The sequence below is a fragment of the Antennarius striatus genome, chromosome 17, assembly GCF_040054535.1.
Source record: "Antennarius striatus isolate MH-2024 chromosome 17, ASM4005453v1, whole genome shotgun sequence".
NCBI lineage: Eukaryota > Metazoa > Chordata > Actinopteri > Lophiiformes > Antennariidae > Antennarius > Antennarius striatus.
Window position 1 is genome coordinate 16729868 of NC_090792.1, and position 68885 is coordinate 16798752.

Genomic DNA, 68885 nt, shown 5'->3' on the forward strand with positions numbered 1-68885 from the left:
TGTAAAAGTACTTTTTGTTTTTCTACGCACGTCTGCAAGTTGAAAATTGGAAACCAAACTGGGTGATGTCACCAAGAACCACTTTTCCCACACAGACTGTTTTACAGAGGTCACCCGACTTTTTCATCCATGCATATAGTACATGAAGACTGACTCATCATTGCCAGCTGAAGTTTCCTACAATACAAATGAGATCTTAAGCTTTACTCCAAAAGAGCATGCAGCATTCTTTTAAATAATAATTTAAAAAAAGTTGGGGACTTGTTTTAAAATTTTTAGAATGCACAGAAAACTAATTTCAAATGAGCCCAACCAGCTAGTTTGGCATAAACTATGTCTTGTGCAGACATAAATTATGTCTTTTCAGTTCATAATAGCATCTTTGGGCCTCTGGACACTTGGATTGTGACATGTGGCTTCATTTTATGCTTCTTTTAGGTTTTTTTCTCCCTTAAATTATAATTTTTAGTGCTGGAAAAAAACTGAAATGTGAAAATAATCATGTAACAATGCCTTACAGGTCTTGTAAAGAAAGTTTGTTCTTCTTTTAGTAAGGGCTATTATGAAAGATTCAAAGTCTGTCCAGCATTCCTGCATGTCGTCTTATCACATGAAAGACAAACATATTTGAGAACTATCAGTGCATCTAATAGAATCTAAATGAGGGGCTGAAACACTTAACATTATTTTTTACAAACTAATCTGTCTCATTAAGATATTATCATGCCAACCACGAGAGACTTCTATAGAGAGTCCCGTGAAGAGATCAACCCGGAGCTTAAGACCTCATCAAGACAGAGATTCCTCGTCTATTCTGGGGTCGGAGCTGTCAATCATTCCCTCATCAGTCTCTCAGACTCATATCAGATCCTTACACCAACAGCTGTTACATAACCACAGCTAATCCACGTGTAACATAGATATACACACACACACACACACATATATATATACAAACACACAGTCTGGTAGACAATAAGGGCCAGCAGCTGCCACTCACACACACTTTCTGCGGAGCCAAGAGAAACAGATAGATGGATCCAGTTCAAGCACCGGAGTGCAAATGGCCTACTTAGAGTTTAAACTGGGTAATTATAAACATAATCAGGGCTCACATTCTCACCCCTGACGAACGTAATGAAATGCTCCTGTCCTCATATACATGATACTCATGCATGAGGCCCGGAAACAGCTGCGGCTGCCAGTAAATGCATCACGTAAACGGATGAGTCTCAAATTTAATTCAGCAAGAATTATTTCGCTTATTAAAAAGACTGGGAATCCAAAAGACGACTAAAACACTCACTTTTTTACTCTGCATGAATTATCGATGAATGCTGATCAATTTGGTTGACGTGGTAACAGTGATTCTGACATTAAAAATCCAATAACCAATCAAGTGAAAACTAAATAAACTAAAGCTCTGTCATGTCTGTCGTATTACACTGGATAACAGCTGGGCCTGAACACTGGTGATAGTGGTGATACTGGGCAAATCCAAATATTTAGACTGTGTGCAGGAGATCAGGTATCTGCAGAGATCCATAATGACGGTCTAAGCAAACCAAAGAAGAGCTTATGGATCCAGCCTGGGACACACAGAACCAAAACCAAACAGAACCTTTCAGTCATCAAACATCAGAGTTTGAGAAACTGATTCCTTTTTTTAAGTTATGAGGTTTGAACATGCAATAACAACAAAATACAGTAACCCAAAGACATCAATGATATTATATCAACCTCCAGTTAATCATTTCACCAGCGGCTGATTTATAGAAACAATTTTAGGTCTATTTTTTTCAGTTTAGCTGTCAGAAAAAGTGGCAGCCACATGAAAAAAATACATTTTATATTTGTTTTTACCAATAGATATGCATTGGAAATAGAATTTTCATTTACATTTGGTTCTGATGTATGTTCATGCAACAACTGGCAGCAGAAAAAACATTAACCTTTTCTATGTCTGTAGCATTAATTGTGATTAGAGGTGTATGAGGTTACATATACCGATATGTGTAAAACCATGAGGTTATTATTAATGCCACAATATAGGCTCCAGTTTAATTAACTTCCCTTGAAGCTGCATTCCATAGTGACACAACTTATCTATCAGACAAGGCTGATGATTTTCAAATTAAAGTTCAAAACAATTATTTTTTATTTTACCTGCCTACCCAGTAATGGCTAAAAAAATGTTCTTCCTTTAGATATTGAACTGATTTAATTTAACATGTTTTAAATTAATTTAATACATATAAATAGGTGTATTTTCTACACTGCCCCATTTCATTTTTTAAATTCGGGTCGCTTAATGCTTGTCTGTAGGTGAACTTTTAAGTTTTGTTGCATTTTATGGTGCTTTTAAAACCCACTGAGCTCCCTTGGTTGCCTGACATGTGCTATATAGTTTCCTTGCGTTTCATCGTGTGGATTCAGATGAGTGTTATCCTTTATAAACAGCGCGGATTAATTCAGTGCCAACAGCAATGTGTGCTGCACAGCGTGTTGTGGAAGCTGCGTTCACGGATAATCGGTCAATTTAAAAAACCGCATCCAAATTTAAGTATGTGTTATCTCATATGGGTCTCACATAGTTATCAGTCTACTATAATTCTAATTTGTGAGTGAAAAAACAAAGAATTAAACTGATGATATATGAGCAGTACGTATATTATGAACGTAAACCTGCAACGATAAGTATTTTTCCTACATCCTTGAACGCACCCCTCCTCCCGCGGATAGCAGCCGGAACCCGCGGCCACCAGGACGACACTTGCGGCGAACAGCTGGCCGAAACCGGCGTGTTTTCCTTTGGGCTCAATAACAGAGTGTTGGTTTACCAGCTCTGGGGATGTGGGCTTTCTCTTTGTAACGCTTAACCAGAGACTTAGTGGTCTTTGTCCGATTTATATTTTAATTATCTGCTAAATGTGGGAAAGAGCCGACCTCAGCAGCTGTCAATCATTCGGCAAAGAGCAGGACAGACTCAAAATATTGAATTTAATGTATTAAAACTTGAAAATATGTTTTTGTCAGGTCATGTAGGTTTATTTAATGTCAAAACAGGTCTAAATGAGAGTAACTAAAGATTTTTGACGTTTCAGGTTATTTCTTCTCGGGCTAAAGAACACGGTGTTTGACGCCCCCTGTTGGTCAAGAAACGTCTCAATGTTTCTGTTGAATAATTGACAAAATGCACGCAGTCAACTGTACATACTTTTTGCACATCTCTCATAGACATCTGCATCAATCTGCAGTTAACACTTCATATTTTATGATTCTGCGCCTTTAATACTGCAGGATTTTTAATTATCATAGAAATCTGTACTGCTATGATGAAGTTATTGTTGACTCAAATCCCAGTGATGGAAGAAGTTTTAAGAGCCTTTACATCGGTCAAACCATCAGCATCCCAGGGTACTTAAACTAACTCAAATTGCATTAAAATCCCATTTAAATAAAAGCGGCATTCAAAATTAATCGAGTTTTGAAAAACAAATGATGAAGAACATTACGACAATAAAACAGAAATACCACACAGATAAAACTGGGACAGATGACAACAGACATAAATAAGATGATTTATGTGCTTCATAAATAAATGGCAGGTTGCAGGGCAGTGTCGTGCATTTTACATTATATAAAAGTTAGATTTTTTTATTGCTGTAACACAAGGAATTTCTCTTTAATATGTAAGATTTCAATATCGCTTAAATGAAAAGAGAATCAAAAACACAAGTTTTCCTGAGTGGCACCACCTCGTCTCAGTCTGGCTCCGCAGATGACCAACAATCCTCTCAGCAGCTAATAGAGATGAGACCAGAGGAAATCACAGACGAGTATCCAGCACAGAGGAAGTCCTCTCCTGCTGTCTGCTCGTCTGTGTTGAATATTAAGTGACGGCCGGATGATTTGTCCTTGTGTTTGTCCTACCCTGATACTTCCTCTGTAGGCGTCACATCCCCCATGAAGAGGCTAATCTGCTCCCAGCGGGGCCTCCTTCCAATGGAGAGAGAGCCAAGTGAAAAAATGCTCACAGATTTATGAGCTTTTGTCTCAGCGAGCAACAACACTTCTCACGGTGACGTTCAGATCTCTTATTTTTATTAAACTACGCAACAAAACGCAGAACAAACAACATAAATAAAACAAGAGAATTCCTTCCTTCTGTGGATCCACAACAAACTTTTATTGGGTTACTTTGGTGGAGTTTCATAACAATCTGGTCTGAACATGATTTGCTAAATGAATCCCAAAAAATATCTCCAAAACAAAAGTAGATTCAAGGAAAATTAGTGATGTTCTCTCATTTTTAGTTGTCAATTCTCAATTAATTGTGATAACTGAAAGTAAAAATGGAAATAAGTAGTTTACAAGGAAAATAACTCATCTACTAATCGGTTTTCAGGAGGAAAAAACAAAATGGAATGCGACCATAAAATAATATACATCTACTTAAAGATGATGTTCACTTGGATTTTTCATATTCAGTGGCACTGATTATTCCTGACAACCATTGAATGCATCATCAGTGTAACCTGGGAAATGTACAGACACAACCCTCACACATCAGCATGAAATAAAATATTATTCAGACGCTACACAGTGAAAATCTAAACTGCAGCTAGTTTGGATTTGTTCCAGATTGTCCTGTACCTTGTAATGAAATTTTCTGACGCACACAAACAACTCATTTTCATTAGTAACACTCATTCTGTCTGGTGAGCGCTCAGTCGCCAATAAGCCCAATAAAATGTCGATTTTAAAACGTCTTTATGAAGAGAAAGATTCCTTGCAGAGACCGAGCAGCCTCCCCGCAGCCTTTAAGACATCAAACTAATACAGCGGAACAAAAGAGAGGGGAGCAGATCTGAAGTGGGGGTGAGCAGGCTGAGTTTAACAGAGCCCGTCTGACCGTTTGATGTCCCCGGGGAAGGCAGGAATCATGTAAGCCCCCTGTAATTTACTGTTTGGGGTTGCCTTGGTAGGGTTAATTCCCATGAGGACCTTCTTGCAGTGTTTTTTTATAAAGTCAGGATTTGTAAAGCTGCTCTCGTTGACCCCCTGCAGGTCACGAGGCCAGAGGAGCAGAGGGACCCTCGTCTGGACCGAGTGCGAGAACAAATGACCGATGGTAAAGAGAATCAGAGTTTGGCTTTAAAAGAGTGGATTTGATTGGATTCTTTTAAGAACAACCAAAACACTGTCAAAAATGTGTGTTTCCGAGACTTTGTGCTTCCTCCACATTCCCACCCGGCAGGACCGTCTGCCACCATCCCTTCGACTTTGACGGCGTCCAGACGTGCCCGGGGATCCATGGCGGTTCTTAACCGTCACGGTCAACTCCCGGCTGCAGGAGAAAGGGCGGGTCGGGATTACGCGGGACTGTTTGCACTCCAAGGGCCCCCCACGTAACCTTCAACCTGCCCTCCAAACAGACAGGCTGACCAGTTGCCATTAATGCGTTCCTGAATGCAGCAGAACAATATCAACCCCCCCCACCCCGCCACCCACCGCGCCTTTACCTACATTGTGAGAGCGTTATGATACCATTCTCTTATAGAAGAGAGAAGTTCATTTGTAGCATCAGCAAACAGCAACATTTGTTCGTACGAACCTTCATCTGTTGCTCTCGGTGACATCCGTGACCCGGCGGCTGCATCCGATGATTACACGCATGTGAAAAGAAGAAGCTCTGTCATTCCGTGCCCTCGTTTCACCACCCTTGCAGTTCAACATGCATTTATTTTAGCTTATCTAGGTCACAAAAACAAAAAAAAGTAGTGTAAGAATGAAGTCTTGCATGCCTGATATATACAGAGATTGTTTTGTTTATGTTGCAACAGTTATTAGAATGTGTAACGTGTACATTATACATTATAAAAAATGTATAATGTGTGGAAATGGTCCAAAAAGAGTGGCAAATGGCCCCGTAAACTAAGACATAATCGACCATGCGGGGATGAACGCATCTGAAATGATATCAGACATAAACACTCTAATCTGCTGATGAGATGGGCTCTAATCTGACTTTCAGCAGTGGCCAGTGTCAAAGCCAAAGGCGTTTGTCCGTGTGCATTCATTGACAGGATCTGGCCGGTTATTTGTCAACACGGCCATCGCTGTGGTAATCTCCGCTCCTCGCCTATAGACTGATTGATAATTGATCCTTGTTTAAATAGGCGCTCTTTGGGCCACAGTTGCCTTTGAATGCCAAACAAGTCATTCCACCTCGTCCTCCTCGCAGCAGCCTAATCCGATAAACGAATGGGAATGAGTGCCGTCCTCTGCTGATGTCAACCTTTCACTTCGCCATTTGTCTCATATTGTTTACTGATGAGGCCCCTCGGAACGAACGCCGTAACGTTTGCCCAGGATGATTCTGTGAAGAAAAGCCTGAGATGTTCCTGACTAAAGAAAGATTGTTGGGTTATAACTACAAGCGCCACAAACTTCGTACCTAACATCTGGGATTGAAAAGTTCAAGACTTTTATGTTTTATTAAATTCATCTTTCAAAGCTATTTGCATCCAGTATGATTTGGATCAAAATCACAGGTTTTGAACTTTCCAAGGATTGAGATCTAGATCAAACACCAATGAAAAGAGGCAGTGACATTCAAGATCAGACTACACTATTAGTTTGTGGCTTTATAGTGCCTTTTGTCTATGGTTTAGACTTTCAGCAGGCCACCGTCTCAAATAATTGTTGTTATTTTTTAGCTATTGCTTTCTGTCACTCACCAAACAGTGATAATAAAAATGCATTGGCACCACATTTAGCATCTGTGCTAATGAGACACCACATGGTGTCCCACATGGCTACGCCTCAGATCCACTGCTTCTTCTGTTTAAGAAGAGAAGAACAAAAATGTTTGCTGATGCTGCTTTAAGAGTTTTTAAACGTGATGCTACTATAAATACTTATACTTATTTATCGAAATATTTTACTGTCAATCATAACTTATCATTACCATGCTGAACACATGTTTGAATTGCCCCATCGGCATTACTACAGTTTTTTTAAACTTGAATTTAAAAATGTATTAAGTGGATCTAATTTTTTGTGATTCTTGTTTCTTCTGAATTTTTTATTTTTTTTGACAAGAATGGCTTTTAAAAAAAGAAAGACTAAGAAGACTCTTATCTTCATGTTCAAAACAGTTGAGAAAATTCACAATTCCAGATTTACTCCTAGATTTAACAGATTCATGAACAACCCTTCTACTAAGTTTCTTGTGAAGCCTTTGAGCAGTTTGTGCATAACTGGGAACCAAAACAGAAAACTTTTCACAGCTAATCGAACCAGTGACGCACAGAAAAACCTGTATTTTTTCCTTCTTTTCAGTGGGCTGATATTAATGATTCCCGAGCAAAAAGTCTCCTCTACCATTTCTGTGAAGAGGAGAGGTCAGTCGGTGATCAGTCCAGGCCCTGAGCGACATAATTTTATTTGTAAGGCACGACACAGGGAATGACATTTAACTTGTTATTATTTCCCTGAGAAGATTAATGATAAATTGTCCATTATTTTTCCTTAAAAGTGAAAGATAAGACCACAGTCATTTGCCCTAAAGCCAGAGTGCCACCACTATGCAGAATGACAGCCAATTATGGGGGCCTAGTTTGGGATAATGACTTTACAATGAATATTTTGATTGAAATGTAACTCGGTTGGCCTTGGGCAAAGTGCAAAAAAATAAAATAAAATAAAAATGAAAGAATAGAAAAGTTACAGAAACAATGAGCACTATATGACTGTTCATCCCTTTCTCTGGTCTCTCTCTCTCTCTTTCCACTCCTCTTTTAGAAGCAGCCATATGAGCAAGAGCTTGGCGTATATTGATGGAAAAATTATTAAATCACAGAGGGCTTGCAGCAAACATAAATTAGCATATTCAGGGTAAATATGCAGACTATTTACGATAATAAGGCCGGATTATTCAATTCAATGAATGTTAAATAGATGAGGAAATGGTATGTGTCTTATCTGGTCAAAGCTTCTATTCATTTTAATCGCTTCCCAATTGAACTCTTCATTTTATTCTCTCTGAGTTATTGTTCCCATTTCAGCCGGCGATGGCACCTATAGGTCCGGGGAGATTTCCGCCAGTCACGTGGTTTAAGTGGCATTCACCTTATTCTCAGCGGAAATGGAGAAAGTCGACGTCACCCTGAGGCCAGCATCATGATAAGCCCCTTTTCATTATGCACAGGGGCCGATGGAGAACAAGATTAGCGTGGGGCCGGGCCTCGTGTGCATAAAGGCAGGAACATACAAGTCATCTAGATTAAATAAAAACAGCTTTTTTTTCCCCACAGCACAGCCTCATAAACAAAACGTATTTGTTTTCTCATTGCGTGCATTTAACTTGAACTTTGATAACTTGGACTTGCACGTGTGTTAGCGTGTGACACATTAGCTTCTTTCGCCGGCTGCCGCCGCTGCAGGCTTTTCCTCCTCTTTCACCGGTTTAATGAAACACCGCCAGAAACACATTTGAACTAATTATTAATACATTTGTATGTGGAACTGCGTGAAGGAGCTATTTCAGCTCCTGGAGGAGCTTCTTAGCGCCAAAAATGACACGTAATTTGGTTGTTAGTTCACCTTCACTGCACTAACAAATGATTCCATTTATACAAAGTTAGATTAGCAGACCCCAAAATTAACATTTTGCTTATCAACCCCATGCTGATAAAAAGTACGTTAGTTCAGAAAATGTTTCTGGAGATTCGCAACGAATCAGCAATGGAGTGATCTTCGAAACTACAAAGAGAGATGGAGATTTTTGTTCATGAAACCAACATAAAATGACTCCAAACCCGGAGGCTCCATGGTGAGTTAAAAATACATTTTTTTAATTTTTTTTAAAAATGGGTAGGAAGATGCAAAAACACTCGTTCTTGCAAAAATATGTTTTGAAGTAGTTTTGATGAAGACGATTTGGTGATTGCGAGATACCAATGTGAGATGAATGAGAAAGAGTTTGACAGACGTCACATGTCAAACATTCACAAGTCTTTAAATGAGCTAGGTTTCCTTTTGGTGGAGATAAATAAAAACAATCCTGCAAAGAGGTTATCTCTGCATTGATCAACACACTCAAACAGAAGCAAACCTCAATTAAATATCACAAACCCTGGAATATTAATAATCTAGATTGCTGTTGTCATGAAAACTTAAACCAGACCTTGTTATTTAACCTCTGGGAGATGCCGATGATGATGATAATATATTCGTCTTTGCAAGGTTTACTCTTATGATGTTTTGTAACCGTGTTCATTTGAAAGATTTTATTCTTTTAAGCCTAACTACTGATAGATGGGATCAGTCTGGGCTGCAGGATATACTTAATAACACAGGACCGCAAGTTTTTGCATCATCACTCCTTTTACCATAGACACCATATTCTTGCACAAAATAATTTTAGGTGCTTTTGCTGTTGTCTAGTTTATGCCAGCTAAATAAGTAAATAAATAAATACTCAACACGACAACAAAACAATAAAAATCTGATTGACATTCACTCTGTCAAACGTGGACATGTCACATGTCAAAGTCTCCATCTAGTGGCTCAGAGGCTGCAGCGCCTGACTTTAGTTCAACAGTCATCTCCTTCCTGCTGTTGATTACACAACGTTGATATTTTATTAAGAAAAAGAAATCCTGTTGTCATACAAAACGTTAGGAATAGAAATAAAATGAAGGTAGAAATGGAAACATCTTCATGTTCTGTGCTCATTTATTAAACCCTGATAATAAGACGAAGTGTGTTGCCAGCATCAGTATCTTATAACTTATATTATGTACGGTGTATAATTTCATTGTATCGTATATTTTCATTCATGTGTGCAGTTTGTTTCAAATATTAAAATGTTTAAGAAAGAGCGATGACGCATGAACGACAGAAGAGGTGTTGTTTCCCGTTCTACCACACGGCGGCGCTATTCTCCTTCTGCAGATAGAACATTTCATTCATCGCTGATATGACGCGATGAAAATCGTCGGCATCTTCTCACCACAGGGGATAACACTTTCACACTTTCCCACCCCGCCCCTAAAATAAATTCTAAAATTCTAAAAAAAACTCTCTACTGTGATTCGTTTGGCTTGTATTTTGAAAATCAAGTTCTACTTCTTCCAGTATTTGAACTGAACTAGTAATGGTGTGTCACCTTCTACTCAATCACTCTTAAAATTTTCAGCTGTACTGCAATGTAACAAAAAACTTTTGAATTTTGACCCATTTGGGTAAAATTACAGAAGAATTATCAACTATAGGAGTTTAATCTCTCACTGGGGAGCAAAACAATCAATAAACCAACATATGATCATATCATAATAACCTATAGTTGTAACTGAGTATTCCTGCAGGGTGGTGGGAGTTCAGTCGACCTATTAATGTTCATGCCATAAGCGGTCATAGCAGCAGGCAGTAGGAGACGCAGCAGGCAGCGCTCAGAGGCCACGTTCACCTGCATCTAGCAGTGCCTGATTATAAAATCACTAAAAGGGAATAATGTTCATCAGATCTTTAACATATACAGTCTGCTCCCAGTTGTGTAGGTCTGGAGGTTTTTATGTTTTTATATGTGAAGTAATAAAAAAATTTTAAAAAAAAAAGAAGAAGAAGAAATGGCTACATCTCCCGCCTCTCCCCATCTCCCTCCTGACATTAATTATTTGCTCTTGTGCAGGCGGGAGTCTGCCCTTTTGCTTGAGGGGGCCATTTACCCTTTGCATGACGCCTGAAACAAACAAACTCGCAGACGTGACGATGACTTCCAGAAGCTCATCTTGAATGCAAAGCCGTGAATATGAAGTGGGTCTAGAGGAGACACCCGTCCATTCATCCATCGCTCGAAGACGAGTTGGTGCAGCTCCGCCAGCAAAAGCCTTCTCCATCCACAGGTTGTCGTGGTAACCGTCAATCTGGCCTCGTATTGATGCCGGCGGCCGTTGCTCTCCATCTTTTGACTCATTTGATGGAAGCGGGCCTGTAAAACAAGACGGCGATAGCAACAACAAAAAGGCTAATCGCTTCTCAGCAATAACATCAATAATGAGACGCTCTGATAACAACAGGGAGGATATGAGCTCGGTTACCTGAGGAGACCTTTTGACCCCTCCACTTATGATGAAAACCTGCATTTGTTTTCTTTGTTACTGTAAAAGCTTTTCTGCATCAAGAGATTCGGGACAAAAAAAAAAGTATCACGCCAAGATTTGCTTCTTGTGTTAAAGATCCCTGTGGTTGAAAAAGTACTTTATCTTTGTGGCTCCTCTGGAGTATCCGAAGGGAACATTACCAGAGTTCATTTAGACGCTTACTGAGCTCTGGGCTTTTGTTCATGCTCTCCCCCGTCCTATCTCTGGCTGTTTTGTCCTTCTCTGCCTCTATAAAAGCCTGAAGGGAATGATCCAGTTCTCACACAATACTGATTCAGTGGAGGACGCAGAGACGGATGCAAGGATGAAAAAGGAAATAAAGTTGCAGACATCAACACTTGTGTCTCATTTGGTTTGGGTTGACAGAAAAAACACACACACACACACAAAACAACACGTAGGCGTCCGTTCGATTAAACAATGAACCTTTCATTCTCACAAGACCCCGCAGAGAGACTTGTTATGTTCCAGGATGAGAACTTCATCTTTTTAAATGATGCACAGTAGGCAATTACAGCACATTAATGCACCTTTTAAGCGATGATAGCAATCACCACTGACAGACTCAGACCCAACGCAATATTTTTTCAAGTGATTTCGACTCTGAAATGGATTAATAATAACTTTTTGATTTGTTTGAATAACTCACACCCACAGTTTATGAGACTAAGCCATTTAAAGCACACCTGCTAGTTCTGTTCTGCTAATGCTAAAATGCTAATTGATTCCAAAACAGATCTGGACAATTTATTTCTCGTTATTGTGCATTTTGTGTATTGCCATCCACTTAAACTCTGCCTTTTTCTACTATTCCTAAACCTGGACTGATGAGAATATGTCGTAGCATTTGTCAGGACGCAAATCGTAAGTGCATCTTTGCAGAAGAAAATCAAGATATGGGTGTTCTGAGTGCAGGAACGATGTAACGGTGGTACTTTTCCAGTGAGGAAACCAGTAGGAGCTGACTTCTATTCATAGTCTTGCACAGCCCATAACATATCAATTATCTCTGGTTATTACCCACCCTGGGAGCTGCAGCTGCTTGTATGATATTATATTATCTCTCTAAATACCACTAGAGCCTTCTCCGCTCTGCAGTGGCACTATTCACTGATTAGATCTGAAGCTAGAGAGCCTCTCTATCCATCCATATTTCACACTACTTCTTCACGATGCCTCTTCTTTCTAACCCCATACTGTGATGATGGCTGCGGTCGCCTAGCAACCAGCCCTCTTACAGGTGGTGACAGCATTTGAGTGGGCACCCTCACCTCGGCACACCACAACACCCCATCGCCACCTCCCACAAACTCACCCTCCCTCCTTCCTCCTCATCATCATCCGGATGCTTTTTTTTCCCCGAGTCAAGTAAACACACCTCACTCACCGCCCGCATCACAAACTGATGCATTGGGGTCGCATCAGACTCATAATTAACCTGAAATGTCATTTAAGTGCACTTGATTCGCATTTGAATGATTGAATCACTGTGTGAACGGTAAACTGGGACACAATATTGTTCATCTATGTATTTGTGACCCAGATACCGGCTTTGTTTGGTGTGTAAGGTGACAGATGTCACCTGATCCACATGTCAGCGTCAGTGTCAGTGAATCCATGACAGTTTGGATCATCATCAGACAGCTTCCTTTAGCAGGAGAATTTATATACTGAATTAAATGTGGTCGGATTTGTGTAGATAAATATAAAAATTTTAGCAGAACATTGATATTCCATTAAAAATTCCATCTTTTTCACAAAGATGTCAGGTTTACAGTAAATCTGTCATTGTTAGTAGGGTATTAATTCACCTACATGTTTGTAAATATGAGTAAATTCTAATTAATCTAAATTCTTGATTGAAGTTAGAATATTTATTAACTCACTCATCTTTTAATTCATACAATTAAATGAATGCATTGATAAAGAATAAGGATATTGTGATGACATTACTTTCACACAGGACAATATTATTTTTAAAGAACAGCACATGTGCCACTACTGTGAGAGCTAAATATAATTTAAAAAACAAACAAATTGAAAGTACATTTTAGGTCTGTGTCTTTCATGGTTTGAAAATTAATTAAAACTATTTACAAAATTGACATGGAGATAAGAAACTTGTCAGTGCTCTCTGCTGGACAAAACACATAACAGACACATATAATTGAAAATCCTCTAAAGAAAATCCTAAATATTGACTGTATTTAGTTTTATATTGTCCTGACATGGAAACAATAGTCCTCAGTAGGTCAGTGATAAAAACAGGATAGACAGGAGTGGCAAGCATAACCACTGAGGAGACAGGAGATTTCATACTACTGACACAGCTTGTAATGCATTATAAAGACCCTACAGTAGGTTATAACCTCATGAATGAGCGCCGTCACAACATGGCCTCTGATTGGTCAATAGACTCCATATGCAATCACAGTTGAAGTGGAAGTGTATCATCATGCTAACAATAATAATTAGTGTTTTCAACATGGGTTAATGTATAAAATATCTCATTCGGTGATCTCTATATAATTATAGATTCATTTAAAGACATTAAAGCTTACAGTTTGGAAATGAGTTTGACCACAACAAAAAACTACTGTATCTGTCAGTCACTGTCAACCTCAGACAAGGGTTATTGGTAATCAATGTCCACAGCAGTGACACTCGGTGAGGTTCTGACTTCATCATTATCAGATTTACAAACATATGAACGTACATCACAGCTTATTCACCATTTAATTAGCAACAGTGAGTGGGTTATGTTTCAAGTGTAATAACAGAATTATTTACACATACAAGCTGTAAGAGGTCAAAGGCAAATAGGTCAAAGTCATCTTTATTGTCAAATGTACCATATACGCACGGCATACAGCACAGGTGACATTTAAAGTCCTCTCAGACCCACAGGCACGCATTTTTGATAAAAAACGTTATGTTGCTACTCACATGTTTGTTTATATGTATGTTGACTTATAAATGAAGTCCATGCGCAGCTCCTTCTGCACAAAAGCATCAAAAAGATTGTGAGTTGAGATATGTAATCCTCCATTTTTATAGTAAGACAAGGCGAGCGGAAAACAAAGGAATGGCTGCACTTGACTCCCTGACTATAGATTGTACAGTACTGTATTTTGATTTCACTTCTTCTTCTGCTGAGGAAGAGGAATCCTCTGCCGAATCCCTGGGATCACCAGCGCCCTCTACCATGAGGCAGGAGAACTGCGTGCCTCACTTTGTGCCTTTTCCCAGCGCTTCCAGCACTGCTCAACTCAATAAAGGTGTGACACACATACAGCTGTTGACAAAAAAAAAAACACTGTGCATTATATACATTAGCTAAATTATGGGAATTTAGTTCATACAGCAAACATTTTGCTTTCATGATCCCCTGACTGCACGTCACTGGTTGTAACATAACTGCGTCGGCAGACACCCGCGTGACAGTAAAGCAGGCCAGCTGTGTTAAATGTTGTTGACGTAATATGTGTGCGACATAACCGGACTACGAAAAATATGTAAACAGAGCTCCACAATAGTGGAGGATTATAAAGGGACCGCAGTCCGATTTAAACCAGGCTGTGGTCAAAAAAGAAGAGGGAGTCGCATTAAAATGCACTTTAAACGTCTCTGAGTGTTTTAAAAGTCCAGAAAAACAAAGTTTAATCCTCAGTTTGCCAAATGTTATTTATTTTTTTCTGATTTTTGCCTCAAATGGACATCTGAGCCGGATTAATGCGTGGCTGGAGCTGACATGGTTTAAAATGATGTTTCTGAGTGTAAAATTAAGAAGGCAATCTTAGAGAAACATTTTTTTAAAATATATTTGATAGTGAAAAGACATTAAAGATACCTAGTTGTCCCTGTAGGGTAATTGTATGCCTTTTTAAAAATTTCATATGGCTGCACAAAATCCAGTGTTTTTACCCCCAATGATTCCACAATAAATCAAAATTCCGATTCATACATTCACATTTTTACGTTTGCTTTTTTCTTTTTTTTTTAAATCTACAGAGATAACAGCAATTATACAGATGACTACTTTTGATTTGTGATATATTTCTGAGACGTCACGCCAGCCGTCAGATGTAAAATGTAAATCACATCACGCTGCGCTCACATTTGGGCTGTCTGCCGCCTGGGGCCACGCTGATAAAATGACGTGAGTGCTTGACGATACTAAATGGCAGCTCTTGAAATAGCCTACCTGCTAGGCTGCTCACTCACTTGCTGATGCCATCGCGACCCCATTGAGAGTGTTTCGGAAGCGCGTCGCGCTGGACAGCTCCTCCGACTTCATTTCACCTCCTCAGGACCTTAAATTTTTTTATTATTTTTTTTGTGGGAAAGTTGAATTCGACTTAAAAGACATTTGCTGAAATTTATTTATTGAGGTCTAACTTTAAAGGCAAAACATGGATATTGATCGACCTGCAAATGTCTCCTTTTATGATTTCATTGGAGGAGTTCAACTTCTCCAGGGGAATGACACCAGAACCGCCATGCCCGTCATCCTAATCGGAATCTGCGTGTCTGGAGCAGTTGGAAATTTGCTAGTTTTGCTGATTTTCATCCGTGATTTCAGAAACGGAAAGGGCTCTGAGGTAAAAGCCCTTCTCGCCTCTCTTGCCTCCACGGATTTGGCGATCCTGCTGCTGTGCGCACCGGTGCGCGCCGTCACCTACTACAAGCAGACCTGGACCTTGGGGACTTTTGTCTGCAGCACCACGGACTGGTTCCAGCACTCATGCGTGGTTGCAAAAACTTTAATCCTTGCAGCCACCACTAGAGCCAAACACACGTTTGTCCCCAGCTCTCCAGCTGCCGTGCCCCCTTACAGCCCGTCATGGATTCACGGAGCTCTGGCGTTCATTTGGATTGTCTCCATGATGTTTCCGATCCCCCAGATGCTTTACGCTTCTCTGGTCCAGCACGGCCGCGACACCATCTGCGTCTCTCACATGCCAGTGTGCGCGTCTGACTTCATGAGTTTGTTCTACAAGATTTATCCAACTGCGACCTACGTCGTGCCGGTTACCTTCACACTCGCCTACTACACAAAAACGCTGCACTCTGCGGTGAATCACGCACCGAGCCCTCAGCATCAGAGCAAGGTTACCCTGGTTTTGCTGTGTCTAAGCGGCGCCCTGGGACTCCTTCTGCTTCCAGAGTGGGGGACCTTCACCTGGATCAGGCTCGGGTACAACACACCACCTGTGGGTTTGATCATCTTCGCGCAAGTCCTCCTTTACGCATGCAGCTCCATCTCTCCGGTGATCTTGATGACCATGTACGACGACGTGCGCCGAGGACTGATCACCATCTGCTACATCGCCACCTGCAGAGGCTCAAAGCAGCCCCACAGCAACAAGTGTCCGAAAACGGATGGAAACGGCGCGGAGATCGGAGCCAACGCCGTCGCCAACGCCGTCTCACCGGAGAAGGAGAAGACCTTCCCAGATGTGGAGCACTTTTGGACAGGGCGCAGGAATACGCACGTCGAGGAGGAGCAAGATCCAGTTCCGTGGGAGAGAGAGGAGAAAATGTTGTAATAAAAGCGTTTAATTTACTTTCAACTGGTTTATAGTAGTTTTGTTGTTTTTTTTACCCACCGTGCAGACCCCAGTTGAACGACTTTAGTGGCCTGTTTGCTGTCGTGAGCTCGATTAGATGTAAAATTATCTTGTACATGATCATGTTTTGATGTTTTTTACTATTTGTTTGGAATACTTGTGTTTGCCTGCAGTGTTTCTGCACCGTCACGTATAAATAACAACCTTTCTTCTTGCAGGTTTGTACACTCATGAAGCCAATGTAAATAACTGGGACACTCGAGCACCAGGAGGCTTGTTGTGATTGTGTATACTATGTGTATATGTGACGCATAACATGGATAATAAAAAAAAACCTGTCAAATATGCTCTGCTCTGCTTTTTTTTAAGCCCATAGAAAGACTCAACCCACTGTAATCATGGATAAAATACAATTCGAACGTCAAATCTCCATTAAATTCAAGAGGTTATGAGATAACGTGCACCGTGCAAACATTTCTCTATATTAAAGTCTAATCCATCCACGTTTCAGGTCAAGTCCATCATATTTCAGTGAAATCTGCACATTGCCAACCAAAGATATAATAACACTAAGAACTCGATCAAGTAAGTGGCCATTAAAGTGCATTATGTTTCTTTTTTTGGAGTTTGCATGAGCACAGAGTAACCAGGACTCCTCAGTCCTCAGGTTGGAAAAGCTGCTGCAGAATATTCTGATCTTTAAGTCAAAGCATTAATCTACCAACTGTAGAGAAGTTAATCCAAACCCTGCATCCAAAAACACTCATGTAGATTGACAATTCCAGAGTATTGTGTATTATTAAAAGGTGATATGCTCATAATTGAGTCACATTGAAGGTGCAGGTAGTTAATTTTTAATTGTGTTCTATACTTCTGGGGGAATTTTCCTCTGAGGCTCAATTAGGTGTCATCCTATAAATAATACATCCCTAATTTATCTGTTGGTTATATCTTGCATCATTAAAATGTACATAACTGTAGCTGTGGCATATAAATAACAGCATTTCCTTCTGGGATGTATCCATAAAAATAAAAAGTGATAGAATGAAGTAAATACTCAAAGAAAAGGACATACTTCAATCAATTTAGTTACTTTACAGCACTATGCATAGAAAGATTTAGAGAGGCTTTATCACACATTATTATAAAGTGCCAAATATAATATCAAGTGCTATAATTGTTAAAAATCCTACAAATTAACACCTAAGGTTTTTCCTTATTGGTACATTATAAATAATTACAGATTATATGCTGCCTGAAAGCTAAATATAAAGTTTTTCCCAATAAGAGTTGAAAGAAATTGTTAAAATTCACATAGGTTCATATCCTTGTCTACGACAGTATTGTATATACACATTCTATTACGTGTTTATAAAGTACTTTAAATACTGAATATAAAATGTCACCTAAAATAGTCCCTATGTGGTGATAGCTACAATATAATGTGATATAAACCGTTTATTAACATTTATATGATCATTTTTAAATGCTGAGGGTTAAATTTTACTCACTTATAATGAAGTATGGCTCCAAATTAGTTCGTAACTACATCATAATGTGTTATAAACATCATTTTATAACACATTATAACACATTATAACGCTTTTTGTCAGTGATGACGTTGTTTTGTCCAGATGTACAGCGGATGGACCAGCATCCACCACCCCTTCCTCCACAGATGACCTGCATTAAAAGCATAACCTTTGAGTGGTGGTGAAAAGAAACCTACATTTAGACATCTGTGAGTGCAGGAGCAGCGGCCGCCCGTGGCTCAGACGCCCCAGCAGATTTGACATTTTAGTGTGCCTGAGTGAAAAGAAAGGTTACAGGTTGAAGAGAGGAAAAAAAGCAACTTCTATTAAAGTGTTTCAGCTTGATTGTGCTCCTGCACATAATTTATTCATTGACAAAAGATGACGTCTCGGGAGTCTGGCCTTGGGTTGCTTTGTGTTTTTTTTAGACTTCGTCATAGCGGGATACCGCACTTAATAACAGACATTATTTCTTTTCAGACAGTGAAGGAATCCAGGTAAATCTGCAAAACGAACCCCTCCACATCTCTGTTCAGTGTTTTTACTAGACATTAATGAACACTAGTGTCCAGACAGTCATGTGCACATAATCACTTCATGGAATGAATAAAAGTCATGTTGATCTAATTTATTTAGCCTAATAGGCCAAATCAAATGAGCCTCAACTACATTTTGTGCAGAATACAGCCTCGGACCTTAAGGCCTGGTGTGAGAAATACTTTCAAAGAGCATTTTCCCTCAAAATGGAAACGCCATCATTATTTATTCACTTGAAGTTTCTTAGTATGAAATCTATTTCTGAAGCTGCAGCATTAATGTTAATCACACGCTCTGTTTGGGTGGAATCCTCACCTCTAATTTGAGGATGTAAGCGCTGACCCTCCGCTGTGATGAGGTGATAATTCAATTTTCCTTTTTTTCTTTTAGTTCAGCTTTTAACTGACCTTCAAAGTAAAAAACTAATTAGACTTGCCCTTTAAACTACATCCTATAAAATATTGAGGAAATGTGTTATTAAAAATTTGATCAAATAAGTTCACTTTCATTAGTGCAACTTAAGGAGAACATAAATATTGACTCTCGAGGTTTTCTCAAACTACACTTTCGGTATCTGGCAGAGGATCAGGTTAGAGTTGTATGTAGTTCCTTCTTTTACTCATCCAAACATACATCTGTGTTTGAATGAATATAAAGAGCCTATGAACCCCCCCCCCCCCCCCCCCGTCACATGTAAGGAACCGCCTGCAATGATTTTATGAGATACTTAATGTCCTTCGAGATCAGTATGAGGTAACATCCTGGTGTCACAATAGTGAAGCCTGTTATGTAATGTAGAGTAATGGCCACTTAAATATAACATTGGTATAAAAGAATTTAAACTGCCTTTGGGGCATTGCTGTTTCTCATGTTGCACATGGAGCTGTCTTTGCTAGTGAAATACGGTATATCAATGAAAACCATCTCATTCACCTTTCATCCAGTCAGAGAGCTTCTTATTTCAGTGATGGGTTTGGAGAAACATCAACTGTGTCCTGAATTAGTTTGGTCCAAATAAAAAACAGCCCGCTTGAATTAAAGATTATATGCCTGACGTGACTTCACTTACCGTAAGGAATCACTTGTTTCCATGCCTGGAGCTCATATTCATGCTGAAGTACATGCAGGATGAATGGGGTAGGAAATGTTATCATCCACACCATATGGTGGAATGAGATCAAAACTCTCAGGCATGCTAAGACTTAGCATCCTGCTATTATTATGCCGGTCTGTCTGAAATGCCAGCTGTTCAGAGAGCCACTCATCTTCTTGGCTAGCCTGTCTTGTTCACTCGTGCTACTGCCACGTGCATCCTCCTCCTTACTATTGCCAACTGTTCTTCACAAATCCACCAACTTCATAATTTCTAAAGTCTCATCTGTCTCTACAGAGTCATCAGCCACCACCTCCAGTTTCCGAATTCCAGGGTGGCTGCTGTTCAGTTCAGATGCCCTTTATTTGCAACTTCCCTGTTGAATCAAAGCACTAAAAACTAATTCTGACATATTATCTGCTGTAGTATTGGTACTTTCACCTAGGTAAGGATCTGAAAACTCCGTCTCCCGCTGCCAAAATGAATCAAATCCTGTGCTGAAACATTTGGCCCAACACACGAACCTTGCTCATCAGTTTTTCTTACCAGTGCACTGTATATTTAAAGCTAAAGGCCTCTGAAAAGAGTAGTGTCCCATTCTTTTATTGTGATGTACACGCTGTTTTTTCTCTTCACTCATCCGTAATGGATTGTTGCTGCTGCCTCAGGCTCTCACTGTGGCTTTTTTTGTGTCATCCTTCTTGTTCAAGAAGCATTGCCCTACAAGATATGAAAGGTTTGAAGCAGACTTCAGTCAAATAGGACTCGCTTTCAGCATTTGTTCCTAGATACATAGAAGGATTTTACCTGATTAACTGGTTTGGTGTTGTTTAGTCTGTGGTCTGGAAAGCTCCTTGACCTTTGAAACCTACTCCTTGCACTTGGAACCATGTGTTTATCTTCAGTATTTTATGTTCTTACCAAATATATGATTTAATTTCATGGTAGATCCATCTTTTTTTATCTCAAATAACCTCTAACCTTTCACAGACACATGAGATCCATCTAAATGATTCTGAACATGTATTATCTCATATACTGTTATGTATTATCTGAATCCATACAATACCAATCATGACTTTTCCATACAAACCTGTTATTTTGCATGATTTACTCTCATTTTTTCACGGGAAAAAATTTTGTTGAATGAAGTGGAAAAGTGATCTGGAATCCTTGCTCTACTGACGAACAACAAAATACATAAACCTGAATAATGAAGTAAAATATTCCAATTTTTGTTCAATAAATACATCAAGAGTGGGAATAATTATTTTCCTTTGTCTTCCTGCTACAGCTTCAATCTGTATCCAGGTCACATTTGCATTTTTAAATGTCTCCTGACTCTCCTTTTTAATTATGTTTATATTTGCCCTACATATTTACACCATATTTACCCTGAGTATGGAGTACATCATATTGATTTTGGAGTATGTTGGTTTGTGGATTATTTTGTAATGCAAGACATACCTGGTTGTGTTCTGGAGTATGCATTAATCAAACTTACTGCACACATCCAGAATACACTGTAATCCATTCATACCGTAACTGTGAACACACACTATAAGCATCATTGTGATCCACATATGCTATTTTGTTACTGCGTTCATGCTTGATTATTTTTATGTGCATGCTGACCCTTTCTGCTTCACAGGTAAGGATTTCCATGTGGATCAAGCTCCAGAACCATATAGATCCGGAAGATTTTTCACTGCATCTTTAAAGCATCTTAATTATTTGATCCAGATTGTCTTCACTGGGCCACATTGATAACATGTGAAGCAATAAAATGACTAATTTTTATAGGAAAAGTGCATGAGATGAATCTCAACTATTATGAACTCATGTTACTCCTCAGGTTTGTGTTTTTTCCTCTTTTTTAATCTGGTAACTGAAGGAAAAACTTTCTTTCAGACTCTTTTTTCCAATAGACTGATCAAAACAATGACACATTGCATCCAGACTGGGCAGGACAGAAATATGTTTGAGAAAGGCTTCTCTAACGACGCACAAAGTCTTCTTGTCAGCTTTAAGTTGGATATGATGTGAATCACTGCACGTGAGTTACAGAGATGATGCACAACAGGGTTGTAGTTTCTCAAATAAATAAATTACCCAAATTTCTCGACAACTTTAACAGACAACATCTCCTGAGGGGAGTTTCTGGAATAGGTCATGGACTTAAACTAAGAAACAAACTAAGAAACACAGTTTTAATCACCCAGTGAATAAATAATATAGAATGAACTGATTCACATGGCCTGGGGCACAAGAACAGACACTGAACCTACAGACTTATTTTCTGACTGTGTTGCACATACTTCTTCCAAAAATATGTTCATACATAAACAGATGACAAATACTAATGCAAATAACAACCATTTAGAACGTGGTGATCACAACTCAGTAAAGACGATTATTCATCTTTGTATCTGAAATATATGTGTTGAAGCATTTAACAAGTGTGGTGCGGTGAAATATTAACAGCATTCACAGGATAAAGAGCATGTAACAATAGTATAGCTATTAGCATTAACATTCCTTCAACAGAACTGCAATATAATGAAAAAACTTTCCCTGTAATGCTTTTCTCTGTCATAATCCTCTGGTAATTCAGATCACTAGGATCATGTTCATGCTATGCTATCACAGCTGTGCATTAAATAAGATTATGGCAATGCAAAGAAATCCTGATTAAATGGTATTAATACAGTATATATACATATATATATATATTTACACACACGTGTGTGTGTGTGTGTGTGTGTGTGTGTGTGTGTATACCGTATATATACACACACAATGTACATTTCTGCATAATTACATGCAGTAAAATCCTCCTGCCAGTGATTGAGTAAATAGCGCCACCCTGTGGTATACTCTATTATTTCACTTGTTTCCTAACTCATTTGGCGCTGTTGGGTTGTGTTTTTAAGTCATACATGTATTTTTATTATTATGCCGTTTGAACAGCACACCTGTTCATTGCGCAACCTACTTTTTCACCCTCTCATTCCAAATCATGGGATTAATTAAATTTATCTTATCATGTTGTCACTGGACAGTTTCTTGTAAACTGAATACAGTCAAACAAACCCTTGATGGAGATAAACATGTGTTATATGTGAGCCCTTGGTCTCACCCATGCTTTGGCATTTCTTACGATTCAGAACTGTCACGCAGGAAAAATGAAAACAATGCTGACTTGCAAAGAACATATAAATGCTGACGGCGGTATGGGATTTTGTTTCACGATACACAAACCTCACAACTTTCTGACAACCTCTGAAGATTGTGCTGAACTGGTTTTGCAACTGCCACCTCCTGCGGATTGCATGAATCCTGTTGGTCTTTTTGTCAGTCATGTTTTATTTACTGCTGCAGAAACCAATGCTGATATGATGTCATGACATTTACTTAGCAAGAGAAAACCTTTTGCACTTTGCAGATGGAGCAGGCTACATTTGATGAAAGTGTAGGATTGCACTTTAAAATTGACATCTATGTCATGCATAAATAGAACAGTTTATCCCCCCCACCACCTCTCTCTCTCTCTCTTCCCCGCATGTGAACGGATTAGGTTCAGGGATTAGAGACAGATGCAAACCAGAAGTCGAAATCCAATCCAGCCCATCAGAGCAAAGGTCACTGTTAGGGTCACGTTTAAACTCCTTCCCCCTTCTTTAACAGAAGGAACCCATTGCTATTGGTCCAGCATTTGATTGACGGTGACGTCGACCAATAAGAGCAGCGCACGAGTTCAGGACCAGCCCATCGACGGAACCGCTGCGCAGATGTGTGTGGAGGAGACAGCTCAGGTATTAGTGAGCAGGAATAGCATTTAACAGGGCGTTACGAACTACTGACACACCGAGACACGAAAGGTGAGCTTTACACTTTGCAACATGACTTTAAACAGACTTAAAGTAACTGTACGTTCAGTGTTTTGCCGATTAATATGGTTGACAGTAACTTAGCCTGTCAGGGAGCAGCGGTGACATTAGCTACCATAGAAATTTGGCGCAACCTTATTTGTAGTTCCTCGTTCGTTGTGAATTACAGATCATAAATCACTTATTTACAGATGGATATCAGTCTTAATCAATCCTTGTGAAACACTTCTCGGCATTGCTAAGTTGCTTTTGCTTCGGTAAGGCTTGTAAGAACTTTATTTAGTTAAATATAGCTACTAAACAAAAGGGGATATCGGCTATTCTTGTTGCTTGTGTGTGTGACGTATTTTTAATATCCACCGTATTGAGAGGTTTTGTCCATCAATACGCCTGAAAAGTTATTTGTTTTTTTACGTAACAGATTTCCTATAAATACCCCTACAATCTTTGTCAGCATTTACAAGCTTCCCTGCATTATTTAAACCTTGAGACTCTTGACGTAAATAGATCTGTTATGCTTGAATGTTGATCCGGAGAAAAGTCCAGGAGACCGGCAGGTGAAGGGCTGCCGTGACCGGCCGCTTTCACATTAGAGGTCATCCGTTGCGCACCATTCGCCCCCGTTTCAAGGTACTTCTGCCATGTTAATCTCCAATCCATCATCACTTTATGCTTACATGCGTGGATGAAAATAGGACAAACTTCCCACATTCCTGTTAATGCCTGAACGCTGCACCTACCTAGACAGGCGAGTGTCAGGTAAAACCCTGGTTTGGCTGACAGCAAGGGAGACTTTGCTCTTTGGTTGCTGCTTGACTGCTGTCCCCCGTTTACACTAAACTTTAAAGTGCTGCTCTGTTTGATGCAGCCAACAATGTCAAGGTAATCTGAGAAAAGGTTCCACCTGACTGAAATTGGCACCAGATTGCTTCAATTAGTTGTTTTGTACACACAAAGCCAAGGACTTATGGTGTGTTCAATGCTAGAAACTTTGACCCTGAAGGACTGAAAGAGTGTGTCTGGTGTGGGACATTTGAGCTGCACATTTGAAGTTCAGATATTCAGTCTGTATTTAATTAATCAGTGACAAGCCAAGGCCTCTTTGCTTTTTTCCAACTACAAATGGCCTCGACCTTGAAACGTAGGAGTTGGGAAGAAAAGGGTTGCAGCTGTTCAGGATAAGAGTTTTTTTTAATGAATATTTCAAATCGGAAGAAAAGGAAAATAATTTAGGGTAAATGAAGGCTTGTTGATTTTTTTGTTTCAGTGTCATTCATTAAAAATCCCCACAATGCCTGACACCAAAAATAAGACTCCTTATTGTTTTTTGGGGGATTTTATCCTATGGTGCTAGGAAATTTGGCAAGGGTGTGACTTCAGCTGTATTAAACTCTAGGAAGGTGCATTAACTATTCATATACTGCTATTCAAAAGTGCATTGTAAAAATTGCTAAAGAGCATCAAATTATTAAATTTTTTCACATTGTGCCCTGATATAAAAATGCTCGGGTAAGTGTAGCCTGTTGACTTTTAAATAAAAAAATAAAGGTGAGCTTCAATGTTGATAATCTTGTCTAGAGCACATATTGCAAATTATATATATTAACTTTATTGATATTTGTGCATAGAATCATTTCCACAGTTGTGATATTTTGAATTTCATAGAAATTCTTTTTTTTTTTTTCAATTTTGTGTGGTTTCCAAATGTTTTAAGTGAACAGTGGCTATCTTGTCCTGAGCCTATGATGCAAAATGTACAATTTAGTTTAACTAAACTTTACACATATTAAATATGACGTAAATGTAGTGACAGATTTTTTTCCCCATACTTCAGTCTTCAATGAAAAGACGATTTTGAGGTGCGGCTGTCGGTTTGTCATCTTCTTTAGAGCCTGCATCCCAAACAGGAAAGGCTACTGTAGGCCCACTGTAGGATTAGAGTGTAGGCCATGTTCTGTTGCAGTTGGACAATTTTTGTGGATGGCAGATCTTGGATAAAATCCAGCTCAGAAACCTTTGAAGGTGCCACACATGTGACACAAAATAAATGCACAATTTAATCCAAGCTTAAAGCTTCTGGCATTTTTATTTGTGGTCTCCCAGTTTTGTCTTGAATCTTTAGTCTGTCTCAATATCTGGAAAAAAAAATTGGATCCACTTGAGACTTTGATATGTTCTGGATGGAGATGTCACACTGTCACTTTTGTTGAAGCATTGTCAGCATTACACATGATGTTAGAAGGTTGGAATCCATGTGTAATAATTAACTTGGTAAAACTGATTTTAAAATGACAGTAAAATAGGTGAAAATTACTTCTGGGACAAAATAACACCCTTAAGGGTATATATTATGGCAGATCTGGACTTCATTGTGTGTTTTTGTCCACTCTTTTCACAGATGTCATTCGTCAATGACAAACTGTACAAAGGATACCTGCGGCAGAATTTGCCGACCATTGTGTCCACAGTGAAAGTAAGAGAAATAGTGCCCCATCTGCCATGTCTGACGGACCATGACAAGGTAAGCTAATCAAGATTAATGACTTGATTTGATGATATTGTAATAACACCCGTAGTCTGGTATCGAAATTTTGCTATACTGGATTTTTTGTGCAGATATGAAAAAAAAATGTCTGACGCTTATTTACCGGTACCTAAATTCAACTTAAACTGTTACAATTAGACATTTGTAATCGAGTCAGATCTAACCAGTTTGAAATGTGCCGTCATGTTTCTGTTACATTTAGATTAAGGATCAGTCACAAAGTACCAAATTATTCACATGTTTTTTTCACAATTTCTTTTAAAAAAAAACAAATTTTAGGAAAACATAGAAGCTAAACGAGAGATTTATGGGAACCATGACAGCATGGTGCTTCTCCTGGATTGTCTAAAGAGGCGACAAAACTGGCCAGAGCAGTTCATCGAAGCGCTCGAGGCGTGTGACTATCCAACCATAGCAGCTGATGTTAGAAGAGAATACAACGCTCTGAGAGGCATCACCAGTAAGTCAGCAAGCTCACGAAATTCGCCACTAGTTTTTGTGTAATCCTACAAGCAACATGTGGGTAAAATGGGTAAAAACATTGAAAAGAACTGATACACACATTATTTGATGGATCTTTAAATTTACAGGTGCAGAGATTATTTGTTACAACCTTTAGATGCAACAATTGTATAAACATTTAAAAATATGTTTTACTCAACATGGTGCTGCATTGAATAACTTCCTGTTTGGTTTCTGATTGTTAACTTCAGGGGCCACAGTTAATACATAAATCCCATATGATTTCCTGCTCAGCCAATCCACCAGGAGATTCAGTCAGCTACAGTCAGAACACATTTAAATACCAGTATTGTTTGTGTTGTCCTAGATTCCAGCTCCAGCTCCCCTCCGACTGTAACTCAGGCCCATGTCCATCCAGAACCATCAGCCAGTCATGTGTCCAGCCCAGGGAGTGTGACAAACAGTGAGGATCTGCCACCAGCTGAAGCTCCAGCTCCAACTGATCAGGCTTCACCCCCTTTGGAGACCACTGTGCAGACACAAGACCCCCAGAGCTCACCAGCTCCCGCTCCCGATCCTGTTCCTGAGCTTCCTCAGTCGGCTCAGGTCGAAACCCGTCCTCCTGCCCCAGTAACTCCATACAACGAGGTGCTGACAACCCCGCCACCTCAGATGGTGGCGGTTAATACTCACCAGGAGCCAGAGGAGAACTCAGAGTCGGTCATCCTGGATATCACTGGTGATAATGGCGGGCTCCCCGATGAGGTGACTGCAGGAAATGCGGAAACGTTAATCAGCTCTGCAGACACTCTTCAACCAACTGGTCCTGCTGAACAAAATGAAGCAGTAAGTCCATCCTGCCAAGATCTTCTCCAACCGACAGCAATCACCCCGGAGCTCAGGTCACCACAGACTCCCTCTCCAGCTGGGACAAACTCCGGAGTGACTAACGAATCCTCTTCCCTCATGGTAACCCCTGAGAAGCCTCCAGTCCAGGACACCACTCCTCCTGTGGACGTGATACTTCCTGCTGTCCTACACCCTGAGGAGACTTCTGAACCGGCTGCCACACAGGTAAATATGGTATCATTTTAGTACTTAAGTATTCTTCAGAAGAAGCTCAGAGATCCAAGAGGATTTATTTGATGAATTGTGGTAGGTGTTCACATGTTCCAGGTAGCAGAGCCTCCTCAGAGGCTACAGTGACGAATTGGTCTTTTTTTTAAAAAGGAAGTCAGTTTGGGGTGTCAGGGCTTTTGGTGACTTTCATTACATTATAAAATCTAATGTGTTAGTAGATAATGATTTTAGACTCTGGCTGACCTGCTCTTTTAAACACCACCAGCTGCCTTTTTGTAACGTAAACTTGATATTTATATTTCTTTCTGCAGGTTGTTGAAAGCGGCCCACAGACAGACGCTGCACCAACAGCCACTCCCTTCCCAGGTGCTGCTGGGATCAACGCCCCTGTCTTTGATGACAGCTCTGTTTATCTGAGCAAGCCTGGAGAGCTCATCACCATCCAGTCCCAGGAGAATGGCTGCCCTTCCAATCCTGCACCCGACTCACCGGTGGAGCCCTACTCGGGTGACACTGGTCGCCTGGAACTGAGTGCTGCTGCTGTGACATCAGCACATGTTCCTGCATGTTCTGCTGTCAACTCCCCCACCCTGAATGCAAACATTGCACAGCCATGCTATGAGAACGGAATTGCTCTTAACCACAATGATCCGCAGGAAAACCACTACGAGTCTCCATGTCAGAGTTTTGATTCGCAGGAGGTGCAGATGAACGTGGTGCAAATATCCGAAGAGCCATCTATCCTTAACCTAGACGGCCAAAGCTCGACACCACATCCTCAAATCGTTAACAGTGAAGCAGCCATGGAGGCTGCCTGTGCACCGCTGTTAGCAGCTAACGATGCCGACACTGTAGGTATCATAAACAGCCCGTCTTGTGAGAACCACCTCCCCTCTGAGCCTGCTCCTGCTGCCATTTCAATCAAAACACTGCAGGATACAAAGGAGGCATCGTCTCACCACCTAACAGCTAAAACAAAGTACATTCTGACTGCAGCAGGTGTGGGTGCCTGTGCACTACTGATGGCGTGGAAGTTTAAGCACTGAGTAGCTTTGATATCTTTTTAAGGAAAAGAATATTAAGTTTTAAAGCTTTGGAAGGGATCTTGAGGATATGGTGCCTTACTGTAGACTCTGCCTTGGGACAGAATGAGGCAGCGGTTTAATAATTACCCATAGTAATAATAGCCGACTTACTAGACCTTTGATCATGTCATTAATTGCAAGCCTATTGGTAAGTTGAACTATGATTTATTGCTGAACCTTTGAAGTACCCCGGTGAATCTAAAAAACTACCGTTATAATTTAGGGCTGAAGTAGATTGAGATTTCGAGATATTTATGTTCCAAATATGTGGACTGTAAGGTAAACTGATGCTGTGTGTTACCAATGTTTGTTTTTTTGCTTGTCTGATGAGCACTTTCAAGTTAAGACTGTTGTCCAGTTGGGATTTGTCGACTCAGTTCCTGCTGGAGGTGCATTTTAGAGGAGAGAACAGCATCTTACTTGACTTCCTAGTGGAAAGAGTGCTGCAAGAGTTTGTGCACTGTCTGTATTTATTTGTACATATACTGTATAGTCACTATATAAGTACCAATAATGTATTTTAACAAACACATGCCAGAGAGACTAGGATCTCTTTCTCATGTATTCCTCCCTGAAATCACTCGAGTATACACGGTATTATTAAATAATCTAAATGTGTTTGGGTCATGGCGTTGTTCAGATGCTCCAGTTTTTGAAAAACCTCGACTCTACGTTCTTTCATGGGCTCATCTTATTCTTTAAGGGTTCATTGTTTGTGGTTTCAAGAGGCAAGTAACAACTGTGAGCTATTGTCATAATCTGCTTTTAAATGGTGTTTCCTGCTATTTTTAAAACAAGGATTCAATGTAATTGTTTCCTACTTTAAGGTCAGAAGATAATAAAGTTGTACAATTAAAAATGTATATAGGTATCTGACAATGATAAAACTTTATTTTTCCATAGGTTTTTTTCCCTCATTTGAATTGAATATGTTTGACTGTCATTTTTTGTGAGGTGAGAATTGGTTATAAATACTATTGTCAGTGCAAGCAATGGCAGGGGAAGAAATTATATAGAGTTATGCCCTTTTATAAGAGGATTTGAACTGCAGAGATGCTTTTAGGTTAAATGTGTTATCTTGATGATGCATGAATTAGAATTGCATTTTAAGTTGAAACATATTATGCACTTCCAGTTGTCATATTATTACTATTATTTTCCTAAATAAATCTGAAATTTAAAAATAAAATTGATTATGAATTCTTGTACATTTAGCGTATGTGTGTGTGTATATATACAATATGTATAATACTGTATTTGTGTGTGTATATTGGTGCATATATAGGAGAGCATATAGTACAGGGAGATGCAGCGTAAGGTGAAAGAGGTAGCAAAGGCCAAACAAGGGGCTTATGATGACTCGAATGCTAGGTTGGACAGTTAAGAGGGAGAGACTGATCTCTACAGGTTGGCAATACAGAGACTGAGATGGGAAGGACGTGCAGCAGGTTAGGGTGATTAAGGATAGGGATGGACGTGTATGACAGTACACTGTAAAGTCTAGCACATGCTTTTCTAAAAAAATTTAAGTTAGCTTAGGTTTTAACAACACTGAAGTTAAGTGACATGCACTTAGAAATTGAAAAGATTCAGCTCACTCAAGATTTTTAAGCGAGGTTAGCATAAAACGCAAATGTGGAAGGAGGAGACTTTTGTGAAACAAGTCAGACATTTAGATTTTGTTGTAGCATTTTTGAAGCATGATGTTAGGAGGTTAGAAGCGATGTGTAATTATTAACTTGGTAAAACTAATCTTCAAATGACAATAAAATATATCAAAATTATTTATGGGACAAAACAACCTTAAAAGTATGTATTACGGCAGATCTTGACTTCGAGTGTTTTTGTCCACACACTCTTCACAGATGTCATCCGTCAATAACAAACTGTACAAAGGATACTTGCGGCAGAATTTACCGACCAGTGTCCCCAGTGAACGCGAGTGAAATAGTGCCCCACCTGCCTTGTCTGACGGACTATGACATGGTAGGTTCATCAATATTAATAACTTCATTTGATGACTTGGAAAAACACACAGTGTAATATAGAAATTTTTCTATACTGGATTTTTCAGTTTCAGTCAGACATTTTTAATTGAGTAAGATCTAACCAATTTGAAAAAAGCTGTCATGTTTCTGTTACATTTAGATTAAGGATCTCAGTCACAAAGTTTTGAATTAATTTACTTGTTTTTTCATAATTTCTTTTTAAAAAAATCAAATTTTTGGAAAACATAGAAGCTAAACGAGAAATTTATGGGAACCATGACGGCATGGTGCTTCTCCTGGATTGTCTAAAGAGGCGACAAAACTGGCCAGAGCGGTTCATTGAAGCGCTCGAGGCGTGTGACTATCCTACCATAGCAGCTGATGTTAGAAGAGAATACAACGCTCTGAGAGGCGTCAAAGTCTAAAAACTCATAAAATTCGCCACTAGTTTTTGTGTAATCCTATGAGCACAAATGGGTAAAAACATAAAAAAGAACTGATACATTATTTGATGGATCTATAAATTTAAAAGGTGCAGAGATTTGTCACCTTTAGATGCAACAATTGTAAAAACATTAAAAATATGTTATACTCAACATGATGCTGCAGTGAATATGGTTTCTGATAGTAAACTTCAGGGGCCACAGTTAATACTTAAATCCCATATGATTTCCTGCTCAGCCAATCCACCAGGAGATTCAGTCAGCTACAGTCAGAACACATTTAAATACCAGTATTGTTTGTGTTGTCCTAGATTCCAGCTCCAGCTCCCCTCTGACTGTCCCTAGGGCCCGTGTCCATCCAGAACCATCGTGCACTTCCAATGATTTACCTAATAAAGCTGAAATTATAAAAAAATAAAATTGGTTGTCTATTTTGTACATTTTGTATTCATGATTTTTTTCATTTAGTTTTTAATACTATTTAAAATCCCCATATCATGATTTTTAGTGCGAGCCAAAAACTGAAGAAACAGGTGACGTCCCCGGATCTTTGCTTCTCTGATTGGCTGGGACGTCCTTCAGTCACCCACTAACTCCGCCCACCTCAGTCTTGAGAGCAAACATAAAAGGAGACGTATCCTGACCGTTGGAAAGACGTTCCTGCTTCAGCAACTAGTTAGTTGACAAACCGGCGGACTTGGTTGTCCGAAGAAGACTTTTAAGTCCACATAATTTAGTTTACCATAAACTATCGCATATATGTAGTTAATTTAATTTTCAATGGCGTTCAATGGCCACCAACAAGACGTTGGAGGTATCGACGAGGACGAAACGCCCACGAAGCAGCCGCGGCTCAGCCGGGAGATGCCCGGTCACCTCACCGACACACCGAGCAGCGAGGCGGCCGAGTCGGCGGGTAGAGCTGCGTGTGACCGCCCCACGAGACGTCGGGCCGACTCGGTGAAGAAAACGAGGCCTCGTAGGTGTTTTTACGTTGCTATCGTGGGCTAAGGATATTTAGCGGGAAAAGACCGTATGTGTACAAAAATAAAAAGCCTTCCCCTGAAACGACTGTCAGATTTAAAAAATATATATATTTGAAAAGGAATTCATGTGACGTGGAAGTATAAATATGTACTAAACTAGTAATGGTAGCAGGATAATCAGTCAGAACCAACGTTTTTACCATCGCTATTACGCTGTAACAGTAAATAGCCAGGTTCCAGTTTGCAACAAGATGGCGATCGCGGTACACACTGTACTGCTGCTTGTGTGGATGAGGCTGCTTGTCATTATGTCGGCAGACAATGAGACATTACTTGTGTTTGTCCACACTGGCATGGACGATCAGATAACATTTAACATAAAAATGCAAACCTAAAAACGTGATTTTATTTTATTTTATTTTCGTGTATTTCTAATGCATTCCAGCCTTTCCCTGGTTTGGGATGGACATCGGAGGCACTCTGGTGAAGCTGGTGTATTTTGAGCCAAAAGACATCACAGCTGAGGAGGAGCAGGAAGAGGTGGAGAACCTGAAGAGCATCAGGCGCTACCTCACCTCCAACACCGCCTACGGTAAGACGGGCATCAGAGACGTGCACCTGGAGCTGCAGGACCTGACCATGTGTGGCAGGACGGGGATCCTGCACTTCATCCGCTTTCCCACCCATGACCTGCCCGCCTTCCTTCAGATGGGCCGTGACAAGCACTTCTCCAGCCTCCATACCACCCTCTGTGCCACAGGCGGGGGGGCATACAAGTTTGAGACCGATTTCCGCACGGTGGGTTTGAATTTGCTCTCTTTAGCTTGTTTTCCTGATCAGTGAGGATGATGATTTAGTTCTGCCTTCCCCTTCTTCCTCCAGTTTCCTGCCTGTGTGTTCTCACCACGTCGCCTTGTTGATGTAATCCATGTTGTCTTTTCTCTCATGAAAAACAAAAAGATGGCGGACCTGCAGCTGCACAAGCTGGACGAGCTGGACTGCTTAATTCGGGGAGTGTTGTACATCGACTCGGTGGTTTCCAATGGGCTGTCAGAGTGCTACTACTTTGAAAACGCTACCGACCCGGATCATTGTATTCAGAGGCCCTACACACTGGAGAACCCTTACCCGCTGCTGCTAGTCAACATTGGATCTGGTGTCAGCATCCTCGCCGTGTACTCGGAGAACAACTACAAACGAGTCACCGGGACCAGGTAATGTGAGGTGACATAGTCACACGGGCTGTGTCAGCTGCTAATCTGTGATTATTAGTCAAATAGCATTTCTTAAAATAAGATGCTTTCCAAACATGTGCTGTTCAGGTCTCTGAATTTAATGAAAAACTGCCTGATACAGTGAATTTAGCATCTTTTACAGTGTAATTATGCATATTTGAAAAAAAACAATCCTCTCCATTCGTACAGATTTTAATCCAATGAGTATGAACTTCCCCACAGAGGCAGAGCTTCATCAGTTCATTTCCTACCATCATTCCACCTCTCGTCTGTGTGACATTCACACATTGAACTGTTGTTCCCTCATTAAGCTGTCAGTGACAGAGCTGAATCATCTTCGTAAACAGCGTAAGGTGGCAGAAACAGATGGAGGGAATAATAATCAAATTACCCGCTAGCAGCACAGAATGTTCAAAGTACTCAACTTCTTCAAGAGAATCAGCTGGCGTCAACTCTGTCTACAACTGTCTACAGAATGTTAATCGGAGGGGTTGCAGCAACCTCCAAATTTGAAATGATCTGGAAAGATAGCAATCTGAAAGTAGCTAAAATCTGTACTGCATTTAATTTAGATTTTTTAAGTTTAATAATATTTATTCCCAGTGGGGAAATTATTTTTACACTTGATTTTTAAACACAGAGCAAGCACACACACACACACACACACACACACACACACACACACACACACACACACACACACACACAAAAAGGGCCTATAGGCATGCAATTAATGCAAAGATGTTAGTGTCTGGTCCACACCAGACTTAAATCGGCCAACTTCTGGTCCCCAAGCCGAGTAATTGTGGACTGATGCACTGACTCCCATTTAAATTAAATGTGCTCTGCTTTCACATTAGTGAAATCTGAAAACACTCATGCACAATTGTTGTGTTGAAAAATGTATAGCATTTGTAGATATTAATTTTCAGGTTTTCCTTTGCCTTCATGTTCCTAAAAGTATTTATGATATAATGAGGCATGAGAATTCTTCAAGAAACCTTGGTAATGCTGGAAAATCATTGTGAAAAGTAACTGTGTGTGTGTGTGTGTACAGCCTTGGTGGTGGGACCTTCCTGGGACTCTGCTGCTTGCTGACCGGCTGCTCTACTTTCGAGGAAGCTCTGGAAATTGCTTCTCAAGGGGAGAGCACCCGAGTGGACAAGCTGGTTCGGGACATCTATGGAGGAGACTACGAGAGGTTTGGGCTTCCAGGCTGGGCTGTAGCTTCAAGGTACAAGTTTACAGCAGCTTCTTTTTATTTACAATGAACATGTCTGCCACTCTCAATATATCTAAAAAATGATTTTCTCCTTTGGGATTTCCTTCTATTTTGCTTGAATAGTTTTGGGAACATGATGTCCAAAGAGAAGAGGGAGTCGGTGTCCAAAGAGGACCTGGCCAGGGCCACGCTGGTCACCATCACCAATAACATCGGCTCCATCACCAGGATGTGCGCTCTCAATGAGGTCAGTGAGGGGGGCGGGGGTTGACGTGATGTAGCTGATGGATGTAGCTTAGCGTTGCATCTGCATGTCAGAGTGAGGTAGCTGTGGAACCGCTCAGGCCTTTTCCTCTCTGCGTTCAGCCTCTTTACGGTGCTGCCTTGTGGCATCATGATCAAGCAGCATTGTACAGGGCTATGAAGGCGTAGAGGAGGTGAGCTGCAGTGCATCCATCTCCCACCACCCAAAGCAGGAGGGGAGGTTGATATAATTAAATGGAAAAAACACAACCTCCTTCCCCAAAGTAAACCATTTTCTGATTGTTGCATTGAGACGGAGTTCATCTCGTTAGTTCATCTTTGTTCTGTTTCGCTCCAAAGAACATCGAGAGAGTGGTGTTTGTGGGCAACTTCCTCAGAGTGAACACCCTCTCCATGAAGCTGCTGGCCTACGCCATGGACTACTGGTCTAAGGGGCAGCTCAAGGCACTCTTCCTACGACATGAGGCAAGTAGCTCGGGCGTCCATAGACCTCAGAGCTCAGAAGCAGAGATTGTTATACTGACTGGACGTCTAACTGCGATTTCCTCTTTTGTAGGGTTACTTTGGAGCAGTTGGAGCCCTGTTGGAGCTCCTGCATCCGTCCTAATCCATCCAAACTGTATCCAAAGGAGCACTAATCACTGCGAAGACCATTAGCACTTTAGATTGCTCAGAAATAATTCCAGTGGGATGTAAAGCCAGCTGCCAGCCAGTTACCGGTCAGTTGAGGTTGTGGCCGGTTAACCACTTTGTAAGTGGATGGAAATCTATGCCCTGCGCTGACTAAAGCTGGAAGAGCTGACGAAGTCATTGCCTGTTTCACAAAGGAGTCACATTTGGTCTCAAGGAAATTCACCACGGTTGCCTGAAAGGCTGTTAACAAGAACTGATCGCACAGTCTTATTTATTTATTTACCCCCAGTTGAGTGTCAAATTCAACTTAATTGTCAAATGTACCATATATGCACGACAAGGCCACTGGGCGAATATTTAAAAGTCATTTACGAGGTTTGTGTCCATCTGACTTCAGCATACGAGTTTATAACTTGTAAAAATATTACAGAAAATATTTGCCTTCATAGTCAAAAATGAAAATGTACAAATCTGTCCTTGTCCAAACAGTTCTCAGCACAGACAAATAATGTTTGATAAAATATGTTCAAATAGAAATGAACGCAAACATTTGACTGAGGAGTTTAGATGTTTGAACTCCAAAAAGTATTCCCTTTTGATTCAGATTTCTGGTGTATTATAATATGTTCTGGATGTCATCACAATCCTCTTGATGAGCTGAATGATTAAGTAATTTTTTTTTTGTGCTTTTATTTTTACTGGGATGGATAACACGGCAACAGCTTTGGATAACCATGACCTGGATAACTAAAAACCTACACAGACATCTCTTAGGACTTGACATTAGAGGAAGTGTTAGCTATTAAATTTTATTCCAATGGTTCTTTTATGACTGAAACTTGATGCATCTCTCCGGTGGAGAGTTGATGTTACAAAATTGTTTTTCTTCAATGTTCAATGTGTTCATCATGTTTTCAGATGTTTACCATGTTCAGTTGTACCAGTGTCCCTGAGGCTTTTGTTCTGTCGGAGAATTAAACAGTAGTGCTTGAAAAATGTGATTTGTTTTTGTTAGCTTTTGTTATGTTTTATTTGCCCCATTTTAATGTTACGGGGACCAAGGGAATGGTATGATTTTGTACACAGTTAAATGACTTTAAATGAAGTGCCTGTCATGTTCATGAATTGAATGCATGTGTTCAGCAATGTGAATTAAAATGAGATTTACTGATATTTCATTCTGGGTTGTTTTTTTTTGCTACCACATTACATTTTAGAACAGAACAGTAATATGGGAATAAGAATTCTGGATTTAGTCTCACTGCTTCTGCAGCATCAAGTCCGCAGTTGAACTAGGGGGCGGGGTTAAAAAAGGGGGAATTGTAATTGGTCAAAAAATGTTATTCACATTATGAGGTCCCGCCCCGTGCGCGAATGGACGCATTAGAAGTGGTACGTGAGTGGGTGCGTTCCAGTTTGCTCAAAGCAGTGAAATACATCCTGGACTCCAGGATCATTATCATCCGTTTGTGTCTGATGTTCAGCTCGGCTCTCTTTGTTGAATTTCACTAGTCTATGTTTTGACACTTTTTCTATGTGGATTATAGACCAGGTATGCAGGGCTGTTGTTACTGTATCCCACAAATATTCCGCTCTAAATTATTATTATTATGTTATTATTATTATTATTATTATTATTATTATTATTATTATTATTATTATTATTATTATTATTATTAATATATTATGTTATTATTATATTATGTATTTTAAATCTATTTAATAATGAAATAATATTTTAAATACATGGGGGTTTTTTTGGTCTAATTTGTGAATACGTTACGTCTGGTCAGGCACGTAGCCTGCGTAAAATTCACTTTTTCTTTTTCTTTTTTTGGCTGAACGAGAGGACAGCCTGTTACAGAACCACGCATGAAGGAGCCAGTGTCCTTCCACTGAGTAAATCCAGCCCACTTCACTCCCGCTGCCTCTTCCTCCTCTTCCTCACTGAGGGCTGCACAGCTGGCAATTAACAGACAAGAACGCAGTTGAGGAGTAATTGGCTGATAGGTGGACCACTTACGCGGAGAATAATGAAGATGAAACTACGTGGATATTGATTAAACTTTTATTTTGGGGGGTTTTAGTGAATGAACCCACGGATCAGAAAACTAAACCCCGCCTGCGCCTCTCCACTGGAACCGTTACAACCTCCTCATACCGGGAAGATAAGGTAGGCACAATTACATAAAATCTATGTAATAAATTTTAATTAAACACGGGAGTGATGATCGATTCATAAAGAGGCAGATCCTCAAAAAAAAAAAAAAAAAACTTCCTTAACGTTGCAAAAGTGTTTTATCTCATGTTTTCTTTGAGGTTCACAAAGTACTGGTAGAGCAACATTCTTATTTTCCAATCAGCCAAACAACATGTGGCCATAAATGTCTATGAATTGGTAATGAATGGAACTTTAAGAACTTAAAAGACAGAACCTGCATGTGGAAGTACAGCCCAAAAGTTTGTTCCTTTTGGCGTCTTTCACATGCAAAAGGAACAAACTTTAGGGAGGAACTCATCAAAGTTCTCCCTTGGTTTTGGAAAAGATGGAATCTGTGTATTTTGCATCAGGACTCTTTTAGGTGGAGAAAACCATCGAAACCTAATTACACATTCTCATAAATCACAGCAAACGCTTGACCATCATGCATTGCTATTTTGAGCTACAATTTTTTGCCTTCTATGTATTCGTGTCTATATTTGGGATCTAAACTTGAAAGCTTAAACCACTATGTTTATTGCAAATTCGCTTTGGTCGTGTATGTTACTCAACTTATTAACTATATAAGCAACATACATTTCTTTCATGTCACATCTGGAGAAATGAATGTGTTTTTGCAGATGTCCTTTTCTTTTATGCCTTTTTTTAGTGGTGGTTATGGTCAAAAATAAGTCAAAGGTGACCAAACCACACGTATAGAGAAGCATCATAAATCCTGCCTTTCATATAAATGTAGAAACAGTTGTAAATTTATTTATTTTTAAAAAGCCCTAAAATTAGGACGTTAAATGAGCTGTGCCTTTTTTTTTCCAGAGTTGACTCAAGTGAAACTAATGGTTTAAACAAACTTTCCCTAACTTCCTGAGGTCAACAGCAGCACAGTTGGAAAATCTCCTTTGTCTTGTTTATTTGTCCAAAGAATGAGAAACTGTAGATCTCTGGTAGTGATTAGCAAACCGTGTGTTTGTGTTTTGGGGGGAATGCGTGCATTCTGTTTCTCGGGACAACGCTCTACTGAAGCGAACGGCCATGCCTGTGCGATTTACCGTCGGTCTTTTGGATCCCTGAAGAGTAAAGACATCATGGAAGGAGGAAGTTATCCTGAGCTCTGTGTACTACTAAGAGACTGAATTGGGGTACGAATTGTGGTTTCTTGGAAGGAACTCATACAACATGGTCAGATTTATAGGCCTAATCCCAATTTGTCTTTTTAACCATGTTATGTTATGGCTAAGACAAGGTGGACTAGACGCCTGGTTTGCTCAGGAAACACTATTCAATGCTTGTTGCTGCTGCTGTTATCAACTAGTCTATCTGACCTGATTTACAGGATGCTTACATTTTTCTACTACTGTCTTCTACCCTTCTGTTCTGAATCTACATCTGAAAACACCATTTAATGGTCCAGATGACCACTACCCCTCCATCCCATTAAAAATTGGACACACTACTGTATTCCACACAGGACTAAGATATTGCCTCTCCAAGATGTGCTCTTACCATAAATTTGCCTGTACTTGGTAACCTATAAAAGCCTCCCCCTGCTAAAAAATTTGTGTAAACCTGTGTGTCCTTCCATAAACTGACTCAGACGTTTTGGAAAGTACAACCTGAGTTTGCGGCTTCTGTTCAAACACATCACACTACTGTATTTGTGTCTCCGGAGAAACAACCCCCCACTCGCTAAAAGCTAAGAGAGAGCATAGCCACCAGGTTATCAATAGCCGGCCTGTGTTAACGTTCAGTTTCTAGCCGCAAAGGAATTTTCTAAGAAAGCGTTGACTTTTTATGGGGGGGGGGGCACGCTTTTAATATCAAGAAATATGAATGAATTTCACCCCCAGGAGAAAATGTCCTGAGTAAAAGTGAAACCTGGTCAATGAAAGTTAGCCTCAGGTACCTGCATTGAAAGAAACTGGACGGAGAAGCCGGATCCAGCTGTAAAGAAGTGCAACTGTTCATTTCATTCATAAACATCCATGTCATGGAGGCCTACACATTTTTAAATGTTTTTCTTCCCCCAGCCAGACTCCAGTGAAATCAGATGCTTTTAATTAAAACCTCTGGAGGGACTCTACAGTCTGACGTCAGTCATACCTGCAGGCTGGCTGTATTTTCAGTTCCTCTGTGTGAACTGAAAATACAGCCAAAAAGGAGAGAATCCATTTCACCGTTTTCATTTTTGCAGCTTATTTCAAAACGTCAAACATATTTTCCATCTCATAAACAAATCATCGTAAGTGTCTTCTTACCAAATGCTGTAACTGGTATTGTAGTTTACAGTAGCAGACAGAATTACAGCTCTTTTTGTGGTTACCAAAGGGATGCCAGGGCCAACCACAGGAATATCTCAGGCGACTGAGATTTTAAAAGGAGGCAGGAAGTCGCCGACATTCCTGAATTTGATAAAAGATGATGTTTGCCATCAATAAGATGTCATCTTTCATGAATTTGGTGTGAATGGTGACTTAATTTCCAACAGATGCCAAATTCTGGGAGGTAAGACACTCTTACTACTCAGCAGCAATGCCGTGTTTACGAGGAAATAAACAAGTTAATATAGAATGCAATGCTGATTCACAAGAAGTCTTGTTATTTCAGTTGAAGAGGAGGTCAAACGCTGAGGTATTTCCTTTCCTGTCCCTCACATACAGCTGAAACTATGAAGAAGTCAAGATGCTTCCAGCAGTTAGCGTTCAACCTTCTATTTGGGTTGTGGATTACGTGCTGTTTGGCGCAGACAACGCCATCAAACGCCGCCACGCCATCGCCGACTCCATCGCCATCGCCATCCCGACGGCCGATGAACGAACGGCTAAAGCTCCGACTGGCTGGATACCCGCGAAAACACAACGAGGGTCGGGTGGAGATTTCCTACAAGGGTGAATGGGGAACCATCTGTGATGACGACTTCTCGTTGGCAAACGCCAACGTGCTCTGTCGCCAAATGGGGTTTGTTTCCGCCACAGGATGGGCTCACAGCGCCAAATACGGCAAGGGTCAAGGTAAGAGGGACACCAACCCTTTGTGGAAATTGTTGTTCTGAATCTTGCTGCTAATTCCTCTTTTTTAAACCTCAACTCCTTGTTTTCCTGAAAATTTAATTTGAAAAATACAGTAATCCCTCGTTACTCGCGGTCAATGTTCCAGGACCACACGTGAAAAACGAAATTCTGCTGTCTGTCCAGGGAAAATCTGGCTGGACAACGTTCTCTGTAACGGAGGGGAGAAGAGCATCGAATTCTGCAAATCTCGCGGCTGGGGCAACAGCGACTGCACCCACGACGAAGATGCAGGCGTCGTCTGCAAAGACGAGAGGATTCCTGGCTTTGTGGAGTCAAATGTTATTGATGTAAGTCGTTAAATTACAGTTCAAATGGGAATGTAGTCCCTCAGCAGCGGCTGTCAGTTCAGGCTGTCATCTTGTGACTTGAACACAGTTGGAGTTTAGCGTCTATGCTAACACCTCAACACTCCCAGCAGACGTGGTTGCACAGACATCATGGGGAGTGAGGAGCAAACATCGTTTTATGTGGATATGTAGGCATTCAAAGTCCATAAATAAACTCAGTTTCTCTCCAACCAGATAATTTTTATCCATTTGTGCACAGATAAGCCTTTCACTAAGTTTTATGACTCTATTTAATTTACTTTTCTCATAAATTTGTGTTTGACTGATGAACACTGTTGGGGTTTTAAATATAATACAGTATTTCAATTGTCTTTTTTACACTAAAAATCCACATACAATATGAAAATGCAAACATGTAGCTCTGCAAAAGATCCTGGCAAATGTCCCAAATATAAATATTTAATGAATCTCATTACTACAGTGTGTAGAAATCATCGATTCAAAATTGTCAAACTTTTACTTTATACCTATTTATGTAGTTTTTATCATCTTGAATATGGAAGTATGAAAATAAAGTTCTTGCTTTAAACAGTAAACTAATTTTTAAATTATTGATTACTAAAATCATCTCACTACATGGAGAAATGATAATTATTATTGTCATAAATTATTTTTTCCACAAAAACAGTGTTTATTTCTTAAGTTTTAGCTCCTCGTTATTTGCAGCAGATGCTCTGAGGATGGCTGGATTAATGTCTTCCAACAAAAACAACAGCTCTGCACAGAAAACTCACCCTCAACAAATAAATACCGAAGCTGTTTCCAGACGGTTCTACTTTTCCACTTGTCTTCTTCTATGTGTTATTGAACGGTCAGAAGTGAATAAGGTTAGACCAGGGACCCGGCTGCATGAACTTAAATGAGGTTTTTCTGTTCCCTAGAAGGATCTCATGAGAACAGTTTCATAAGAATGAGTGGGCGTTGGAACGTTTTCTCCTTTCTGGCTGTTGCTGGGAGTTAGTCAGACTTCAGTCTGACTGTAGGCAGTTTTTTTCCACATAAACCACAGAAATAACTCTTTGGTAATTAAAGATAGTCACGTTTCCCAATTTGAGCTTTAAATGAGAGTATTAGAGATAATACCTTCATTGCAGCGACTTGTAGTTTGGTTTCACAAAGGATGGTGTCACAGGAAATTATAGGAAACCCAGCTCCTCTAATTTTTTTCACACCAAAGCCTAGTGACCTCTTTATTTTTTATTTATTTTATTAGTTTACTTGACAAGGATGATAAGACTAAAAGTTTTTAAAACGGATTCACTTTTGCAATTCTGGTCCCTGGTGTAATCTTTAAAACACACACAATTTTGTAAAACCTGTGTTGCCTTTTGACCTGAAAATACCAGAAACCTTCCCCCAAGTCCAAAGACTAAAAAAAAAAAAAGTGCAATCTCTTTTTGGTGAAGAGAAAATTATGACTTGTCGACGAGTCTAAACCTGTCTTGAGACACAAAACTTACTCATAATTTGCAAGATAAAGATTTCGTTCGTAAGATTTGAAGATTTCTTAAAGATTTGACTTCTTCCAAACAGGCTCACGTTGATGAGGACAAGATAGAGGAGGTGCGACTCCGGCCTGTGGTCGCCATGGCCAAAAAGCGTCTGCCCATCACGGAGGGCGTGGTGGAGGTGAAGTACAAAGACGGCTGGGCGCAGATCTGCGACCTGGGATGGACAATCAAAAACACGCGTGTGATCTGTGGCATGCTTGGTTTCCCTCATGAGAAGAAAGTCAACAAGAACTTCTACAAGTAAGTGAATTTCTTGTTTGAATCGTAATTCATAAGTTGAAGCTTCTGCCGTTTCTGGAAAAAAAGGAAACGTTTGACCCGGGAAACCGTCAAGAACAGAAAAAGACAAACGAGAATCTGTAACCTCTTTGCGGTTCCTTATTGTAAAACTATAGAATAAAATTCAGAGACATAACTTCAATGTTTCACATAAACTGCTAAAAATCAGCAAGGACCAGAATCTGTGAAGCTGTGGACATGAAGGCAACATTCCCATTCACTCAGGATGGGATGTGTCCTGCAGCGTGTTTGACATTCCAAAAGGTTTTAGGCTGTGAAACGAGGCGGCAAGACTGTCAGTCTTTGTGCTATCGAGCGGACGTTACAAGATCGATTGTAAAACAACTTGACATCGACTTTCACCTCCATCTGCAGCCCGACAACAAGATGAGATGCTGGTTGTTGTGTTAGTTTGTTTCGTCATGTCAGCGTCGGGTCACATGGTTCATCTCCTGTTCTTCTATTCGTTAACTTCAGAGGAAGCGTGACAGTTATTTACCCCTTTACCCTCCAGTGTGAGCGCACACATTCCTGGACTGCTTTCCAGTTGAAGCCTCTTATTCATCCCTGCAGATGGTTCACAGGAGTACGAGGGGAAACGTGTTTTCTCTCAAGCGCCTGTGAAGGCTTGAGGGGAGGGGGGGTGGCTCTTTGCTGGGGAGGGACGTGGGTCGGTTACACACCGTGAGGCCAGCTCATATAGAATCAAACTGGTCGTACGTTACCCACGATGAAATGGAACCACAGACATTCCAGTTGGAGTTCCAGAGTTCTGAGTTCATGACATGTTGGAAACTGGGAGAACAATCATGGAAAAACACATTTTTCATAAATTACCATCATCTTGAGCGTTACGACGTGCTAAGAGCCGCTAATGTAGCCTCAAGATAGTCATGTGGCGATTCAGAACAGGCTCTGTCTGACCTTACCTTAGAATAAATAATGCATGATTATAAGGAAGCTGTCTTAAAATAGCCTCACCTATTGAACCGGCTGGAAGTGAGAAAAAAACCCAACCCTAACTCAGGGGTGACAAACTCATTTTCACTGAGGGCCACATCAGCATAATGGCTGTAATCAAAGAGCCAGATGTAACTTATAAATGTAAGTAAATGTAATGTAAAATAAATGTAAGTACTCCTTAATGTTAAATAACTCTGAATTTATTACTGATTCAAGTTACAAACATTCAAGATCAAACTACTCCAGTAAAGAAAAACAAAAAAAACATCAAACACAAGTTAGGACGTTAACTTTTTTTCAAGACATTTTTGCCAATGTTAAATGGGCTTAATTATTGCATTGTGGGAAATGTAGTTTTTGGTCAAAACACCTTTTGTGCTCTCACGGGCCACATAAAATGATGTGGTGGGCCACATTTGGCCCCCGGGCCTTGGGTTTGACACATGTGCCCTAACTGCTGTCTAACCCCTAACCTGACCCAAAAAACCAGCTGACCAGTTGGAAAGAAAGGTCCAACTGGTTTCACCGGCTTGCTGTCGATGGCTCCGTGTCATCACTGCTGAATGAGAGAAGCTGGAACTAGCTGACCTGAAGTCTGCGACATAATCTACAGGAAACTTGTGGAATCTCAAAAATGTCTGACACCATCGACTCTCACAGTGCGTTACGGTGACGATATGCGCACAGTGCAGAGGGAGAGAGTGTGTGTTTATGTCAGCAGCTTGTGCTCGAGTGATGGAATGTGGCTGTCCTACTGTTGCAGACGGCTGAGAAAGCGAGCGGCTGAGAAGGTCTCCAGGCCAAAGGTTAACGTTTCAGCCGGTGGAAGGTACCCTGATGGAAAACCGGCGTCTGCTTTCTGCTCATTCCAGTGCAGACACTGGTTTTCCTGTTGGAGGATAAATGAGCGTTTAGCTCCTGTTTCTAGCTAGTCCACCTCCTCTCGTCTCCCTGTCATATCGTTGTGATATGCAGCATGTGAATGGGTTGTAGATTACTTTCCCATTTCTACCGACTGAACACTGACCTGTTCAGGAAAACTTCTATGTTTCATTTTAGCAGACATAGAGTGGAGTTTAGTGTGTTTTATGACTCGCCTTCGTCCTTTTTTAATGCAAGGCAACAGCTGGGATTCCCATTCCCCTCTTTCACATGCTTTTAGGAGGTCAGTGAATTTTATTGTGGGTTCTTCAACCAAAAAAAAGAAAAGAAAAAGCCATATCTGCACCTACATGATGTAATTTATTTTATGTGCAGTAGAAACAACCCATAAGGTTTGTTTTAGTGCTCAATGTGCCCGAAGAAGTAATTTTATAATGTTAAAACAGTGGAAAAGCAAGTCAGTCCATTACATGTATAGTTATTCTCACAAATATTACGTAACACAATTTAAAGAATCGTATGGTCAGAAAATTACTCCACTTGACGGCGGGAAAAGAAAGTTTTTACAATGAATAACCAAGGAAATATTTTATCCACAACTTCATATTTATTCTAAAACCTTCACTGAAAATGTTAAAGAACCCACTCATATAAACCGATGTGATTTATACTTTAAAAAAATCACTCTTTTATTATTTCACTGACCTCTGTAATTTAAAAGCAATGCCGTACATCCAACAAAGTCAATGTGCTAAACTTGAGGTTCACATTGGCTACTGCATTAACATGTAACTAATGATAATGATTAATGATCATGCTTCACATGGGATACACATCATACATTGACAAAGGTATGTGGACACCAAGCACGCAGGTTCTTTTAAGAGGTTGGTGCCAGCCAGGCAGATTCTTTCATTTCCTATTGTTTAACACATCATTAATATTTCCCTTAACTGGAACTGAGATCATTTCCTGAAACAATTCCAGGCGGTGTAACAATGTGTGTCCACATACTTTTGGCCATGTAGTTTGTATGAACCTGTGTCGATGTGTCAGAATGAGACAAAGTGATTCGGTTGTTTGTTGTGCTTTTATTTCTGTTTAAAGTGATGTGTCTCATTCAACAAATCTGTCCCATTTTTTAATGTGTTTACACTGGGATTTTCATCCTATGTGTGGAAAACTATTTAAAACTGTGCTGAAGGAGACACATCCTTTGGAACATATAACTACATGTTTTCCATAATTGTGTGTCAGCCTAACCCGTGTTTACATTGCAGGCCAACATCCAAAGCTAAAGCTAACTCTAAGTCTAAACAGAGCAGCACCGGCAAAAGGTAATCTCAGGATAACGCTTCAGCTGTCTGAAAAGAACCAAATACAGACAAACGCTACTTAAACAAAAGAGAAAATAAGATGGATGAGCCTGAAAATGTTGGACGTTCCAAAGAGCATGTATTTTTATGTGAATTTCCTTTCAAACAACAGGTATTTTGATTTATGATTATTTTAATCAGTAACAAACAGAAAGAGACAGGACTAAAAAAAAGAAGAACTATAAAATCCTATGGGCATTGGAGTATACGTGCATGTTAGCAGGTTATTTTCATTAATTCTGTAGTTTTGCACATGTCTGCAATTTATTCAATGTGCACAAATTGAAGTTTTGCCTTTTCATTGTGATCAAGATGGAGTAACAGTAATGTTACGTGTTGCAAGAGGAAAGCTTTTTAGTTGGACACAAGTGTTACATCTATAAAACTTAACACGCAATTTTAAGTTTATTTCTTTGTTTAAAAATAGGAGTTTGTGTATTTTGATATGTGTCATATTTGAATTTAAGAGACCCAGATTTACAGATTTATTATTAACACCGCGGCTGTGAAGTTTTCCTTTTTTTTGTTTTTATAATTTAAGACTGATTTGATTTGATTTATCTTTCTGTCATCCATTTATTTCTTCCAATCGCATATCAAATATTTAATTGACAAGTTCAAACACAACTAAGACATCATTATTTAGTCAATTAATGTGCCTTCAAAACCGTTTTAATATGGATGCAACAAAAGTTTCCGTCGTGTCAGTCCTTCCCTGTCTGCTCCCTGCAGGTTGTATTTGGAGCGTCAGAAGAGCTACTTCCACATCCACTCTGTGGCGTGTACCGGCACAGAGATCCACCTGGCTGCCTGCCCGCTGGATTTCAAGAAGCCAAACGCCACCGTGTCCTGCGAGGGGGGCATGGCGGCCGTGGTCAGCTGCATGCCGGGGCCGTTGTTCATGCAGAACAGTGGCTTGAAAAAAAAGCTTAGAACTTCGGTAAAGTTGTCTGAAACTTGTGGATATTTGCTGAAACTGCTCTTTACAGGATACAGAATATATATATTTGAGAATTTTAAGTTACTATCTGTCATGAATTGATTAATATCATAAATTAAAATATGGCTTCATGCCTCTCCTGGTTGTTTAGAGGAATGTGAGGCTGAAGGGAGGAGCCAGACTCGGCGAGGGCCGGGTGGAGGTGCTGAAGGACAACGAGTGGGGGACGGTGTGTGATGATCGCTGGAACCTGCAATCAGCCAGCGTCGTCTGCAGGGAGCTCGGCTTCGGCAGCGCCAAGGAGGCTTTGACCGGAAGCCGAATGGGACAAGGTGAGGAAAAAATGTTGTACAGGAAGTCGGCTTTCTGTCTCCTGAGAGAACTCCAGTGAAAAAGTTGAAAACAAACCCCGTTCTTTTAGTACGCGCAAGTTTACACCTGGTTCTAACCAATGGTCATCTTTGATGTTTAGATTTATGTTCCAGGTCAAACTAAATTAGAAGTCAAATCTTCTGATGTTACTCAGATAGATCCACCGTTAAAACATAGTCGTCATACCAAACTTCAGTGGCAGATTTTCACGGAATCAGGAATCATATCATGGAGGTGAAATCATCATCAGAGTGTCACTGTTTGGATCAATAACATGGAGAAACTGAGCTGCTGAATGGAAGTTTATTCTCTCTGAGTGATGAAGAGTTAACGCATTTTAGACCTTCTATCTCATTTCCTAACGTGCAAATGATGTAAGTGATTGATCGCTTGTGATTATGGGTTTTAATATTTATGAGTGTGTAATTCTAATTCTGATTTGTCTGGTAGCAACAAGTACAACTAAAAACATGTTACCACCAGCTGAGACCTGGAGTTTTATCTCCTTTCCTAAAGCTTTGGAAAATTTATCCAGATGATTTATGTTGTTTTGTGTCGGCATCCAGATCTGTGGGATTGTTCTCCTCAGTCTGTCCTACACACACTCACACACAATCCCTAACCAGATTGGCTGGCAAACTGTTTCGACATTTGGCCGGAAAGGAAGTCTGACTCACTGACTGCCCCCCCCCAAAACTGAATGGAGCAGTGAGAGTAGTGAATCTGTGAGTAATTATAGTACTCTGTACCAAGTCACCACGCCAGCACTGTCCTGTCACTCGAGACTCACTATTTCTCCACAAGCTTCAACCGGCACCGCAGAATAAAATCAAGCATCGACCTGGACAGGTTTGGGTGGTGGAGCAACGTACAAGAAACACCTTCACGCTTCTTGTTCTGAAATAATTCCAGAATTAAGAAATGAAGATGTTTAATAAAATCTGCTGAGGAGGTTAGGTTTTCATCCCTGTCAGGTTTGGTTTGCACAAAAAGTACTTTACTGATTGCTACAAAACTCTGTTGAAGGAAATAAAACATTTTCTTTTCTTTTTTGGCGTGAATTTCAAACATTTACCGTACCTTATTTTCCCTATTTATGCAAAAACTACAGCTTCATCAAATTCTTAATATAAGACGGTGTGACAGTTGCAATAATGGTTGTCCATCACACATATAATTATTATCGTGCATATTAGTGTAATAGGAATTTTGCTAGTACCAGTATATTATTATCAGAATAATTTGGCCAACGTATCAACAGGTAAACGCACGCACACCTAATCCAATCTATTACGTTCATATGTGACTTTTCCCATCATGCCTTCTGTCTGTCCCTCCAGGAATGGGTCCGATTTACATGAACGAGGTGAAGTGCGGCGGACAGGAGAGGACCATCTGGAGCTGCCCATTTAAAAACATCACATCAGAGGACTGTCAGCACACGGAGGACGCCGGCGTCCGCTGCAACATTCCCTACATGGGCCTGGAGAACTCGGTCAGAGATAAAAGTTGCATTTTAAAACATTCTTAGAATAAAGTGTTGCATGACTTAGGACTGAAAATTATGTGAAAAGACTTATTTTTCTTTTCTTCTGATTCTGCACACAAAAGATCTTGGAATTGTTTCAGTTTATGCATTTTTATTGTGTCGTCTTTTAAATCCCTGCTGCTCTTTTAGTCTTGTTAGTTTGGTCTAACTCGCAACGGCGAAGGAATTTCCACATTTTAACTCTTAATCACTGCTTCTTATCACTGTCACAAAAAACAGCATCACTGTTATGGCTGAAATTCCATAACTACTTTAAATCTGCTTTTTGTGACACCAGTGTCTCCCCATTAACACAGAGTATTTCTGGTTAAGCAGTTTGCATTAATCAGATTATACTCTTCCATGTTTCCTGTAGATGCACAAAGAAGCCAGACTAATTGGGACTAAACTCTGCAAGTTTTCAATTGCATACATGTAAAGTAAGTCCAGCGACACCCTCAGAGGTGTTAACCACCCTGGCCTTTGTGTATCTACGCCCTTCTTTGTGGTCTCTGACCCCTTTGGCCCCCACACAGATCCGGCTCATGGGAGGACGGACCCGTTACGAGGGGCGTTTGGAGATTCTGAGCTCAGATGCTAACGGGACTCAGCGCTGGGGTCTGATCTGTGGGGAGACCTGGACCACTAAGGAGGCCATGGTGGCCTGCAGGCAACTGGGCTTAGGCTACGCTAACCAGGGCGTGCAAGTAGGTTATTAGCACCGCTGAGGTCGATGAGCTGCAGCAGACCAAAGCTGCTTTTCCTTTTAGTACATTAAACACATGCAAATATAAAATAATAGATTTAAATCCATGCATATATGTTCAAATACATGATCTAATATTTGTTGCATACTCATTCTAGTTTTAGCGCTGAAACCCCAAAGCTATCATGCTAACAGTCGCTGTGTACCTTATTGGATTGTGTTGGACATGTATGCATGTGTTAAAGGAACGGTTTACCCAAAAATAAAAATTAATTTGAGGATTGTGACGTGTTCCAAAATGGAAGACAAAGCTGAACCCCCCCCCAGCGATTTTTTTTTCTGTGAAGCTCCAGAAATGTTTGGTGGATGAAAAAATTCCTGACTACCGTGTCATCAACATGAATTTTTACTTTGGGTCAAGTGTTCCTTTAATCCCTGACGGTACCTCATAAATTCCATCTGGAGTAGATATTTCTTGATGATACTGTTTCCGTCTTTCCGATTTGGACAGAAACAGATCAGATAGACTCAAAAGCCACTCAGCACTAAAGCTGAGAGGTGAGCTCATCTCAAAAGCTCTCCGCTCTTATAAAAGTCTAACCAAACTGCAGCTGCTTCAGTGACGCGTCCTCTGCTGCTGGAGGACTGCGTTTGAGTGACGCTCTAGCGTCAGCCCAGACGGGACAGGAAACCCGTCCCTTCACTGACTCCCAGCAGGGTATTTCCTCAGATCCGGATAGTGGGTGGTCGGAGCCGTTATGAGGGCCGTGTGGAGGTTCAGGTTGGTTCCAAGTGGGGCACAGTGTGCAGCTCAGGCTGGACCACAAAGGAAGCCATGGTGGTTTGCAGGCAGCTAGGGCTCGGCTACGCCATGCATGCAGTCAATGTAAGTCAGACTAATAGTTTTTCCCAATAAGATTATGAAAATGCTTGTTGTTTGAAAGATTTTTCTCTCAAGATGAATCATACATAAAACAAAAGACGGTCCCAGTCCGGTGCAGGTACACTCCAGGAATCTTGGATCAGTATGAGGTCTTTCAAGCACAACGGAAATGACAAAATATTTTTTTTTATCAAAAGAGAAAAAACAAAGCAGAAGAAAAGTGTATTTTTTTTCCTGAAAGTGTTTCTTAGAAATATGCCATAATTATTTTGTAGATGCATAAAAACAGGAAGTAAATACATCATGTCACACTTTTACTTTGATACTTTACTGTACTTTAATCACATTGACATGAGTGTGGAACTGAGAAGCTTTCCAGTAAGTAGTATTTTTTGTAGTAGGATTGGATCCCTATAAACAATCCTCTAATGTCATCGTTTGCAGCCAAAACTGAGTCATGAACATCTGCTTTTCAGAGCAGTAGAATCCCCCTGAACTCTCTGCAGCTCCTTCTCATTATTTCCTATTGTGTGAACCCTCTATCTAAGGAAACCTGGTACTGGGACAGCAGCAATGTAACAGAGATGGTGATGAGCGGCGTCAAATGCACGGGGAGCGAAATGTCTCTAAATCAGTGTCAGCATCACAAAACCGTCAGCTGCCAGAAGTCGGCGGCAAAGTTTGGAGCAGGAGTCATTTGTTCTGAGAGTGAGTGGCGACGACAGGAAGGCTAACAGTGGTAATCTAGAGTTCTTATAATATGAGGAACGTAACTTAAGCCTGATCCCGGTTCTATCCCTCTACCAAGCAACCTCTGACCTCGTCCTGAACGCCCCTCTGGTGCAGCAGACGGTTTACATCGAGGATCGTCCTCTGCACATGCTCTACTGTGCTGCTGAGGAGGATTGCCTGTCTAAATCTGCCGCTAAGGCCAACTGGCCCTACGGACACCGACGCCTGCTCCGCTTCTCCTCCCAGATCAACAACATCGGCCGGGCGGACTTCAAGCCGAAGGCTGGGCGGCACTCGTGGGTCTGGCACGCCTGCCACGGGTAAAAGTTCACAGATTCCAGAGAAAGGCTCTAAAGGGGGAAACACTGCCGCAGTTATTTCCTTTGGAGGATGCAGAATTAAAATGCAATGTTTTCTCTTCAGCCGTTTCTTGCTTTATTCTGTGCAGCCATTACCACAGCATGGACATTTTCACCCACTACGACCTGCTGAACGCCAACGGATCCAAAGTAGCAGAAGGACACAAAGCCAGTTTCTGTCTGGAGGACACAGATTGCCAAGAAGGTGACATTTCCAAAAATTACTTTACATATAAACATTCTAAGTATCTTTATTAAGTCCGTTTCCATCGATACAGTAATGCATTGACTTTGGGTGAATTACTAATATGGATAAAAATTATAAAAACAATTTGAACAAAAACTATTGCGTGTGACATGTGTGTTATGAAGAAAAATCACATCATCAGACTTTTATAAATATGTGCTAATGTAATTCTCATGTGACTGAAGTTGTCACACAATAACTCAGGTGTTTCTAAGCGGTACGAGTGCGCCAACTTTGGCGATCAAGGCATCACTGTGGGCTGCTGGGATTTGTACCGTCACGACATCGACTGCCAGTGGATTGACATCACAGACGTCAGACCTGGAAACTACATTTTTCAGGTGAGCATTAGGCACGATTTGGCGACCCCTAACGGGACATGTCGCCAGGAAGTTCTACTTCAATTCAAAGATTGATGTTATGTTTTTCACCTCCTCAGATTGTGATCAATCCAAATCACGAGGTGGCTGAGAGCGACTTCTCCAACAACGCCATGAAATGTAACTGCAAGTACGACGGGAACCGAGTCTGGCTCCATAACTGCCACGTTGGTGAGCAAACGCAAAAAGGCTAAAGATGTCAGCAGTGAATCCGGCTGTTTCTGAATCTTTTCTTGCTGCTCTGTCTTTTAATCCCCACAGGTGACGCCTTCAGCGAAGAGGCCGAGAGGAGGTTTGAGAAATACCCTGGGCAGCTGAATAATCAGGTTTCCTAATCAATGATCACATTTGATGAGTATAAACACAAACTCTGAAGAAAGACACCAACCCTCAGGATTCCCCAACATATCAAAGTATTTGAATTTGTGGAAGAAACCGGCAGTATTTTTTACTCCAGTGAATGTTTTATATTTTTATACTTGAATATTCAAGTGCTAATGTTTCTTTATTTTAAGTCTGGTAGTTAAATGCACACTTTTAATAATAAAATAAAACATATCAGTCACTCAGTCTATGTATGACAGATGTAGAGCCTACGGTTTAATGTTGCAGTTTTTAATGACCAGTTTTTATTCAATAAAAAACTTCCAGAGGTGGATTAGCTTTAACGCATTTGATGAGCAAAAAAAACTGAGTTGTTAACAGGAATAAATGCAGCTCCAAGAAAAGTTTTACTTGTCTGCAGTCTAACTTCATACTGGACATTATAGAAAGAAAAAATAGAATTTCCTCATGGAGTGAAATGTTCTAGGAGTTTTCACGTCTGTTCCAGCTCATCAACACATCTTCTTTGACAGTTGTATTTATTTATTGTTACTATCAAACTGCTCAAGAACAACACTGGTACATTTTTATTTCTGTCAGTTTGAAGCCATCTGTAGTTCTAGTCCGTATATATTTATCATTTAGAGCCAGAGCGTAGATCTAATCGGGGAAAAACGACACTTACCCTCAAGAAAAGCTGAATGTGTGCTGATGTATTCACCCCCACTGCACTAAATAAAAAGAAGAGAATTAGTAATTATTGTGTCTTCTTATTTGGGACCTTGTTACTGTTATTTCATCCTCTTGAAATTCTTGATTTTTTTTGTCTTTCTTTTAAGCAAAGGCTTGAAATTAAACAAAATATTCACAAGCTAAGTCCCTGGCCCATTGCAACGCAAACAAACTCCTCTGGTGTCACCTTTACCTGTGGATACGCAACAAAATTACATTTTTTAAATTTATTTTGAGATTCAAACTCAGACAGAATCCAACAGTTCATCTGAATTTCCCTTGGGATCATTAAAGTATATATATCTATCTATCTATCTATATCTAGTGCGGTGAGAGACTGATTCAGCATTCATTTCAATCCACTGTGTTGCCTCCTCTAATCCCAGAGTTTTACCACCACGTTTCAGAAATCCCATTAATCTCGGTGACCAATCGCATCAACTGTGTGCAGCTCATTACAGCACGTCCTACCAGCCTTAACACTGAAATCAAAAGGCTGACAACAGAACTCATCCCCCAACCCACAAATATCAGGTTCACAAAAGAGAAAAATTATCGGAATTATTCAGATTCCTTGTCTGTTAATGGGGTTATTTATTTGATCTGCTCACATCACCTCTGATCTTTACCTCAGTTAACAATTTAAAGTGTGAATGTAAATTTTAAACTACTAAAAGTAAACATTTCTTAGATGCTGTGTGTATCCATCTGCAGGTAGCCCAAGTCTGATCTTTGACCTAACAGAAGAGGATTACGCAGGTTAATCTGCACCCTGTCATACATAAACCACTAAAGACCGTCCAATGAACATAGAGGTGAAAGAGCGTCCCCAACAGGACAGTATTCTGGAGTGCAAGACAGAAAAAAGTGATTATGATTCGTGAAAATTATTTTTCCCGATGTTGGCAAATAGGAAAATAAAAAGAGGCCTCTTGTCACATTCTAAGCGAAAAAGCGATACAGGATCTAAATCCACATTTGGTGCCACTTTAAAATTAAATCAGTTTCTTGACTCAACATCCCTTCACTAAATCTTCAGTATTATCTGTCGGTAACTTCCTGAGATATTTTATACAGCAAAACATGCATTACTGACATTGATACGTACGGTTTTGTCCCTTTATCCATAAACATTTTCAGCCAACTTGAAAGATCAAACTGCACCTGAAAGCACTCCATACCAGTAGGTGGCAGTAGCCAGTTTGAGAACTTCTTTATGATTCTGTCACTGTGGAGCATCTTCTCAATATAGAGTGAATAAGAAACGACCCACCTTTAATTAACATGACTTTACTACTATTACAAATCAGGAGAAGCCAGTAATGATCGGAACTGAAATAAGGAAGAAAACAAAGCAACAACATGAAAAATAAAAGCCATACAGTCTCCATGTCCATCACACATCCAGGGAAGAAACAAGAAGTCGAGGTTCTCATCGGGTGAATTAAACTCATCCTGGATCAACAATGGGACAATGATGGTGCAACAATCATTCCGGGACAGGTACATATACGGGTCGGTCCCCAGTTTTACTTCAGAATTGTCTGTGTCACAACCCTCCCTTCTTTGTCAATGGCAAAGTTGTAATTCTTCGGATTATCCAAAGCCTCTTCTATGCGCTGATCTATGTTCTCCAGAGTGATGAAGTTCTTTACGTCCTCCTGCAAGCCAATGAAAGGAAACACATTTGTTATTCGTCTGGATCTGGTTCCAACATTTTTGTAAAATTTTATCCCCAGCTAATCCATAAAGGCTACTGCAGAAACCATTCCACCTACAAACAGGCACAGGTGAAAACAATCTTGACTGAGCGAACCCTACCTGCAGCTGCAAGATTTCTCTCTCTTTTTCTTTAATAAATTCCTCTTGTTCTTGTTCCCGCTGGAGTGCAGCTTCAGCCTCCTTACGCTCAGCTTCTAAGTGTTCTTTCTGGAGTCTCTGCATCCTGGAAAACACAAACACGAACATATTAAATGACTGAATCCTTATTTTTAACAACTGACAAATGAAAGCAGCCTTTACAATGTTTTGAAGTTACACATCTTCGCTGTGTCACTTTGACTTCCTTGTCACCTGAGTTTGAGTAAGCGCCGGTTCTCCTCTTCATTCCAGGCCATGAGGACGCGGTGCTCCTTCGCCTCCTGCCGCATCTTCTCCTCCGCCAGGGATCCGGTCTCCTCATCGTACTTTTCCCGAAGCATTTCTTCCTTGAACTCCAATCTAACAAACATAACAAAAAGGAATCAAATCTGCACTAAAAGTAATATGTATATGACATTAACATAAACATGTTTTAAAAGCAAGTTAAATCAAATTAGGAATCGATTTGTCCCTATTTAAATAATAAATAAATAAAATGCTAATCCTTATTAGCATCTTACCGAAGCGCCTTCACGATCAGCTGGTATTCCGAAAACCTCTCCCTGAGAACCACCATCTCCTGTGGATCGACCGGAGGAGGCGTCTTGATTCGCCCCTCTTTCGACTTGGCTTTCGGGTCGCCGCGGGATTTCCTCCCGCGGGTAGTCTCCACCAGAACAGCCGTCCTGGGAGCGAGGAGCCGGGCCGCCCGGACGCTCCTGCCGCCGATCACCTGGAACATGTCGCTCCTTTAGAAAAGTGTTAACAGACTTCAATCAAGCTACGTGATTGATCACAGCATTTGAGTCGCAAAGGAAAACTTTAATTTAACATTGAGACGCAAACACTATCGCCACAAGGAGGCGGCCATCTTGGTGACCTTTGACCGAAGGAAGTAATTAGATAAGAAACGTCCTTTTGGCCTCTACCGCCACCTAACGGTGATAGAAACCTGAATTAAAGTTTTCTTTGCCACCAGTAGATGACTTAAGAATGGTTTATTTTAATTTTTCATTTATATTATTATTATATTATGGTATATTATTAATTATTGTGGTTGATAATTTTACTCGGTGAATAACAAGTAATAATGCAGTGACACAATGTACAACGACTATTTTAAGCAACAACTATTTTATGCTTTTTCAATTTATTTGGTCTTTTTTACAATTAAAACTAGTCTCAATTTTAATCTTAATAGCTGTAGAGTTTTAAATGAACTGTCTCGATGATTTATTCCTTGACCATTTATTTTTATTTGTCAAGTAATTAATTATTTAATTCATACGTAACTTCTTTCATTTCTTTCTCTATGTTTGTCTTCATTTATTTATTTCCTTATTTGTATGCTAATTAGGTGGGTGTGTCTTTTCTCGGTCTAAAACAAGATTGGTTTGTTTTGAAGTCAGGTAGAACTGTTTGGATTTACATCAGATCTTCCACAGAATATGACTGTTACTAACTTTACATCAACTAAGAATGATATGTAAAATGTGTTTTTTGTGTGTTCTTAACAGTTCAGTGGGGACGCTTGATGTCACCCATGTGATAATTGATGATTCAGAACACAAATACTGCCGCCGTCAGCTGGACAGGAGCATGGGATGATGGGAAATGGTGCACTGCTGCTGTGTCTCTACTGTGGTAGTGAGAACTGTAAATGAGGAGTGACTTCAGCAGTTGTGAAAAATAGAGAAATGAATTTTTGTCTCATGTTTCTTTAGTACATCAGCGAGAAAATATTTAGAGCCTCACAGTTCAGAAAGAAAGAAAATCATATGGAAAATATTCCTTCACTCCTCTAACTTTTTCTCATTAACTGTTATATCAGTGTAGCCACTGCACCTTTATTATATAAAAGATTAGAAAGACATTCATAATATTAGAGGTAGTTACAAGTGATCACTGTGGTTTATTTGCATTAGATTGAATTTCCAATATGAAAACTTTGCCTGAATGACTTCTTCTCACAATTTTCTTTATGATAAGAATTTCCTACAACTAACCTACTTTGAAGACACGGTTAATAGACTAATAATTCTTAATCCTCTGTTATGTTTTGGAAAACATCTAATGGGAACAGATTGTACATGTGTACCTCTGCATAAACCCTGATTGAATATGAAATTAATCATTTGCTGACTGATACATAAATTCTAACACAAAAGAAAACATGAGACGCTGACTTGCAGATAAATTATATGTTTATTCGGCTCATTGCCGGCTGTCACAGGTAGTCTGAGCAGGATAGAGCTGACTTTGTATTAGTTTCACAGACGTAAAGCTCCGTCAGCAGACAAACATCAAGGCGCTCCTACAGTTATCCTTCAGCTTCCCCGGTTTAGCTTCGAATGAACTCACGGAACAGAAAATAAACTCTAATGCAAAGAAGCTGCAAGACACATTACATAAATATTAGGAGGAACCAGTAACAGTTGTTCTTCCGCAGCATTTGCACATCCAGAAGGTTTAGCAAGAGACGCAAGTAGAGATTTAAAGTAGAGACCCAAACCGACTGTGGTTTTCAAACCAAACCTTGTTTGTGGATGTAAATGCAGAGGAAGAATAACTCAAATACATTTTTAAGGTTACTGGTTCACAGACTAGGACTACAGAGGTGCAGGACAACACATCATGGATGGATGGAGTTCCCCACTGCATCATTTCAATCACAGATAAAGTCCAAATGTTATTTCCCTGCTCCACAAACAGTTGGTCAAATGTTTGCACAGCGAGGCTTCAGAAGATTCCAGAGGGAACTCTGCTGTTTGGACTTAAACGTGTGTGACAGTGAGGAACTCATCCAAAACACTACAGCAGCCTGAGACAGCTATGAACCCAATGCAGCCGCCCTCCGTTCTCTGGTTCGCCGTCTTCCTGACCTGTGGTGTCAGAACGTGTGTAGAAGAAGGGGGACTCCTGGTGGACCTCTTGTTTGACACAAGGGCGCATCTGTCTTGAGGAGAGATGAGCGTCGTTTTTACCGTTTGGATGATGAAGGAGGGCGGGGGGGGGGGTCATAAATGATGAGTGAGGAAGAGTGAGGATTTAGGTTTATGTCAGATTTGCCACTTAAAGGTTTTAGTTTAGGGCAGCGAGTGAGGGGTAAGCCAGTCGGATCTCTTCCCCCTCCAGAAGTTTTCTGTTAGGAAAAAGAAGAATTTTTTTTAATTTTGTTAATCTATTTCTTTTTTTTCTTTTTGGTAGTTTACAACATTCATACATGCAAAAGCTGTTACGTTCACATCTCACCTGTACGCTGCTATTTCAATGTCGAGGGCCATCTTGACGTTGAGGAGGTCTTGGTACTCTTTCAGATAGCGCGCCATCTCCTGCTTAGCGTCAGCGATATCCTGCTCCAGTTCGTTTATCCTCACCTGTGATTGGATAAAGAAAAAGGCACCAAATGAACGACACTGAAGGCAAGGAGATAAAAACACAACTTTATGATTGGTGGTTTCGCTTGATGAGAATCCCTGATTTTTCTTAGCGTCCAGTAGCCTTACAGATTGTCACCCCTGCTGCCTCCTCAGCACCACAGCGCAAATCTTTCACTTGTTATCTCTTCTTTCTGCACACATTTCAAATTTATTGTGAATCCTGTTAATAAACATGACGCAATCTTTTTTTCTCCATCATGAAGCCACGATGGAGATAAAATCCTCACAGATCTGATCAGACGGGCAGTAACCAGACCAGACGCATCGGTTCACCTTCTCCTGCTGGGTGAAGGTTTGTACAGGACTCAAACATCACCTGGTACTTTGCCACCTCCTTAGCTTGTGTCTCCTCCAGATCCTCCATTTGTTTATTCAGAGAGTTGATGACGTTTCTCAGAGCTTCGATCTCGGACGAGCGGGACTGAAGCAGCCGCCGGTACTCCATCGTCTCCTCCCGGATGGCGTGCACCGCCTCGTTGTTCTTGCTGGCCATCTCCGCCACGCTCACAAACTTGCTCTTGTACCAGTCCTCGGCGGCCTGCATGTTCTTGTTCGCCAGCCGTTCGTACTGAGTCCGGATGTCCCTCAGGGCGGTGGAGAGGTCGGGCCGGGTCACCCCCACGTCCACGCTGATGTTGGCCACCTGGAGCTGTGCCTGCAGCTCCACCTGCTCCTCCGCAAACACCTTCTTCAGGAACACCAACTCGTCGCACAGGGAGACCACGGTGGCCTCGGCGTCACAGTTGGCGATCACGGCCCTGCCGGCGTCCTCTCTGGCCCTCTGCAGGACCTCCTCAGCATCCAGGCGCCGCCGCAGCTCCTCCTCGTAGCGCTCCTTCAGCTGCTCGTGCATCTCCTGCAGGTAGTCTCTCTCCGCCTCCATCCGCGCCTTCTCCCCGTTCTCCGAGTCCACCACGGCCCTCAAGCTCCTCGCCTGGTCCTCGTAGAGCGTCTGCAGACGCGACGGGTCGTTCTGCCGCCTCCTCAGCGCCTCCAGCTCGGCCAGCAGGGCCCGGTTCTGCAGCTCCAGGTGCCTCACCTTCTCGATGTAGGTGGCGAAGCGGTCGTTCAGGTCCACCAGCTGCTCTCTCTCGTGGGAACGCAGGCCCAGCAGCTCCGTGTTGAGGGAGCTGGCCTGGGCCAGGTCCATCCGCTCCGACACATCCGGCAGAAACGAGGACGCCAGCCTCGGGATCCTCTTCCCGGAAGGAGGAGCTCTAGGAGACGAGAAGACGGAGGAGGATGTGGAGACTTTGGTGATGGAGCGAGTGCCTCTGTAGGTGTCCCAAGGGCGGTAGAAGGAGAGGGGGTGGGAGTCGAAGCTCATGATGGATTTTTTTTGTTTTGTTTGGTTTGTTTAAGAAAAGGTTATGGATGTTTTGTAGTTTCAGAAGGGTTTTATGTCCCCCTTGTTCTGCACACCATCAGTGGCGATGAGCGAGCGTTTTTGCACTGCACCAGCTCGGTGATGCTGCAGATCCCCGGCTTTTATAAAGCAACCCCCCCTCCTCCCTCCTCCTCCACCCCCCCCCCCACATCCCTCTCTCTCCTCGCCACGAAGATGCATCACCGCTGTCAGCATCCAATCGCAGCCCGCTGCAGTGAGGAGAGGAGGTTGGCTTTCAGACTCTCTCTAGTCCACGACAGCCAGAGTCGATGCGGTAGAGCAGATTTCCTGTTTCTCTGCCCGTAAAAAAACACATTGCCTTTAATTATCCTCACTGCTCTGTGCGTCTTTGGGGACATATTTTATTCTGCTTTATTCAGGCTCAGGTGCAGCAAACAATAAACACACCCACAAAAATAAAAGTGGAAAAACTGGCTTGAAACTACACTTCATTACATCCCATAATTGAATTCTAAAACAAAAAATCAAAGTGAAGGCAGGCAAATATGTCAAGGGACCAGCAGTTAGAGGTTTTAACATCAGAGAAGGAAATAAATTCATTAACACAAATACACAGACGTCATATAGTTGCTGCTTTATTACATCAATAAATTATTTTTTAGTGTCAAGGTAAGACTTCATTCTCATTATGATCACTTTGTTTCCTTGATGTATGGCTTTTACCGTCTCTGCTGCTGCTGAGTATCTTGTTGTTAATTTAAATGAGTGTATTTGATTTATTTCAACTCCACACCAACGACTCGCTGATGGTTTTCACCCAACAACATGTTCTGGGTGAGATGTTGGTTTCTGTATCTGATAAAACAATGGAAACAGTCCAGAGGATACCTGAACTCGTCCCCAGAATTGTCAGGCTGGGGGTTCTGATACCAGATTTAAAGCAGATTTGTACTCAACTCAAGGATGCACTTTTAGTTGCAGATGAACCAAAAATGCTGTTCTCACGGTTTGACCTTTGACCCTCATCTTCAACTGCAGATACACTTAAAACAAGGTTCAGTGAATAAGATTTTATGGCATCGAACTGCAGACTAAGGCTGCGAAATTCAGTCATCTTCAACTGCTCTTTGTTATTAATACATGAACATTCTACAGAATGAGATGCATAAACAATTAAACTAGTGATGGTGATTTCAGGCTACTTGTTGTGAATCAATGCTGAGTGGAACGTGAGCCAAGTACTCCAATTCATTTGAGATATTTACTCAAGCATTTTCCTTTCGTGCAAATAAATAAACACTTAACTATGAAGTGAGAGGATCGATTAAGATATACGGTCTGTGTAGTCCACCTTCCGTATCTATTCCTGGTGTTGCAGTTTCCCACAGCTGCCACTAGGGGCAGTAGTAATATTTAAAGGACCAGCTTCACCCCACAAACAAACAAACAAATCCTCAGCTGGAGTTTGATGTACTCCAAGTCTTTATATGTATGCATTCAGATCTGAACTTCCACCATCGTAAAGTACCCGAGAGCATCTTGTCTGTCGTCATGGTGACTCGCCGAAACGGGGCTCCATTGACAACGACTTTTTATATTTGTGTCACACCTGCTCCACTATGGGTGAACTTAGTCTGAGTTCAGGAGAGAGCTGCTCCGAATCGGACAAGTCAAGTATTCAGATTCAAACAGATTTTACATTTGTAGTTTTAACACCTAAAGGAGACAGAAGGCCTGATTTATATGTAAATGACAAAAACACAAAGTAAAAAAGAAAGTTTTACTTACCTTTGTGTTCTTTGTTGCCTCGAAGTCCAATGTCTTGAAATTGGTGGAAATTCAGAAATTTGTAGAGTGAAATTCGAAATTACGCAACGGAAATGCCCGGAAATCGCTTATTTGGTTTTTGTTTATATTTGTTTGGTTTTTGTTCATATTTGTTTGGTTTTTGAAACTCTTTGGTTTCTGTTTGACCCCATCCACACACACACAGACACACACAGACACAGTTTGTTGTCCTACCTGCTGCCCAGGGTAGGATTCAATCCCACGTTTCATCGCATCGCAGTCGCCGTCTTTATCCACTGAGCCATCTTCAGCGCTGAGGAGCGATGAAGACCAGAGAGAGGAAGAGCCGTCCGAAGGATGCGCCTGCAGGAAAAGGTTTTCACCTGTCTTGTGTTTGGCAAGGCCTCAAGGCCCAGCAGGAGCTGTAGCTCAGCTCGTAGAAGTGTTAGTCTGGAGATCAGGTGGTTGTTGGATCGAATCTCTTTAGCTCTTTTTTCACGTGATCACTAAAGTTAGATTAGTTTCACCTGTGAATTAATGAACAACGTCTACAGATCAGGAATGTTTTAAAAGCTGCTTCTGAGCCTTTTCCTCTGGTGGGCAGTTCTGTCCCAGAATGCACTCTGGTGATGATGGTAAGCATAAAACAAAAAAATGTTACATAAATGTCTAGTACTATTTCTCCTTTAAGTCTAAATACACAATTTTCTCACCATTGTTTCTGATTTGACTTTAAGGACCTTCACTAATCAATACTGATCAGCTCCGGCTGGCGATGTTGGACAGGCTGAAAGAGGGGAAGCTGCTCAAATCACTTCTGTTCCTCCTCTTAGTGAAATGTTCAGTTTGAGTAGCTCAGTGGGTAAAGATGCTGGTTGGACATTGTTTTTTTTTATGGAGGTTGTAGGTTCGATCCCCTCACCTGTCTGAAGTTTGTTTTTTGTTTTTTAACTTTTCTTAGTTTATTTAAAAGAGGACAATACAATTTCATAAAACACATGCTTACATGTGGTTAAAAGAGCCAGAATTAACCAGAAGGACACATTTAATCTGTGTTTCCTGGCCATGATGTGTACCGAGTTCCGCTCACTTGCGCCCCCCACTGACTCTCATCGGTTACTGAATTCTACTCACTAGCGCTCCCCACTGACCCTTAGAGATGTTTCTTTGACTGATGAACTCTGTCAGAGGATCTGGAGCCAAATCATGCAGTGCTGTACTCATAAATCACATTTTGATCTGCAAATGTGTAATTTCATTACAGAAAAAGTGACCCCCATATATCTCTTTTTTTTTAAAAATCACATTATTTTGAGGGTTGTTGAATCAAGAGAAATTTTGCAATATCATGTGAATGTTCTTGTAAATATCCAAGTAAATATGATCTATTCTCAATTTAAAGGTAAAATTAATTAAATTCATGAGAGGAGTTTTTTTTTATGTCAAACTTCCCATGTTTTTGTAAAAATGCATTACATATTAAAATGACGTGATTGCAGAATCCCTTTACGATTTACTCCAAGAGAACCTGTACAAACTAATTGAAACCATTAATGTCTTCTGGTTTTTGATCCATAGTTATTCATAGGAATTGACAACTTGAGACCTTTATGACGGATCATTTTCAATAAATGTTGAGGCTGTCATTCCGGGGTTGAACACTAGATGGCGCGCTTGCAACGCGGGTGTGTGGGACCGTGAGACGATCTCATTCATCCAAATGAAGATGAAGTAAGAAATTCATGACGAATAAAATTAAATTCAGCCTCTCATAGTCAAAGAAAATGAAAATTACACGTTTATTCAGAGGCCATTTACAGAGAATATATTTCCCAGCGATACATAAAGTAAAAATAAGTACATAAAACATTTCTATTGACAGATAAAGACTTTGGAATGTCAGGCGTTCCATTGCTCAAATTGTTCACACCTTTAATATTTACAAGAATTGCAGGAATACGTCTCCATGTCAAAAGAAACCAACAAACAAAACAAACAAACAACACAGCGTCTATCTTGTTGACAGTTCACTTGAACAATATAGATTTTGAGCTTTTGAAGATATTACAGGTGAACTGCAAAGTCAGACCCACCTCCCACTGTCATGCATTCAGTTAAAATCTGCAAAATATTATCCACTTTTTAAAAAAAAAATCACAAAGAATATAAGACATCCAACATACAAAACGATACAGAGGCTCAATACAAAAAAGTGTATTCCTTTGGTAGAAAACATTGAATTCAGCAAACAAAATGTGCTCGATTTAAAATATATATATATATTGCATCCTGCGTGGTCTTTACATCCATGGGTCAATCAGCTGCTGTGGGACAAGACATTCATCTCATTTCGAGTCTGCTGCATATGCATTTATGTTGGCATCTCATGAAGGTGGTCATTCACAGGTCGATCTGTACAGTACTTTGGTTCTTTTTTTGGATCCTAAGAAGTGCTGCTGGAGGGGTGGGGGTGGGGGGTGGGGGATAATATTCGCTCGGGTGTAAACTATGTGCTCATAGAGTTACATGACAGACGAAAACATTACAAATGATGCAGTGACACTTTTAAAAAAAAGAAGAAAAAAAAGACAACTCTTGTGTTATTTCTCTCCAAACTTGTCTTGTGCATGAAATGGGGGCAAAAATGAACTGACACACACACACACACACACACACACACACACACACACACACACACACACACACACACACACACACACACACACACACACACACACACACACACACACGAGTAATTTACAGTGCAACTCCAACTTGATCCCTCATCCCTTAGAAGATCTTCAGCCTTTTGCCAACAGCTCTCCCCCCCTTTGCCACTCTCTGGCTCGCCTGGTCCTTTGAAAGCGGGCAGTACTTGATGGTGTGCGCATTGTCGCCATTGGCACTGCAGAGGGGGCAGGTGTATGCCCGCAGGATGGGGCACAGCACCCTCCCGTCGGCGGTCTTCAGGATATGGGTGCCGTAAACTTCCTCCGGCGCGCCGTTATTCCGACAGAAGACGCACACCTTCGGCTCCGGTTTGCACCTTTGAGTCTGTTTGCGCCTCCTGTCCGCGGAAAGCAGGTCGAGGCTGGCGAAGCCCCCCCTGTAGGAGGAGGAATCTCTATCTCCGAGCGGAGAGTCACCGCTGAGGTGTTCATACGGCCTGAGGAGCGATATGCGCTCCTTCAGATCGTAGATGGAGATCGGCGGGGAGCCCGGCGCCGCGCAAAAGCACTCCAAGTGTCCGTCGCCGTCCCTGCCGTGCCCAATTACGCAGGAGCAAACCGGGGAATCGTCCTCCAAACCCAAGGTGGCTTTGAGAGACTCAGTTATAGAGTTGGGGCTGCAGGATGGATTGTGCATCTTGTTTTTGGCGACAAGTGTCGACAGGCCGAGGTAGTCGTTCCAAAAATTAAAGGTGTAATCATAAGGGGACCGCGCGTCCAGGTAGCCGCGGTCTAAAAAATCCATCCTGTCAGAGCTGCAGAGTGTAACGAAAAAGGTGTTTCAGATGGAGGGTCTGTCAGCATTGGGGTGTCTGTGGATGGGGGATCTACTTTCCTCTCTGGCTGGGGTCTAGTATGCAGCGGGCTCAACATGTAGGCGCAGATAAATTCTCTAGAATAAAACCGGGGGGGCGTGGTTTGGTCCAACTCGATTATCCATCCGGCCTCAGAGGACGATCTGCGGAACACAACAAGAACAGGGGGAGGCAGTGAGCTGGGAAAAAAGCAGTTTCCCTCCCACCGCATTACCATGGAAAGAGTTTCTCTTTGTGTTACAAGACAATTATTTATTCTGTCGGTTCAAGGAGGCTGATATGTTTTTCTTTTCTTTTAATGGTTTCTTATTCCTCAATGGGCTCCGTGAGGAATAAACCACAAAGCGTCACCTTTGACCTAGTGATTTTTTGGGTTGTATAAATTATAAAAAGTTTTAAAATAAAGTTTGGGTGCTTTTTTTTACAAAAAAAAAAAAAAAATCAGCGCTGCAGAGAACAAGAATACTTTGACCTTTCAACTTTAGCTAATGCTGCAAGAATCCTGAATAGCTCTAACATCTCATCCTAAAGACGTGGTTTATGAGCCAATGCTTTTATAGGCTGATGACATCATCAGGGTTGCTTTCTATAAATGGACAAAACCCCATAGGGCCACAGGCAACATTATAAAACTAAACATGGGATTTTTCTTTTCATTCCGAAGTTTCTAAATCTGATCAAACCAAAATAAAAGATTGATTCTATAGGAAGTGATCTGGGGGCATACACCCAAACATACTTCCCAAACATCCTAACAAGTAAAACCTGAACCATGTCTCCTACTATAGATATGGGCTTTAAGTTCCAGGGTCCAATCAGCTATCAGTACCAGGATGTCTTCATTCTGATTGGCTGATCAGAAGGTGCCAGCATTAAACCAGGAACTATTTGTTTTTTGTGTCCCTGATCAGAAACAACTCATGAAGGAGGTGGTCATTATGACCAGTTCACAAATATTAGTCATTACTTTGAATAATCATTAGCTAATCTATGTATTTGATTAGGAGTTATCGAGTAACTAATGGTAAACTAGCAGCTGGTTCCTCTTTTATTCTCAGGTATCTTCTCCACGTTTTGTGTTTTTATTTGCTCTTTTCGCTTTGACAGCAAGTGACTACTCTGCATTATAAAGGAATGGGGTATAAGCAAAATGTCTTTTTTTAGAGTCTCAAACACTTGTTAATTTTTTGCGAATCTTTACTTTTAAAGCACATCTTGTAAACTATAAAGAAATAAAGTGAAATGCATGTTTGCTGATGACATGTTATTATTATTTGTCCTTTTTTAGGAATAACTTTCAGTTAGTTTAGCATATCTAGTCAACCTCCTTCAGTGACTTTTACATGTGCATGTACTTTTCATTATTTTCATATTGAACTAAAAGCACTTGTATTTGTGCACATACACTCAGAACCTTTTACAGAAATCTATTTCAAACTCACACTTGACTGAACACATGTCAGATGTTTGAGAGCCGCTTGAACTCAAATGGATGGAAAATTATTTATCTGCCAAATTCCCAACCTTCACAGTTGGAGAAGAGGTGAATATCAGCGTGTCGTGTTTCCACCGACTGCAGAGTCATTTGACCTGGGATTGGAATGAGTGTCAACTGTACTCTTTTCAACCAGACGGCAGATGTTAGTGGGTGTTTAAAGAGATAGATAACTGGTATGATGATTGCTCAGTGCAAAATCATGCAATAACTCTTTAAAGATCCTTAAATAAGCAATAAAAATGAAATGCCAGATTTTCAGCAGCTGTCTATTTCACTATAATTGTTGCACAGACAGTCGGATTTGAGAGCTGTGCAGAATGGGAACATTGTCATCATGTATGTTAAAGTTTACCACCTGTGTAATATCCAGTGTCTTCTAATACTTGCTTTTTTTTTGTGAAATAAATGATAAATTCACGGATTCAGGAGTCAAAATTATATGGATAAAAAGGTCAGAGCGAAAAGTCAGAAATAAATTCTAGATGATCTGACATGTAAGCACACAAAGATTTTTGGGTTGACACAAAGAGTGAAGATGACAAAAATCAGAGTGACGCATTCGATCACACGAACCGATCACTTCCTGCCCCGGTGAACCAATAGGAAGCCGTTTTCCTCCCTGCACCTGTTCTGCTTCCCCTGAGTCCACGGCTTTGTGCTCTCAACCAGCCTTCCTCCTCTCCATTGTCTCCTCCCTACATTGAGCCGTTTAACTTCATTAATATGCATTAAAACAGAATGTGCTGAGTGTGTGTTTGTGTCATTCAAAGCTCAGTAAAAGACTCACAAAGAAGGAGACAATGACTATAGAACGTTTCTGTTTTTGACTCAGATTCAGTTTGCTACTGGGAAAGAAAATAAGTCAATATCAGCCTTTCACAGATTTTCTCAATTTCTGATGTTGGTCTTGTTCTGCTTTATAGGAAACAAAAATACATAAAAATCCACAGATGTATATATTCCTACTCTTGGGTTCCAGTTTTTCGTACGTCGGTAAATCCGTATAAATGCTAAAGAAAGAGAATAATAATATGTTTTACAAAGGGATTAGATTTGATGTTAAATTATGCTAAATTCACTTTTTAAAAAGAAATGTAGACGACACAGCATGAAGAAAATCATGTTAGTGAGACGATTTGTGATGAGTGAGAATAAATTATCATCAGAATAAACCACATGGTCCATTTTCAAGGTCACCTCCGGCTTTGCGTGCACAAAGAAAATCATGAGAGAGCATTTAAAAGATGAATGGCTGCCAAGTCACAATAGATAAATTGCATGGGGGCCAATATGACATGTGGCTCTTGCTGCTTCAGGGTACCTATAGCGCTCTTGAAGCGAAGCGTGTTTGGTAACAACAAAGGATGTATTTGTAAGGAAGGTGAAATAAATTCACTTTTAGGTGAATTCAGAGTCGTGTGTCATCAAAAAGGCAGCAGTTGATTTGGAAAGATTCAAAGAAATCCTTTTTCAGGGCAATTTTTAAAAGTGGTAAACACAAAAACTCAATAAAAATACAGGGGTTGATACATAAACAGAGTTTTAGAGTTTTAGTGTTGTGGTGCTCGGAAAAAAAAACGTAAACTTGTGAAGTAAGATAACAATCAGAACGGAAAATTAATACTTTTGAAGACACTGGAAACAATCAAGTTTTCAGTTTTGACACAATTAACATAATGAAAACCTGCTATATTCAACTTCAATGTCCATTTTGTGCTTGTATTAGGTTTTTTTTTTACTGTGCTTTCCCATATTCATATAAATACAAGAGGCAAAATATTTTATAACTATTACAAAAGCTACAGCTCTTAAATTGAACATTAA

At 40.6% G+C, this 68885-nt stretch overlaps 7 protein-coding genes across 12 annotated transcripts; 4 read left to right on the forward strand and 3 right to left on the reverse strand.

The window, feature by feature from the left end:
- The first annotated feature begins 15583 nt into the window (after positions 1–15583).
- LOC137611416 (G-protein coupled receptor 151) lies at positions 15584–17003 on the forward strand. Its single transcript, XM_068339601.1, has one exon. It carries the CDS (start codon positions 15584–15586, stop codon positions 16718–16720), a length of 1137 nt encoding a protein of 378 aa, XP_068195702.1. The 3' UTR covers positions 16721–17003.
- Positions 17004–23675: 6672 nt separating this feature from the next.
- Positions 23676–30148, forward strand: mavs (mitochondrial antiviral signaling protein). Of its 2 annotated transcripts, XM_068338666.1 has the most exons (6): positions 23708–23784; positions 24301–24423; positions 26192–26314; positions 26618–26798; positions 27168–27874; positions 28192–30148. In XM_068338666.1, the coding sequence occupies exons 3-6, from the start codon at positions 26192–26194 to the stop codon at positions 28924–28926; spliced, it is 1746 nt and encodes a 581-aa protein (XP_068194767.1). In that variant the 5' UTR covers positions 23708–23784; positions 24301–24423; the 3' UTR covers positions 28927–30148. The 2 variants fall into 2 exon arrangements, with proteins under 2 accessions (XP_068194766.1, XP_068194767.1); XM_068338665.1 differs by lacking the exon at positions 24301–24423 and having other exon boundaries at positions 23676–23784.
- A 1858-nt stretch (positions 30149–32006) lies between these two features.
- Positions 32007–36902, forward strand: pank2 (pantothenate kinase 2). Its single transcript, XM_068338688.1, has 7 exons — positions 32007–32375; positions 32828–33180; positions 33343–33596; positions 34675–34851; positions 34963–35086; positions 35443–35568; positions 35660–36902. The coding sequence occupies exons 1-7, from the start codon at positions 32177–32179 to the stop codon at positions 35708–35710; spliced, it is 1284 nt and encodes a 427-aa protein (XP_068194789.1). The 5' UTR covers positions 32007–32176; the 3' UTR covers positions 35711–36902.
- A 729-nt stretch (positions 36903–37631) lies between these two features.
- Positions 37632–53608, forward strand: loxl3b (lysyl oxidase-like 3b). Of its 5 annotated transcripts, none has more exons than XM_068338492.1 (16): positions 37636–37909; positions 40612–40962; positions 41146–41309; positions 42903–43120; positions 44886–44951; positions 46285–46341; positions 47113–47320; positions 47472–47652; positions 49033–49187; positions 50657–50812; positions 51358–51517; positions 51618–51861; positions 51990–52105; positions 52352–52488; positions 52587–52698; positions 52789–53608. In XM_068338492.1, the coding sequence occupies exons 2-16, from the start codon at positions 40620–40622 to the stop codon at positions 52860–52862; spliced, it is 2391 nt and encodes a 796-aa protein (XP_068194593.1). In that variant the 5' UTR covers positions 37636–37909; positions 40612–40619; the 3' UTR covers positions 52863–53608. The 5 variants fall into 5 exon arrangements, with proteins under 5 accessions (XP_068194596.1, XP_068194593.1, XP_068194592.1 ...); XM_068338491.1 differs by lacking the exon at positions 50657–50812 and adding an exon at positions 49757–49927 and having other exon boundaries at positions 37637–37909; XM_068338493.1 differs by lacking the exons at positions 44886–44951; positions 50657–50812 and adding an exon at positions 49757–49927 and having other exon boundaries at positions 37637–37909.
- A 107-nt stretch (positions 53609–53715) lies between these two features.
- Positions 53716–56345, reverse strand: mrps26 (mitochondrial ribosomal protein S26). Its single transcript, XM_068338496.1, has 4 exons — positions 55965–56345; positions 55657–55803; positions 55405–55528; positions 53716–55244 (listed from the first exon to the last, which is right to left on the reverse strand). Exons 1-4 carry the CDS (start codon positions 56183–56185, stop codon positions 55113–55115), a joined length of 624 nt encoding a protein of 207 aa, XP_068194597.1. The 5' UTR covers positions 56186–56345; the 3' UTR covers positions 53716–55112.
- Positions 56346–58452: 2107 nt separating this feature from the next.
- On the reverse strand, positions 58453–60311 carry neff2 (neuronal intermediate filament family member 2). Its single transcript, XM_068339278.1, has 3 exons — positions 59200–60311; positions 58696–58820; positions 58453–58585 (listed from the first exon to the last, which is right to left on the reverse strand). Exons 1-3 carry the CDS (start codon positions 60208–60210, stop codon positions 58525–58527), a joined length of 1197 nt encoding a protein of 398 aa, XP_068195379.1. The 5' UTR covers positions 60211–60311; the 3' UTR covers positions 58453–58524.
- A 4431-nt stretch (positions 60312–64742) lies between these two features.
- LOC137611249 (nanos homolog 1-like) lies at positions 64743–65583 on the reverse strand. The gene has a single exon (XM_068339343.1). The coding sequence runs from the start codon at positions 65491–65493 to the stop codon at positions 64810–64812; it is 684 nt and encodes a 227-aa protein (XP_068195444.1). The 5' UTR covers positions 65494–65583; the 3' UTR covers positions 64743–64809.
- Positions 65584–68885: the final 3302 nt, after the last annotated feature.

What these genes read in the sequence shown, in the direction of transcription:
- pank2 (XM_068338688.1), top strand. Translation starts at nt 32,177, where the DNA reads ATGGCGTTCAATGGCCACCAACAAGACGTTGGAGGTATCGACGAGGAC. An exon ending in GGTGAAGAAAACGAGGCCTC is followed by an intron (nt 32,376 to 32,827) that starts GTAGGTGTTTTT and finishes AATGCATTCCAG; the next exon opens with CCTTTCCCTGGTTTGGGATG. An exon ending in GGATGTGCGCTCTCAATGAG is followed by an intron (nt 35,087 to 35,442) that starts GTCAGTGAGGGG and finishes TTCGCTCCAAAG; the next exon opens with AACATCGAGAGAGTGGTGTT.
- LOC137611249 (XM_068339343.1), bottom strand. Translation starts at nt 65,493, where the DNA reads ATGGATTTTTTAGACCGCGGCTACCTGGACGCGCGGTCCCCTTATGAT.
- mrps26 (XM_068338496.1), bottom strand. Translation starts at nt 56,185, where the DNA reads ATGTTCCAGGTGATCGGCGGCAGGAGCGTCCGGGCGGCCCGGCTCCTC. An exon ending in CTGATCGTGAAGGCGCTTCG is followed by an intron (nt 55,804 to 55,964) that starts GTAAGATGCTAA and finishes TATGTTTGTTAG; the next exon opens with ATTGGAGTTCAAGGAAGAAA. An exon ending in CGGCGCTTACTCAAACTCAG is followed by an intron (nt 55,529 to 55,656) that starts GTGACAAGGAAG and finishes TGTGTTTTCCAG; the next exon opens with GATGCAGAGACTCCAGAAAG.
- loxl3b (XM_068338491.1), top strand. Translation starts at nt 40,620, where the DNA reads ATGAAGAAGTCAAGATGCTTCCAGCAGTTAGCGTTCAACCTTCTATTT. An exon ending in CTGGAAACTACATTTTTCAG is followed by an intron (nt 52,489 to 52,586) that starts GTGAGCATTAGG and finishes TCACCTCCTCAG; the next exon opens with ATTGTGATCAATCCAAATCA. An exon ending in GCTCCATAACTGCCACGTTG is followed by an intron (nt 52,699 to 52,788) that starts GTGAGCAAACGC and finishes TAATCCCCACAG; the next exon opens with GTGACGCCTTCAGCGAAGAG.
- neff2 (XM_068339278.1), bottom strand. Translation starts at nt 60,210, where the DNA reads ATGAGCTTCGACTCCCACCCCCTCTCCTTCTACCGCCCTTGGGACACC. An exon ending in AGGAGGTGGCAAAGTACCAG is followed by an intron (nt 58,821 to 59,199) that starts GTGATGTTTGAG and finishes ATCCAATCACAG; the next exon opens with GTGAGGATAAACGAACTGGA. An exon ending in ATTGAAATAGCAGCGTACAG is followed by an intron (nt 58,586 to 58,695) that starts GTGAGATGTGAA and finishes TTTTCCTAACAG; the next exon opens with AAAACTTCTGGAGGGGGAAG.
- mavs (XM_068338665.1), top strand. Translation starts at nt 26,192, where the DNA reads ATGTCATTCGTCAATGACAAACTGTACAAAGGATACCTGCGGCAGAAT. An exon ending in CGCTCTGAGAGGCATCACCA is followed by an intron (nt 26,799 to 27,167) that starts GTAAGTCAGCAA and finishes GTGTTGTCCTAG; the next exon opens with ATTCCAGCTCCAGCTCCCCT. An exon ending in CTGAACCGGCTGCCACACAG is followed by an intron (nt 27,875 to 28,191) that starts GTAAATATGGTA and finishes TTCTTTCTGCAG; the next exon opens with GTTGTTGAAAGCGGCCCACA.
- LOC137611416 (XM_068339601.1), top strand. Translation starts at nt 15,584, where the DNA reads ATGGATATTGATCGACCTGCAAATGTCTCCTTTTATGATTTCATTGGA.